The 72,089-nt window shown below is 44.5% G+C and overlaps 1 protein-coding gene across 3 annotated transcripts; it reads left to right on the top strand.

Moving 5' to 3' along the window:
- Nucleotides 1-30,311: 30,311 nt before the first annotated feature.
- SNX16 (sorting nexin 16) lies at nt 30,312-57,327 on the top strand. Of its 3 annotated transcripts, none has more exons than XM_081111298.1 (8): nt 30,312-30,419; nt 31,692-32,201; nt 36,889-36,975; nt 41,029-41,177; nt 47,801-47,870; nt 55,115-55,208; nt 55,773-55,892; nt 56,525-57,327. In XM_081111298.1, the coding sequence occupies exons 2-8, from the start codon at nt 31,827-31,829 to the stop codon at nt 56,674-56,676; spliced, it is 1,047 nt and encodes a 348-aa protein (XP_080967424.1). In that variant the 5' UTR covers nt 30,312-30,419; nt 31,692-31,826; the 3' UTR covers nt 56,677-57,327. The 3 variants fall into 3 exon arrangements, with proteins under 3 accessions (XP_080967424.1, XP_080967423.1, XP_080967425.1); XM_081111297.1 differs by having other exon boundaries at nt 30,317-30,419; nt 55,115-55,251; XM_081111299.1 differs by having other exon boundaries at nt 30,338-30,419; nt 31,737-32,201; nt 55,115-55,251.
- The last annotated feature ends 14,762 nt before the right edge of the window (nt 57,328-72,089 follow it).

The following is a 72,089-nucleotide window of genomic DNA, read 5'->3' as shown; positions in this document are numbered from 1 at the left end:
AAACACATGGATCAGGTGCCTCCTGCACGAGCTCCAACCAGGGCCTGGACAGGGGAGGAGCCTGCAACCAAAGTACGCGCCCTTGGCCGGAATCGAACCTGGGACCGGCCGACACTCTATCCACTGAATCAAACCGGTTCGGGCTGAAAACAGTTCTTAAAAGGCTTACTGCATGGCCTCACCCACCCCAGGGGCCGGGCTGATCACGGTGGACCTAAACTTTGTGTGAAAGAGGCTCATTTGCATGTCTTGGAGCATCGGGCCCGAGGAGCAGGCACCTGGGTTGGACACATACTTGGGAGCTGCTGGGTGGTCTCCAGGGGTGAAGATGGGTGAGCAACATCTTTGCATTCTCTCTCCTCTGCGGGCTCCAGAGCACGGGTGTCTTCCAAAGGGCATTCGGTCCACTCTCTGGTGCCCAGGGTTTGGAGGCTGCCCCCAGGGGACACATCCATAGGCCTAGCGCTGGTGGCCAGCAGGGCTTATGCTTCAGTCCCTGGGACTGTGCTCATTCACACTGAGGGTCTGGCTTCCAATCAGCTGAGTGCGGTGCTGACAGATCTTGCCCTTCGGGACACTGACAGGCCTGCGCACACCCCCACTCCTGGGAGCCGTTACAAATCAAACAGGCTGCTGGCACAGTCCTGCGGATTTGAGAGACACCAAGAGCCAGGGCAGGGTTGAGTGATAAGGTTCATCTCCTACACAGAGCCACTCCTTCAAGGCAGGGAGAGCGGCTGTTCCACCCAGTGCGGAGACGCCAGCAGAGCCAAGCAGAATGAAGACACAAAGGGGATATCCAGACAAAAGCACAAGGTAAAAGCTGAAAAAATCTTAATCTTACAGTAAATCACGAGTGTTTATGTTATTAGACGCACCAATTCTGTGAACCCTACTTCATATATTTAAGTTACTCTACTATCACATTTTTCCAATCTGTAAATGGAAACGTGAGCAGAAAGCTACCAGCTTTGCCATTGACTTGTTTATCACACATCTTCACTCAGTAGAAATATAACATGGCTGCACTATTAGGATCGTTTATAACATGGATTCAAAATCACCATCTTCCTCTGAGCGTCTTTATGTCATGCTGGTCAATCCCCAACCCTCCAAGCGGCAGATCTACTAAGACACTGAATATTTGTTTATTTCTTTGTCCTCTTTATTCATTGTCCATCGTCCATCATCTATTTGAAAGGTGGAATTAATTCATATTTTTTAATCCATTGTCCCCTCTGTACAACAGTTAAAGCAGTAGAAGAATGCTCCGCCCCCATTACCAAGTCGTGTGCAAGGCCACAGACAACATGCCAATCTAGAATGGAGCAGGAGTTGGTGTGCAAAGGGGATTCTGGTAAGTAAAGTGCATATATCTGTCTGAACTCAACTCTGTGTGTTGTCAATACATTGACCAGATTTCTAGGGTTCAAAGTCAAGAGCCAATTATTACACAAAATGGTAACAATAGGTTTATCCCAATTCAACCATTAAAGCTTGTTTGTTTTCATGGTTGTCGATGGGAGATGGGTAGGAGGGATGGATGAAAAAGGTGAAGGGATTAAGAAGTACAAATTGGCAGTTATAAAAACCGTCACGGGATGTAAAGTACAGGACAGGGAATATAGTCAATAACACTGTCATAACTATATACGGTGCCAGGTGGGTGCTAGACTTATCAGGTGATCACTTCATAATTATATAAACGTCTAATCACTGTGTTGTACACCTGAAACTAATAGAATATTGTATGTCAACTGTAAATGAAAAATAAGCTTGTTTTCTAATAATAACTTTTAATCATAAAACATCAGTAAAATGTGCTTCTAAATTTAATAGCAAATATGGATTAGCATTTTATTATCCATCTCCTTTAATTTATACCATCATGTCCCATTTATGAGACCCTAGAAAGCAAAGACGTTTAAAGGCACCTGTTTCCTAAGTCTCTGGAAGACAGGAGCTCTATCTTGCTCTTCGTTTATCTCCAGCACTAGCATCGGTACAGAAGCACTTTGAACAAATGAATGAGTCTCGTCCAATTCTTCTATTTTACAACTGAGGACACAGACCCCGAGAGGACACACACCTTCTCCCCGCCTTCAGCAAGAACAGCTAAGACGTTGCTAAGACGAATCTGTACTCAGTCTGAGTGTTTCATTCATGTTGCTTGTAGCAGATGTCTATGACTTGTCAGCTACATACACATTTTTGTCTAGTAATTTAGTTCAAAATTGACAAGTACACTCAATTACATTTAGGTTTTTCTTTGCTTATATTGATTATTTTTGCCTCTGATTAAGAGGGTTGACAATAAAGTAAAAGAGAACAAGATGAAAAAATGCATATAAAATATCCAATCAGTTCGGAACTTGTGTCTTTACTATGCCCTAACTTTTCTTTGGAGCGAATGATATGAGACACTCCGGTGCAATGATACAATCTAAGTAATGCCACACATTACAATCCTTTTGATGAAGAACAATATCATGATATTGAAAATTAGTTTGAAGCAAGGCTGTTACTTCAATTTATATTATGTATTATTTAAAAATTGTTTACTATTTTTATTTAAAAGTTGTTTACCCTTTCCCGTGGTATCTTGACATTTGCACTCAAACTCAGTATTTATTATGTGCCAACCCTAACTGCCCACCTCATTGGAGTTTACAATCGAAAGGCACAAAGACACATGGGAAAATTTTTAAATATAATTTAAAAGTACCATGATAGATCTGTATACATAATCTTTTAGGAATAGTTTTAGAAATGATTAATTCTGCCTGGGAAAACTTGGAGGTCCTTTTAGAAGAGGTGATTTGGGGACAGGCTCTAAAATATATGAAAGAAGTCATTAGATGAAGGACAGTGAAAAGGAGAAATAAAATGCAGGGCCTAAGGAAAAACAACTACACAGAGAAGTGAAACAACCAGCAAGAATTAGAAGTACCCAAGGACTCTGGGTGACCAGACAGGGGACATGAAGCAGGGGTGTTTCACTGGTGTAATTCTCAAAAGATGTTGGAAGGAGATTATGAAGACCTTTCGCTCCTGATAAGAAGCTCTGGCTTCCTCTCCTAGGTAATGGATAGTAATTCTAAGCAGGAGAGTAATATCATTTGGTTTAGAGATTAGAAAAAGAATCCTCTTGGAATGGAAAGTAATTCTAAGCAGGAGAGCTATATAATTCGGCTTATGGATGAAAAAAGAATCCAGTGGAATAATGAAGAAGCTGAGGACAGGAAGGCTGTAAGGGGACTATGTAAATGGGTCGAATATGACGGCGGGTAGTGTCTGGAGAACGGAAAGGAGGATAGGTTGTGGGTGTCTTCGATCAGCAGCCCCTTTATCACTCTTCTTTCTCACAGACCAGCTTGAGTGTGCATCTGCGTCCTGTGACACCTCAATTCGGGACTTAACATTTGGGGGAGGGGCACTTTACAACAGAAGCTTTGAGTGCAGGATACAACTTGAAAGGGGAATTAAGTTGACAACTTTCATTCCCCCTGGGAATCCGATCCCCACAGGGACTGCGTGGATGGATGGCCGCTTGCTGTCTCTGAAGGACCCTGCGAGGCCCTTGGACATGTGGGCGGATACACTGGGGAGGTGAAGCCACACACGGAGGTGACCTCCAGCCTCGCGGCCAGAGTGACCTTGGAGGGGTTCACTGAACTGGTCGGTGATAGGACCTATTTCAGAGCCTCTGGGTATCGTGCTGACAGGGCCCTCAGATGTGGGGGCACCTCTCCCTGAGAGACTGCTGCCCCCTTCCCCAGGGGGTTGGCTATAACTTTGGTTGGCCAAAGGGTCAATATTTTACACCCAATGGATTAAGGGTGAAAAACACCTGAGAATTTTCGTGGGGACAGATGCCTCCTGCCCACCCCTTTAGCCTCATTAGGAGCACAGGCCTGGCCGCTCTCCACCCCCTCCCTCCCCAGTGACTTACAGAGCTGGTGGGCCCGGCAGCAGAAACTGGTGTGAAAGCTGCTCCGCTGACCTTTCATTCTAGGCGGGCCCAGCCCAGTGCTGGGCAGTCTGCTCCGCTCCACTTCCCCACCCTTCCGTTTGTGGTGTGTGTGCAGGGGCTGCCTAATCCAGACAGTTATGACTTGGCAAGAAAATTGGCCTAATTCCAGGATTCAATATTAAGAAACATATTTGTATGCAAATATAGGCCACATTCTTTCTAAAATATTAGCATTCTCACTCTTTGGGGAACAGAGGTAGTTATTAATTTGTCCCCTCAATGGTCCCCAAGAAATACTGAGTTAATAGTTTCTCAGACCAAATTCTATATTTTGCCAATGTAATTTCCTGGAGTTTATTGCACACTGCATAAAGTATAAAATAATTAATATCATTAAGCTACAACCAAAGACCAAGTTGTGATTTCATTACTTGTTTTGCAAACCCAGCAAAAATGCAAAGCACTAAAATTATATAGCAGTAAGTAAAACAGTAACAATAATAGATCTGCCATTGTTTGGAAGATTTCAGTATATTTAACTATGCATATATATATTTTAAAACCACCTTAAAACTGAATTATAATAAATGATAGAAATTCTCATTTAGGGCTACCTTTCCTGACCCTGCCATCATTTTCTGTTCAGATCAAGCATTAGTGGTTTTTCTTTTTCTACCTACGTAGGTAGAACAAAGGTCCGAATCTGAGAACACATCTCTGTGGTTTCCTGTAAGGACCCATGGCGGCCTCTGGTGACACAGGTGCTGACACCAAGTTGGCGTGAGGGATGGAAAGAAAGGTTGGGTGGATGAGAGAGTAAGACCTTCCTTGTTGCGCGTCATGTTTGCTATCTGATGGAGCTCACACAGAAAGTGCTGATGGACAAAAACATACTGTTATGTGAAAACTACTAGAGTTGAAGGAGGGAAATTTATACTGGAGAGAAATGTTTCTGAATTAAACAACTGAAGAGCTGCCTGAGTAGGAGCAGGCCACTGATGTTCTTTGTACTGACAGATGTGTCCCGAACAAGAAGATGCTGGTGGGGAAATTTTCTAACACAGTTACCGTGAACCCAGCATTAGCATTGCTGATTCGCAACACACATCTCCTGTGAACTTCACCTCCCAAACAAACCCTCCTTTCACCACCGTTTGGCTAGCCTGCGCGCTGCCAAGGGTACAAGACTGACCGGTCCCAGGAGGGAAGCTGCCTGCAATGTGAGCCCCTGAAGGAGAAGGTACCCAGTAGATCAGGAGGCAGCACGGCTCTGCCGGGAGAACCAGAGATTCATGGGAAGCTCTACACATGAAAGTGTCTGTGTCAGGAACTTTGCGAGGCAAAGGAAATATCTGCTCCGAAGGGACACTCAATCTAGTTCAGGATATGGAACACATTTATGAAAATACAAATAACGGTAGCAGATACTATGTAACAGGTGATGATGAGAAAAGTTAAATATTTCAGTTTTTGAGAAATATACCAATGTCTGGCTATTATGAGACTAGGACCAGACCACATCCTCTACCCCAATGGGTAGAATTCCCTCAGATCGAAGTTTTCCTATTGCCAATCATCCCAAAAGAGGCTAAACAGAAGATGGGTGGTGAGAAACTTGGGTATAGAGGAAACCTGTGTTAAAAAACAAAATTTGACTGAGTAAATCCACAGGTCTATTGGCTTTCGTCAATCATTCATGAATCAAGCAGCACCCCATCTAGCAAACAGAAAGAGAAGACGTCTATAGGCAGAAGGAGGCGGGACAAGGAAGTTATTCTGGCAAAGAGTGGATTGTCCAGGCCAGGACACCTTCCTCAGGGGGAAGGCAGGGGCCTAGCCAGCAGATTGCCTCACGTGGGTTGACCAGGATTCCAGAGCTTGAATAGGGAGAGAGAAAAAGTAATGATTTAACAGGAAAGAAAACATTATGAGGAAATAAACGCAATGAGGCGTGTCGGCCATTTTCGCTAATATGTATTTAGTGCTCTCCATGTGTCATGCACGTTTTTCTGTGATTTTACATAGATGAACACTTTTACTCCTCGTAACCCTAAGGAACAGGCACTCTGACTAGTCCTTTCCGTGTGAGGCACAGAGAGCGTCACTGATATTCCCAACCACACCCTGAGGAGGAGGCAGAGGCGGAGCTGAACAGACAGCTGCCCCTCCTCCCACCCCCCGCCCTGACCCCAACCGTACACTTTGAGTCAGAGAACAAGGATCAGGCTGCTTATTTTGGTAAAGTTTTTGATGAGAAAACAGTAACAGATGAAGTTGGCAAGAGGGATTAAGGGGGCACAGTGCCCGGTCAGCATCTGCACCTTTCTCTTCAAGAAGCAGAGACTTAGCCAAGGGTTTTGAGATTCACCTGAGTGAGGCATATTTTCAGATTTATCTACGAGAAGAGCATACGGAAGGAATCCGAATTAGACGTATGAGGCTGTTTTAATCACACAGGTTTGTACGCTCAGTTTTATTGTATTTGTCTCCCTTACTCTGCACATGGGTGACATCTTTAAGAATTGTTCGACACTCAGGTTTGTGGATAATCACGTTAACATTCAGAATTCGGAAAAGAAAGTATCCAGGGAGGGGGATCAGACATGTATTTGTACAAACAAGTCTTTCTTGTAGGGATAAGTGTCTCAAACCAGGGCCAAGCTGAGCGTGAGAGTGTGAGAGGCTGAGGGAGAGGGAGGATGGAGCAGGGGCTAGGAAGCCAGGCAGTGCTCCAGGAGAGACGGGGCCTGTCACTGCTAGTGAAGGTGAGCCCAGAGGCACATGTTTCACTCAAAACAAGAAAAAATTTCCAAACAGTTACAACTATCCAAGAGTGAACAGACGATGTGATTTTTAAAAACATTTGATCCCAAATGCTTCTGTTTTAAAAGTCCAATCTATTGAATGTTATTTTGAAAAATGAGAAAGAAATGTAACTGACAGTGTATATACTATGGGTAAAATGATGTGAGATGGACAGATAGATTGGCAGAATAGATAGATAGGTACTAGCCAGATAAACAGATAGCTAGCTACACAGACCAGCAGATAAATTTCCCAGCTTCCAAAATATAGAAACTCAACCAAGACCAGACTCAAAGAGTTGAAGGCGCTGCCGGAATAATGATTTCCATGGTCCATGTACCAGTAAATGGGAAACGGAAAATGATGGGAGGCTTTAGTAATGATTCCTAACATCTGGATTTGGACAATTACTATTTGTTCTTGAGCTTAAAATTGGGTAGTATTTCACATTATTAAGGATCCAGTGAGTATGGACATTTGGGGAGATTATTTTCCCCACGAGGTAAAAAATACATACATGAATGTGTTCCTTCCCTCAGCCTGTGAGAAAATGTGTGCATTGTGTTTCCTTGATAAGCATCGACATCTGGGGCACCCACGCCCCATGCAGTGTTTTTTCATATACTGAGACTGTGTATGCGCCTGTGTGTAGTACAATATAAAAATGCAAATTATATTCTTGAAAATTTATATTATATTCATCTCAAATAGTAAATTTAAAAAGTAATGGCCTGAAACTTCTATACAAGTAAACAGATTAAAATCAGAAACATTCTACTTACCCTGATATATATTATATATCAGATGCAGAATTTCACTTCCTTTGCTAAGTTAAGCTTATAGTTCATGGTGGGCCCAATGAACATTCCAGTATAGAATAAGATACCTGTCTTCTAATGCTTACATACTATTTTGAGGGAAAACAAATTCTACAGATGAACAACAGTAAAAAATATTTCACTTTCAAATCATTTATTTCAACAGAAAGACAACTAATGGGGTTTTTTAACTTATATTTCTTAGGTTATATAATGAAGTCATTATTTCCAGAGAATAATTCCCTTTTCCAATTGCTTGAAAACACTGTCATAATAATTTGATTTAGATTGGAAAGAAACAATCATCATCTCTTTTCAATTAAGAGACATACTTTATTTTCCAATGCCTCCATTCTCTTCAGTTCTTTCTAAAACTCATTACAAACCAAATAATTTTATTCAGACCATGCAGCTCCTGGAAACACAATCAAGGGTTATAGTATAATTGTGAAGTTTTAATGTCGTCTTTTATCTATTTCTTGGGGACATTTTACATTAAGGGGTAGAAACTCCAGCTTTTTAAAAAATGTTTCCCTAAGGTAGCACATTTGTTATCAATAGAAAACTAGACAGACTATGGCTTTTCTGCAGGATTAGTATGATGTCACACTGTTAAAATATATTTTATAAGATGCAAATATATCAAGAAACAATGATGGTCAAAGAGAGCAATTAAAAGGAAGGGGTTTTTTTTAAGCTACATTACCAAGTATGTGGATTTTTAAAGTCAGCAAAATCAAAATGCATTCTTCTAAATATATTTTTTTGAAAGTTAAGCTATAATTTCAGAAGAAATGCTATTCTTCTAAAAATGCAGTAATCAAGCTGGACTTTATAATAAGATGTTATAAGATATAGAAAGGCCAAAATAGGGCTTATATTTTGAGGTAATATATTTAAATAAAATTTTGATGAAGGAAAGGTAAAAAAGAATTTAACAATAATTCTTAGTTCCAAGAATTTCACCAACCACTTTACACATGTAGCTATATCATTTACTCTTTCAACAATCCAGAAAGGCTGCTAGCATTGCTTGTGTTTTATGGGTGAAGAAACTGAGTCTGAAGAACAGTCATTTACCCAAGATCACACAACTAGTTAGTGGCCGAGAAAGAATTTCAAACCAGATGTCAATCCAAAATCTTTCCTTTATTCACATGAGGGTTCTTTAATCTGCTTAGCTACAAGTTCCCTAGCTCAATCACATCCAAGTCAGCATTGAAAAGATGTAGTGATATACTGGTAGGCATATATCCAAATAGCCACTTTAGAGAGTAATTTACTAGTATCTATCAAAATTTTAAACAACAACAACAACAAAAAAGCATAACCTTTTCCCCAGTAACTCTCAGTAATCCATCCTATAAAAATGCTTGCTATGCACAGGTATGTCATTGCAACATTATCTATAATTTCAGTAACAACGAAAGAATAGGATCAACCTAATGCCCATGTATAGGGAATTATTTCAATATAATACAGTGTGCCCACACCAGAATTTTAATTAGTGATGTAAGTCTGATAAATCCACATGTATTTACATGAAAATATCTCTAAGATATATTTTTAAGAGTAAAAGCAAAATAGAATCTTACAAATAGCATGATCTTAGGAGTTATGTTAAAATTAAAATAGATATATTTCATGGATGGGTGGATAGATAGATAGATAGATAGATAGATGATAGATGATGTGACATATTGAGAAAGAGACCTTCAACCATCCAATGCTGTGTTTATTTTTCCCTTGTGACCTGATTTTTCTTATTCCTACAAAACCAGCCTGTACCACAGGCCAGGAGCAAGAATGAAATGTCCCCACATCCTCCTCACAATGTATCAGAGACCAGGACTGAACCCACCATCCCCATACTCATCACAGGCTCACCTAACATTTACCATTTTAAAGCACTTTCCCTTGAATTGCCTAACCTGGTCCTCGCAACACCTGCAATCCGAGGATCCCAGAGCAGTTCAATGATAACAAAGTTACACGATTCTGTCACTCTCTGTTAATGTGAACCATATTTATTCACTTGATGGGAACTGGTTGAGGGCTTACTGTAAGTCAGCTTCTCATAATAGGTGTTATCAGGGTAGAAAGACTAATTGAAATAGACAAAATCCTGCCCTGAATAAAGCAAGCGACCCGAGTGTATGGTCTGGGAGAGGTGGTGACTATGTGCACAAATAACATAATTTAAGGTAAAAAGTGAATAAGAGACATTAGAAAGGTGAAAACAGGTGCAAACCGTTGTTGTCTCAGTGACCTGCAAATCTTGAAACCTGGGGTTTCCTGTAAGATTCAAAATGCTTTCTTTGCTGAGTTACTCACAATAGTTCTTTCAAGACCTTACTGATCCTGTAACACCCTACTGTGCAGGGGATCACCGGCCACGCCTCAAAATGCTGGAGACAAGCCACTCTCATCATCTGAGGGGATGCTCCACCTCTAGCTGTTTGGCTGGGAGAGCTTTTAACCCCCCTGAGCCTCTGTGTGGTAAACCGTTTTTTCCAAAGCCATAAAAGTAACTTCTCTCTCTCCACTCACCTTCAAAACACAATAGTTCAAGTCTATCCATTTTGTGTTCTCCTCAGTCAACGAATAAAGTTAAATAATCATGGTATTGACATATGGGTATGGGTATTACAGTGCACAGATTGCTGTTCACATAAACTTAATAAATACTCGCTAAACAAGCAATAAAGAAACAGCAATCAAGGCTCAACTACAGCAAGTCTGTGCACACAGCCCACACAGGGTTGCACTTAGAGTGCCCAGCTCAGGTGACTGGCAAGGCTGAGCTATCTGGCCCTAAGGACACCTACTACACAAGGCCACTCTACCAATTCCAGGAGACATAGCAGCTCTGCCTAATACATAGAAACAAACACAGGGAAGCAGCCAAAATGGGGAGACAAAGAAACATGTCACAAGTGAAAGAAGTGGAAGCAAGAAAACTACTAGATACCATGGTAATGAGGTTACTCAAGGATCTTCATGAGAGTTTCAAGGGACTTAGTGAGACTTTCAAGGATCTTAGTGAGAATGTCAAAGACATGAAAAAGGGCCAGTCAGAAATTAAGCATAATTAACTGAAATAAAGAATAATTTATAGGGATTCAACAGCGGAGTAGAGGATTCTGAAAATCAAATCAATGATTTGGAATATAAGGAAGCAAAAACCACCCAATCAGAAGAGCAAAAAGAATTCAAAAATATGAAAATAGTGTAAGGAGGCTCTGGGACAACTTCAAGCGTACCAACATTCACGATATGGAGTTGCCAGAAGGAGGAGAGAGAGAACAAAATATTGAAAACCTATTTGAAGAAATAATGACAGAAAACTCCCCCTACCAGGTGAAAGAAATAGACTTACAAGTCCAGGAAGTACAGAGAACCCCTAACAGGAGGAACTTAAAGAGGCCCACACCAAGACATATCATAATTAAAATGCCAAGGGCTAAAGACAAAGAGAGAATCTTAAAAACAGCAAGAGAAAAGCAGTTAGTTACCTACAAAGGAAGTGCCATATGACTATTAGCTGATTTCACAACAGAAACTATGCAGGCCAGAAGGGAGTGGCAAGAACTATTTAGAGTGATGAATAGCAAGGACCTACAACCAAGATTACCCAGCAAAGCTATCATTTAGAATTGAAGGTCAGATAAAGAGCTTCACAGACAAGAAAAAGCTAAGGGAGTTCATCACCACCAAACCAGTATCACATGAAATGTTGAAGGGTATTCTTTAAGAAGAAGAAGGAGGAGAAGAAGAGAAAAACAAAAAAAGATTAAAAATATGAACAATAAAATGGCAATAAATACATAGCTATCAACAATTGAATATAAAAATCAAAATAAATGAGCAAGAAATCTAATGAACAAAATAATCTGGTGAATAAAATAGAATCAGCGACATGGAAGCATGGAACAGGCTGACAAATCTCAGAGGGAAGAAGGGGTGAGAAGAGATTAATCCAAGATCTTATATGCATATGTGCATTACATATGGACACAGACAACAGCAGGGGAAGGCCTGGGGTGGGAACTGGGTGGATGGGATAAAGAGGGGATAAAAGAGAGACACCTGTAATAGTCTCAACCATAAAGTTTGTTTTTTTGTTTGTTTGTTTGTTTGTTTGTTTGTTTTTAATATATTTTATTGATTTTTTTTTTACAGAGAGGAAGGGAGAGGGATAGGGAGTTAGAAACATCGATGAGAGAGAAACATTGATCAGCTGCCTCCTGCACACTCCCCACTGGGGATGTGCCCGCAACCAAGGTACATGCCCTTGACTGGAATCGAACCCGGGACCCTTGAGTCCGCAGGCCGACACTCTATCCACTGAGCCAAACCGGTCAGGGCCATAAAGTTTGTTTTTAATGTGATTCCGGTAAAAACAGATTTAGTGCAAATGAAAAGAATCAGATAAGCTTTCCACAAGTTCCAGGACTGCTCCCTAGGGAGTCACGTGGCTCCTCAGGTTCCAATCCCCACTGATCTTGAATGAGCAACAGACACCCCTTCCTACCATGCTCCTGTTGCCGAGACTGCACTGAACACTTCTCGCTGCTTAGGAAAGGACTCTGAATTCCCAGCCCAGGAACTACGTGTATACTCTTCTCTCCCCCAAGGGCCTAGCAGACCAACTCCATTTGGTCCTGTATCCCTACTTACTCAAATCCTCACCAAAGTCCAAGCCCCCATGTCACCACCTCATAATCAAACTGCTTTTTACATCCTCTAATGTGATCCAAACCCATCATTTCTCCTTCTACCTCAGCCCCAGATCTGCACACGCCTGGTTCCCTCTCACTCTTCCGGCCTCCCCTCAATGATCATCTTCTCGAAGGTCCTCTCAGACCAGGCCGAGCAGTAGGTCTGATGCTGTGCGCTAGCGTAGCGCTCCATTCACAGCACTGGCTCAAGTGGCAGCTACAACCTGCTCTTTGTTTACTTGTTTGTTATATATCTTTCCCAATTAGACAGTAAGTTCCATAAGAGTCAGGGATAATACTAATGTTGCTCACCGTCTGGCTCCACACCTGGTATGTGCTCAGTTAGTATGCTGGATGAAATAGAAACATGTAATATGTAAACATAAATATGTAAACAGGGTGTGCCGCTATGTGAGCAGAAACATAGGCACTGCTCCACGTCCACCGCCACCTCCTTCACGCAGGTCAACATCATCTCTTCACTGACTGATGGAAACAACTTTTACCCGGTCTCCCAGCTTCTCCTGAATCTGCTTTTATAAAAAACGATTTATAAAAAGTGATTTGGAAAAAAAAATAATTTAAAACTTCTGTGCCCGAGAAGAAAAAAGTAGACCAACTTTCCCATTTCTCCCGTTAAGTACAACTAAAACCCCGGACCCTGTATATGAAACAAATGGAGACGACTCTAAACGTGGAGAGAAGGCCAACCAGGGACACGGAGACCCGCAGGACCACGAGGTGGCTGACAGTCTTTTTCTTTTCACCTCGCCTGTCCCAGTTTTGCAGCTGAAGAACTGGCAACCCAGTGATGCCAAGAGATGCAAAAGGAGCCAAATCAAAAGCCATACACCCTTGGAGGTTTCAGAGGGAGAAATATACGTGAAACGGGGAAGGGAAGCAGGGGCCAGAGAGAGGGGTTCACAGGGGAGGCCGAGCATGCCCCGTGTTTTCCCTCCCTCCTTCCACCCAACACACCCGCTCTTCTCCACGAGATCTAGATTCCAGCTCTCCCTGCCCATTTCCACACCAACACTCACCCATCACCCCCTGTCTGGACCGCGCCACCGGGAATGAAGGTTGTAAGAAGGGGCAGGAGCGTGGGAGGAGAGCTAGCTGCTGAGTTAGCTTCTTAGCTCCCAGTAAGTCCTCCAAGTGCCCGGGGAGAAGGGGAAGAGAAAAGGGGGCTGCCCATGGTGTGGAGGTTCAGACCTCAGCAGACTTTACGGGACTCATTGCGACTTACAAATTTACCACCACATTCAACAAGATGGAGAAGTGTTATGAGAGACAGGAAAATGCAGGGGTCGACTGGGAGAAGGAGAATTCAGTGACTTGCCAAACTGCAAAGAAGAAACGCAAGAGAAACTGCAAAGGTGTCAGTGTGATAACTGAAACGAAAAAAAGGTAGTATTCTTGATTGCTGATAAATGATTACAACTAATTTTACGTAAATACGTTAAGATCTAGAAAATTTAAGCTGTATTAAATGTATAATAAAAATGTAAGAAAATTTAATTATAATTAAATATCAAGAATAATCTAATTGAATATATTTTTTCCATTTCACTTCTTTTGTTTAAATTCTTCAATTAATTTTAGAGAGAGATTTGTTGTTCCACTTATTCAGGCATTTATTGGTTGCTTCTTATATGTGCCCTGACCTGAAATTGAACCTGCAACCGTGGCGTATTAGGACAATGCTCTAACCAACTGAGCTACCCAGCCAGGGACTTACATTTCATTTTTAAGGTCCAAATTAGGGCTGAAACTAGGTGTACTAGGAGACAAGAGGAACCTTGAAATGAGCATTTTAAATATAAATTCATTACTATATGTAATATCTTTAGCGTATTTAATTCTGGATTTTTTGAATCCTCAAAAAAATCTTTGGATAATATTTGGTTATGTTACTATCAATATATAAACCTCAGAAACCATATTAAGTGACATATGTGATATCAATATCTTTTATTTTGCTGTCCAATGCATTTCTTGTAGAGCTGCTTCAAATTTTTTCTTTAAAAATATATACCTGTGAAATGCTAGATTTTGCCACAAGGTGGCTCTTCTAAATTAACTATCATATAAGCAGCTTTGAAGAAAACAGTTTCCATCAAGAATATATATTATCTCCTGCGTGTCCTTTTAAAGTAAATACTATTGAGATAAAGCCAGTTTGGGAAAAAGAGAAAAAAATCTAAGCACAATATAATATATACAACTAAATGCTCTCTCAGTATTTTGCGCACATGCATGAGTGTAACAGGGAGGGAGAGAGAGAGAGACAGTCAGAGAGAGAGAGAGAGAGAGAGAGAGAGAGAGAGAGAGAGAGAGAGGCTGCTACAATAGCTGCCCGTGTGGAAGATACTCAGGCTTCTGAGCAACTGCAGCAGAATGTGTACGTTAAGGCACCTCCGACCTGGAAGGCACCCAACCCAGGTTCTCTCAGCGCTTCCTGGAAACCCAGGATGCTCCATTTTCACTGGCACAGGTGTGTGTGCCCCATTCAATGTCGGATGCCGGGTGGAATATAAAATCATTTGAAATCATTCACTTAAGGGATATCTTGATTAGCATTTACAGGAATCCCGAAAAGTAAAGCATTCATTCATTTGACAAAAATATATTGGCCCCGACTGTATTCCAGACATTGCAATAGACACCACGGCAGAGCACAGACCCTGGGGCCAGGTTGTCTAGGTTGCCCCTTCCTGTCTGTGTCATCTTGGATAAATACTTAACATATGGTGCCTAGATTTCCTCTTGTGTGAAGTGGGTATAGTAATACAGGTTTCATGAGGATCAAATAACACACTATAAGTAAAAATTATAGAGGAGTGCTTGCTATGTTTAAGTGCCTGATAAGTGTTTGCTATTATTATGAGGCACTGTAGCAGATATAAATCACATCAGCAAATTCCTTGGCACTTCTCCCATCAAAATGTGGAATCTAGCCCTGACAGGAGAGGCTCAGTTGATTGAGCATTGTTCTGTGCACCAGAAGGTTGTGGGTGCGATCCCCAGTAGGAAACGTGCAGGGGGGAACCAATCAATGTTTCGATGTTGCGCTCTCACATAGGTCTCTCTCTCTCTCTCTCTCTCTCTCTCTCTCTCTCTCTCTCTCTCTGTGTGTGTGTGTGTGTGTGTGTGTGTGTGTGTGTGTTGAATCTAATTGCTTTTCTTTAGTTATAAGCTTAGCTTCATGAGGCAGTCACAACAAGCAGAATGCAGTGACAGCCAAGGCTGGTTTTAAAAAAGCTCGTGGTCCTCTCTTTCCTAGGATGCTCACCCTTGGGGCCCAGTCCCCACCACCACGTTGTGAGGAAACAAGGAACAGGACATAGGAAAGGCCACGTGGAGGTGCCTGGCCTACAGCCCCAACTAAGGTTCCAGGCACCAGGGAGCGCCCACTGGCAGGCCTGAGTGTAGGTGCATCACGGTGACTCCAGGCCCCACCGGACACCGCCCAGGTGTCGCTCAGCAGAGCAGAGCTGAAGCCTGCTCACACTGCAAACGCACGAGCAAAATGAACATTACCGCTTTAAGCCACTAAGTTCTGTCACCATTAGTCATTCATCAATGGGTAACAAGAACGCACTGTGACCCATAAAAAGAAGATCTACGTTCCTCCTTCTAAGAGTAATTCAGCCCAATAGGCAGGGACATATGATCTAATCGGAGAAATCCTGGGCTCTGGACTCAGGCAGCCCCGAATCCCAGGCCTCTATTTACTGCCAAACACCTCCTTGAACTCGCTCCTGTCTGGGAAATCGGGAGAACACTCCCCTCTAAGCGCTGCTCCATACCCGTCACCACCTTCCTTGGGTCTTGCGTCTCTCCTATTTACTCTGGACACTCAGACAGAGCAATCTGTCTGAAATGCAAACCTGATCCTGGGTCCTTTTCCCTGTCTCCCTGTTGCCCATTCCCAGTAGTAAATGACTAAGCCCCTCAGCCTTGCCTTCAAGACTGTGGTCTTCCTTCGCCTCCCCTGCTCTTCCCAGACTCTATGCCTTGTGGTATTTGCTGTGAACTTTTTCTACTTCATTTCTTACACTTCCTTCTGAAATCCAAACAGTCCCAAGGGTCCCATGGAGTCCAGTCTCTACATGGGGTTCCAGCCACAGAAATGTCAGCCTTGTGCCTAAAAGCTTGAAGGACGGGGTAGATCTTAATTATGAGGGTCTCAAAGAGGTGACACAAGAGCATCGCACAAAATATCACAGAAAGCCACCTCAGCTGAGCATCCCCTTTAGACAACGCTCCTGCCCTGAAGGGTCCCACTCTGAGCAGCTGCCATTGCTCTTTCTCCATCCCGTTCTCCTACAGTCGCAGAACTGCACTCTTCCCTCTACCCCGTCCGTCCCTACCAGTACCACTCCTGGTCCCCAGGCTTCCACTCCAGCCCCAGAGCCAAGGCAACCCATGCCAGCATGGTCTGAGGCAGCCAGAGAACCCCGCGGCTTCGGGCTCCTGGGCTCCTCCCATTTCCTCGGGAGGGAAGCAGCTGTCCAGGAGCCTGCTGAGGAAGGCAGTCTCCGCTCTTTCGCAGTTGCATTCCTTACTTAAAACAAAAAGCAGCTCATTACTAGATTGTGCAGAAGACCTAGCAGCAAGCTTGACCTCTGCACCTTAAAGTCGAGGGTGTATGGAAAGTTGCAGAGATCCATACATTCATGTTTTGCCCCTAACACACCTGCCTCTCCCATGCTGTTTTTCACCGCCAGACCCGAGAAGGTACTGTCTTGCCTGGAATGCCTGCCCTCCTCCCACTTGCAATCCCCATTCCCTTCACCTGCCGAACTTTTAACCACCCTTCAGGTATGAATTTAGATGTCCTTGCCTCCAGGGAATTATCCCTGGGTTGGCACCCCTCCTGTGTGCAAACACCCGCCAAGTCACTCAGTTACAGGGCTTACTCTGCTGTATTGTCATTGTCTGTTTGCTCTGTCTACTTCCAACCACACTGTGAATACCATGAGAGCAATAACGAATTCTGATTTGATTACCACGCTATCTCTCAGTTCACTGTGTGGTGACCGTAAGTGCTCAATAAACATCTGCTGTTGGTGAAAAGAATAAGTGAGGTAACATGTAAAGTGACGAGCAGAAAGCCTGACACTCAACCCACAGCTCCAAGCAAAGTGCCTCTCTTTCCTCTATGCTGATCGGGTACCCTGTGGAGAGATCCAGCCTAGGATCTAGAACACGTTCCTGCTCATTGCTTTGAATGCCCGTCTCTACTTAACTGCTGGCCGAGGTCGGTAAGCAGAAAGTGTTTATTTTTTAATGGCCAGCATGTGGAATTATTCATCACACACACAAGATATTCAAGGAATGTGGGCTGCCTGAGTGAGTGGGAAGATAAACATGGAAACAATTCCAATATGGAGTGATCGAGACCAAGATGAACACAATGGACAAATGGAGGCCTAGAGGAAGAAACACCAGCTCAGCTTGGGAACGTGCTGGAAAACCACATGAAGGGCGTAAAATGTGACCATTTATGAATGGAGTCTTTCAAAGGATAAGGAAGAAACCATGTGGACCAAGGAAAGGAGGCATTTCACACTCACGACAAGGGGACTAAAGAGAGAGAGAAAGTTAGGAATGATGAGGCTAGTGCGGTAGGCAGGGGCCAGATCCTAAAGGTCCTGGGGTACTGGCTGCCTGGCTAAAGGGATTGCTGCATTTTATCTCAGAAGTGACTGCGCAAGAAGAGCGGATTGTGAGCAGGTGATTATGGTGCATGCGGATTTCTGTTCCAGAATGCCCACTCTAACAGCAAAAGTGGAAAATGAATGTCTGGGGTCCAGGAGACTGATCTGGGGCTAGCCTTCCTGGTCCAGGGCAATGCAGGCGAATGCCTGAAGGAAGGCTTGTAGTGATGATGGGAAAGTTTTGAAACATATAAAAGAGTTGGCAGAAACTGCTTCTGACAGGCGTAAGGAATGGAGAGAAAAATTCAGTTTTCTGCTTTGGGTGATCTGGTTGGTAGAAATCCCATCACCAACCATCGCAGAGAGGGGAAGGGAACATCAGGGTAGACAGGAGACATGATGCCTTTAAAACGCTGGCGGAACATTCAAGAAGGAAGATTCAACCAGCTATTGGGAATAAGCCTGAGACGTCTGCTCCTTCCTTTTCTGTTCCACAGAGTGCGTCTCTTCACTTCTAGGGGCGGGGAACTGCAGGTGGGGGTCAACTTGACCATCTCTCAGCAGGACTGCTGTCCACAGGCAGATGCTCCCCTCCACTCAGCAGCCACGGGGAAGCCGGTGCTCTCCCTCCTCCACCATCTGCACTAGACACTGACCTCACTTTCAGACCCCAGTGGAAGTACAAGCTGATCCTCTGGACAAAGAATTCTTCAGAACCACCCCAACCTTTGTAAAACCTGTCCATCTTTACCTGTTAAGTGGGACACCATCCAAGTTCTTCTGCCTCCTACCTGGGGTTTGCATATATCCCCAGCATGGATCACCTCTCACCAGGTCATTAACTCCTCACAGAGAACATTATGGACTGTTTTCCAGCATCCATGTTCCATTCTCCCTTCCTAAGAGCATCCAGATCTGTGTTGAAATACACACAGCACCCCCACACAACCGTGTACTCTGGCCAAGCTGATTCAGACTCTCCTACCTCAGGGGTAGCCCTTGGCTGACAAGCCAGCAAAGACGTTGCATTCTGCTGGCCACAGTCACTAGTGGATCTCTGGGCATGTGACTTACACGGTCCATTGATATTGAGATGGAAATTTTTTTCCCCACAAGGAAACGTATATACTTGATTAGTCCTGGCGACCGTCCTATACCGTACGTCTGATTAGTTTAGTACCACAGGAAACAGGACCTTTAATCCATCATATCACCTGAACCTAAAATCTGCCCTTCTTCTGGCATTTCTCATAACTGTGCCAACACATATTCTTATTGATGTTTCAGCAAGTGTGAGCCATGCTTTCTATTATTTATAGCCCCAAGTCAGACTCGCTCCGGATCTGGCATTTCACGTGGAATGAGGGAATGCGAGGAGCAGGGGACAGGGGGCACCCCAGGCTGAGGAGCTGTCATCGGACAGTGAGGTTGAGAAACGGCTGGTTAGTCCGTTAGCTGCTGTGATGGGAAAGGAAGTCTCTCCTCACAAACGCTGCATTCCCCGGAAGGACACGCCGTGCAGCAGGTGTGACCTGGTGATGCTGCTGACCGCCCAGCTCCCCGACCGGGCGCCCGCAATAAGACTGCTGGCTCCAGCTACACGTGCACCGCGTCCTCAGAACACAGAGGACTTAGCAGCTTGTGTTTTCAGCTTTGGGATTTGGCTGCCATAGGAGATAAATCTCATTTACCATCCAGTTGCACGTATTTATCTCTATATAAATCTTTATCTATATCCACAGCCATATACATAGCCATACCTATACCTATATCTATATCCATATACATGCTATATCTATACATACATATATATACCTATGTGCATAGTTACAGGTAGATATATATCTGTATCTGTCTATGTATAAGTCTATACATCCACCTGCATACATATCAGTATGTTGTGACATTGGGGTTGTTGTAGCAATTAAGTGAATTAATATATGTAGGTGCTCAATGAAAATGTGTTGATGAATGAAAAGTGTCTGCAGCATTTTAGGGTCTCAATAAAGGCTAGATATTATTATTATTTGTATGTATTATGTAAAGGTAGTATCAACAGACAGCCCCAACAGAAGTTCGCTTATCAATAAGGAAATGTCTGACCTCAGACAAGTTCAAGTCCAGAAGCAGAGCAGACCCAGTAACGTCAAAGGCTCAGTGATATCATCAAGATCCTGACCCCTCCCTCCGCCGCCCTTGCACCGGCTTCTTCCCAAAGCGATGCCCTTGCAGTGACAAGGCGGCTGTGAAGGCGACCGGGACTGGGCCTCCTTGTCATACCGTGATGAGAAGGAGAGAGGATTCCTCCGAGCCAGGAATCAAGGCCTTCCCTTTGCTTGTTCCTTCTGTGGACCCCTCACTTCACTCATCTCCGGGCAAGCAGCCAAATCTGACCCTGTCCAATTTAAGGATAAAGAAATATTTTTTAAAGATATTAACTAGGTCACAGAACCTGTGGGAAGCTTGGGGACAGTGAGGCCAGGAACAAGGCCCAGAACCAAACCATAAATCAGCCTGAGCCAGAGCCTGACCTGCACCGCTGGCATGGCAGGCTCCGGAGAGGACTCGCCAGGCAGTGACGCCTCTGCAGGCTGCAGGCACCCGGGCCCCGCCCACCCCCCACCCACCCCCCACCCCACCCCCACCCCCCGGAGGCTGACAAGGCAAATGCAGGGCAATCTGGAATTTCATAGTGGGATGTGGGTTCCAACCTCTCGCCAGGACTCCGAGTACAGGAATTCCTGAGACAGAAAGAAATTCAGAAAGGTGGCAGCCAGTAAGGACCACTGCAGGGCGGTCCCAGGAGGCTCTGCGGGCTCAGGACCTGCCAGGGTGGTGCTGGGGAGTGAAGGGGGGTGAACTCTGCGGGCTCAGGACCCACACAGTCTGGTGCTGGGGGGGCGGGAACTCTGTGGGCTCAGGACCCACACAGGGTGGTGCGGGGGGGTGAAGGGGGGTGAACTCTGTGGGCTCAGGACCCACACAGAGTGGTGCTGGGAGGTGAAGGGGGGTGAACTCTGCGGGCTCAGGGCCCACACAGCATGGTGCTGGGGGTGAGACGGGGACTCAATGGGCAGCAGACTGCAGGGTCCCCGGTTCAGTGGAGGGAAGTGGCATCCCTGGAAGAGCACCAGCTGCATCTGGGGTGTCAGAGTGACTCAGAGACACTGACATCTCATCTCTGAGAGGAAGGGCTGGTGGGCAGCTGTCGAGGCAGCATGATGAGGAGTGACCGCGGGTCATGCAGCAACAGTGACAGGGAGCATAATGAGTATGAAGGCGTGGCTCCTCACATAAAAGTTAACTTTGTCTCTCATTATTAAGCAGTCTCCGCATAAAATCGTCTACACCTTTTCTGCCTGGATGCACCCCACGCTTCCCCTCCAGACACACACTTCACCTGGTTAACTCCCCCAACACAGATGTCCCTCAGGGACTCCAAGAATATACAGGAAAAGGAAAATCTACAAGAGACTAGAATTCCTTAATGTGAAGTAAGTGCTTGAAACTAGCAAGATTTGGGTATTATTGTTAAAATCCAATGTCCCAGAGCCATATGGGTCACATATGCGACTAGAGAAACATCTGGCATCTGATTTCCTGGAATCGGAGCTCTAGGGAGAAGGAAGTGGGAGCGCATTGCTAACTAGTTTCCCTTTTCCTCCTACAGAGCACGAGGCCGCCTTCCTGGCGCGCTCTGCCTCCTGATTTCTGCAAAGCTGTTGTCTTCTGGGAGCTCAAATCCCAGCACTCAGGACATTCTCAGGAAGTCTGACCTGATGCCCCAATGTGTGACTGCTGCGCGTCCCCTCCCAGCCACTCTGATCACACTACTTCAAGGACATGACCCTAACTCAACTCTTCAAAGGTACCTCATGTTTATAATCTGTCCCTGCACAGACTTTCACCAGAATGTGAGTGCCATGAGAAGGGTGGGTTTGCTTTCGTTGCTAGGAATTAATTCCTGTAGGCTTAAAGCAGTAACTGGCACATCTGGTAGGCACTCAGCAAATATTTGTTGAATGAGTATGAAGGCGTGGCTCCTCACATAAAAGTTAACTTTGTCTCTCGTTATTAAGCAGTCTTCGCATAAAATCGTCTACACCTTTTTTTGCCTGGATGCACTCCACGCTTCCCCTCCAGACACACACTTCACCTGGTTAACTCCTTCCCAGTCCTTGCGGTCATGCTGCCATGTCCTTTTTCAACAGGAAGATGGAAGACTCGAGGCATCAGAACCAACACCAGAGAGCAGCTCGGATAACAAGAGAAGCTGAGGGTGGAACAGGCACGGGATAGCATCCGCTTATCAAAACAAATTCTTTTAGGAGCCAAACTCGGATGCACAACTTATCCTACAGCTGGGTAATAGTCCAAGAGAAAGAAAAAAGAAATGGAATCCTTTGGGGTAGCTGCATAGTGTTAAAGGGGGGGGGGGGGGGAGGAATCAGGAGTTCCTGGAACTAAGGCTAAAGACTTCGTTTCAACCCATGTCCTGCGAGGTGGTTCTTTGCAACAACAGAGAACTCATGGTGGAGTAGAAATCTGAGCCCGGACTTCGTGGACCGACAGGGCTGGCCTTGAGCTCCAACCTTGCCAGCCCAGATAACCTCCCAGAGAATCACTTTCCACTTAGAAAGGACAACGTAATCAGCCTCTCAGAGGCTCAACGATAAAGTATCAATAAAATTCTAGCACCCGTCTCATGGGATTATTGCGAGGATTAAATAAATCAGTGCACCTAAAATCAGTAGTGCAGTTCTCTACTCACAGTTAACTACTATTCATTCATTCAACAAAGATCTACATACACATTATTAATACTGTCTATCTTTTTACAGTAGTTCAACTACTCAGTTGACTCAACAGATAATCATAAGTATTGTTCATTTTGCCAGGCACTGTACTAAGCACTTAACAAGCATGACCCTTCTTCTTTTTCACAGTAACCCTATGAGGAAGGACTGGTATTTTCCCACATCATAGGTGAAAAGAAGACAGACATAATCTGAACAAAAGAGCAGAGGTACCCGGAAGAATTAAGCCGTCCCTGAGAGCTAGCAAGCTCGCGGCCAGGAGGAGCAGGAATCCTGGAACGAAGACCTGCTACTTCTTCCAAGGCTACATTTTCCCCTGAAAACTTTGTTTGGGGAAGGGTCTCTTGCACACTAGGATGCTGAAACTTGGCACTTGGACCTCAGAAGACAGAATTCGTTCTCCATGTTTACACCAGGTGTTGGAGCACATCGAACTTAATTAAGATGAGACTTAACGGTACAATAATAATCCCAGGTTCATCGGTCTGTTTAATTTCAGGAGTTTCGCTTTTTTGCCTTTTTTGTGGTCATTTTACTTTTGCTCTGCCTAATGCCTTTTATAGATCTGACCATGGCTAACCAGGCTGTGATGTTTGTTCGATTATCTGCTTCAGGCTTCAAATGATACACATAAACTCACAAAACATTAGCTCTGAGGTGGACATGGAAACCACCTTTCTAGTCCGGCGGTTTACAAATGACTCTGAGTAAATGAAAGGCCCCTTTCTCTTTAACCAGGGATGGCTCACTTTGTTTCATAGACTGAGCTCCACTGGACGTTTCTTTGACACCAAATTCACCGGAGAATGTGCGTGTGTGCACGCGTGTGTGTTCATACTGAACCACCCAGCTGATCCAGTAAAAAGCTTTACTAACTCACTGCCCTTCATTTATTCACTCCCTTTAGGCTCAGCACAGGCCCGAGGCTCTGCCAGCCAGTGGCGAAGAAGGAAAGACGCAGTCTCTTCCTCAAGAAGAGAAGTCTAGTCAGGAAGGCAGACACGGGACAAGCACGCAGGACAGGAGCCAGGCCACGGCAGAAGCTGGGGGGTGGGGGGGGGAGGACTGTGAGGACATGCGGGGGGAGGGGAATCAGACAAGCTTCGTGAGAGAAGGTCTCTCATAGCAGAGCCTCAGGTACCAGATGGGAGAAGTAGTTCCAGGCAAAAGAACAGCAAATACTAGCAGGAGAGAAAAATGAAGGGCTCAGAATGGGAAAGAACCGGCATGCCTGGACTTGGAGATTCATTGCATGTGACAGGTACTCAATAAATAGCAGGTTAATTGATTAACTAATTAATTAGTCTGGAGGAAATAGACTATAAAAGTCAGTTCATGAAGGGACACAGAGGCCTACTCAAAAAAATGTGGATTTTATTCTCTAACTAGGAGTTGAAAATGCAAATGTCTACATGGATCCATGGGAAACGTTAGTAAGTAGAGTGGGCCAGGTGTCAAACAGATAGTCATTTGGGGACTATGCAGGTGCCATGAAATTACTGTCAGCACACGATGTGTAACAGGTGATCCTGGCCCTCAGACTGCACACGAACGCAGTACTCACAGGACAGCGTGATGCCTGCCTCCACTCACAACCCAAATACAATGTGATCACAGAGGAGGGGCTCACCGTCTTCCAACGCAGGAAATCAGGAAGGTGTTACCGAGGAGATTGTATTTGAGATGGACTTGAGGAAAGAGTAGGAGCTCATCTATTTCCAGTTACACCTGAACATCTCTCAATCCAATCAGGTTGGTCACCTCATAACCCCACAACACCCCACACTCTTTCATGTCCTCTCTCAAGTCTTTAACTTTGTCAGGTGTGCCTCGCCTCCCTCCTTTACTTAGCCAATCCCTATCACCCGTAACGGCCCGATGCAGGCCCTGCTCGTGCATCAAAGCCATCAAATGCTCATTGAGAATGCAGCAGGGGCACGCTGCTCCTGAAAGGCTGAGAGGCACTCGGGACACGGCAGGGCGGAAGAGCTCAGGAAGGCTGTCTTACCGGGTGTGCTGAGCAGCTTTCCAGTGTGGGAGTCAAGGATGCATCACTGGCTCCATGACTACAGGCAGGTCTTCTTGCCTGTTTTCCTTAGTCATCTAAAGGGAGCCTTATTCCCAGGATCATCATAGTCCCTTAGAGTTCTAAGATTGTAAGTGTCATTTTGTGAAGAAATTTGATATCTTTGCTATCTTTCCCATAGGATTTCTCCGCATGCTTTCAAAAAGTTCCTTGTGTAGTACGATGAGTGGAAAATCATGAATCAAAGTGGCCGGATTGAAGAGTGTCTTCTCTGCACCATTATAAAGGCCATCTAATTCCTACCCAGGACTTAGGCAATTGCATAGGTCACAGGCCCACTGCAATAAAGTTGGCTTTCCTGTTGCCCTGTTGTTACATTGGTAACCTCCCGTATCCTAAGAGTAGATCATGTGGCTCCTTCTCTGAAGTCTTACAATCATGGCAGTGAGGAAATGAAGTACAGGGGCAATACAGACCCCAGATGTTAAGATAATAGAAACACTGTCTATGGAAACCAATATACTAAATTGAGGAATCTATGAAATGATACCAAAATAATAATTGAAAAAGTTGTTTTTTATGTCATTTTATTCATAAATCATTGAGAAGAAGTTTTTTGTATTTTATCAGCCTTTACAACTCCTATTTAGTTTGCCTCATTCCAACTTGCTATTTCAGTTGTACTTTTGGTTATAAGCAAAAGAAGCAACTCAGGCTGGATTTAAGCAAAAAGCAAATCCACTGACAGAACACCAGGGTATCTCAAGAACTCCAAGAAATAGTACAGGAATGGGGAAGGACCAAATCTACACCAGGGACCTCTACAGTGGACATTGCGGAACTTCTCACCACAGAATCTCCTTAGTCTGACCCCAGCTCCTGGGCCTTCCAAGCCCGTGTCTCCCCCCACCCCATCCAGTTTTAATTTCCTAGGAAAGGGCATCTTTGGACACAGCATGGGTCAAATGTCCTCCATGGACACAATCATCTATGACATTAAAAAAAATGTGTTAGCCTGGCTGGCGTGACTCAGTGGTTGAGCGTCAAACTATGAACCAGGAGATCATGGTTCAATTCCCGGTCATGGCAGATGCCCGGGTTATAGGCTTGATCCTCAGTGTGGGGCCTGCGGGAGGCAGCCAATCAATGGTTCTTTCTCATCATTGATGTTTCTATCTATTTATCCCTCTCCCTTCCTCTCTGAAATCAATATATATATATATATATATATATATATATATATATATATTTTTTTTTTTTAAAACATGTGTTATAAGAGTGGCATATTATAAACATGGCCTCAAGGACCAGTTCCAGAGAAGGGGGATGCACTGGGATCTAGGAAGCCACCTCAGGAGATGACTGCCTATTGCACATACTTTTTTTCTGCTGTGGTGTGTGTTTTTCACCCTTATTTCTTCTCCTACAGCCCCTTCTCCCCAGTTACCAATATCTATATATCATTGTATAAAACTGTATCTTGAGTGGGCTTAAAATGTCCTGTTAGGTGTATATATTTTATATAAAATTAAAATAATGGAAGGGCAGAAAAATGGTCTTTTGTTATGCTACAAATTTAAATGTATATAATTTAATTTGTGTGCACTGCGTAGAGGCGTCCAAGCTTAACATAATCCACACAAGACACTAGGCATTAGATATGGTCTGTGATAATGTAACTTTTACTCTGACAACCACCAGGTATTCTTTCTTGATTATTAAAAACGTTCAGAAGCCTACAAATAAAACCAAGTCTATATGGTCATTGATTTACCACAAAGGAACAAAGAATATACAATGGGGAAAGGACAACCTATATATATATAAAACCCTAATATGCAAATAGATCAAACAAGTCACTATGATGTGTGCTGACCACCAGGGGGCACGCGTGGAGCATGGCAAGCATCGGACACAGCGGGATGTTGGAGCAGATGAGTGGGGCGCCAGACCAAGGCGGGTGCTGATCGCTGTCATAGGGGCAAGAGCCTCTGGTGGTTACTGAAAATTCTTTGCTCCTGTGCGCCATGGTCCTGCCTGGTGCTTGCACCTGCTGCTGGCACCTAGTGCTGGTCTTGATCCCTCAGCGCCATCCCCAATCGCTCGGCGCCATCAGCGGGTGCGAGTGGTGGCTACTGGCCCTGATTGCCCTGAGGGCTTCTCCACCTCGCCCTGCTCCTGTGGGGCTATTGGGGCAGCAGCCACCACTTGCACCCACTGCTGGTGCCTGCCCCAATCGCTCCACACTGTCAGCGGGTCTGAGCAGGGCCAGGGCCATCAGCACGTGGGAGCTGAAGAGGTGGAAGTGGGGCTGCCTGCAGACAGGGGACCGGGGGCCGCAGTGGGAGGGCCCAGGCGGGGGCGTGGAGGATGGACCAAGGCCCGCCCCTGTGTCCAACGCAGCCTCGCAGCCCACAGTTCCTTTCAAGGTACACGAATTCATGCACTGGGCCCTTAGTCTCTTCAATAAATAGTGTTTCAAAAACTGGACAGCCACATGCAAAAGAATGAAACTAGATAACTATCACACACCATATTAAAGTTGACTCAAACTGGATTAAAGACTTGATTGCAAGACATGAAATCATAAAAATCCTAGAAGCTTCTTGACATAGGTATTGGCAATGATATTTTTGGATATGACTTCAAAAGCAAATGCAACAAAAGAAAAAATAAACAAGTGGGCCTACATCAAACTAAAAAGCTACCACACAGCAAACGAAATCAACAACTGAAAAGGCAACCTCCTAAATGGAAGAAATATCTGCAGCTCACATATCTCACAAGAGGTTAATATCCAAGACACATTCAACTCAACAGCAAGAAAGAAAAATCTGACTTAAAAATAAAGTGAGCATTTGAATAGATATTTTTCCAAAGAAGACATACAGGTGGTCAACAGATATATGAAAAGATGCTCAACCTCATTAATCATCATGGAAATGCAAATCAAAACCACAATAAGATATCTCCTCATACCTATTAAAATGGTTATTATCAAAAAGACAAGAAATAGTAAGTGTTGGTGAGAACATAGGCAAAAGGAAATCCTTGTTTGTGCACTGTTGGTGGGATTGCAAATGGGCACAGCTACTATGGAAAACAGTATGGAAGTTCCTCAAAACACTTAAAAAATAACTACATGTGATCCAATATTCTCACTTCTGGGTATTTATTCTAAGAAAATAGAAATATTAATTCAAAAAGATATATGCACCCCATGTTCATTGCAGCATTATTTATAATAAACAATACATGGAAACAACCTAAGTATCCATCAAAGAATGAATGGATACAAAAATTTGACATAAATTTCATCTCATGATTTCCAAGGCTTTGTTTTCATATCTTTTCCATTTATTGTCTATTATAAATAATGCTGCAATGAACATGGGGTGCATATATCTTTTCAAATTCATATTTTTATTTCCTTTGAATAAATACCCAGAAGTGAGAATAATGGATCATATGTAGTTATTTTTTAAGTGTTCTGAGGAACTTCCATACTGTTTTCCATAGTAGCTGTGCCCATTTGCAATCCCACCAACAGTGCACCAACAAGGATTTCCTTTTGCTTATGTTCTCACCAACACTTATTATTTCTTGTCTTTTTGATATTAACCATTTTAAGTGTCCATCAAAGGATGAATGGATAAAGGAATTGTCACACACACACGCACACACACACACACACAAACTCACAATGAAATATTATGCAGTCATAAAAAAATAATGAAATCTTGCCATATGTGACAACATGGATGGATTTTGAGGGTATTATGCTAAGTGAAATAAGTTGGACAGAGAAAGACAAATAGCAATACCGTGTGATTTCACTTACATGTGGAATTTAAAAAAAATACTAAGCTCATAGAAATAGAGAATAGATCGGTGGTTGCCAGAGGCAAGATGCCGAGGGTGAGTGAAGCGAATGAAGAGTGTCAAAAGGTACAACTTCCAGGTATAAGAGAATAAGTCCTGGGGATGAGGTGTGCAGTGCACACCTGAAAGTTGCTAAGAGAGTAAATCTTAAATGTCCTTATCACATGAAAAAATATGCCTGTGACTATGTGTGGTGACAAACGTTAACTAGACTTGCTGTGATCAATTTGTAATATGTGCAAACATAGAATCCTTATGTTGTACACCTGAAACTAACATAATGTTATATGTCAATTACACCACAGTTTTTAAAACAATTTTAATTTTTAAAAAAGATGTTCAATTCATTTTCTGAAAGTAAAATCTAGACATTTACTAATAGCAGATATTCTGGTAGGTAAAGAACCCATATAGTACGTATATCCTGTATGTGCCTTTTAATAATCTGTGAAGAAAGTTCTTGAACAATTTCAATGACCTTTTCTATATTGTTCTCTTCCTCCAGTGGTATCTGTATACCTCTACTTCAGGAAAGTTTAGTTTTCCTTGGCTTCCTTGATACTGGCCTAACAGGTTTTCCTCATCAGTTATTTTTTGCTACCACAAGTGATGGAAATGTTCTAAGGCTCATTTATCTTTTCTTTTCTCTATACCCTTATTCACTTACAGAACTCAGGGGTACAACTGCCAACTCAGGGCAAGACTGCCAAACCTATCTCAAAAACTACCTCCTGTTTCAGTCTACTGTTTCTATAGAATCCTCTTTGTGTGTCTCATTCACACTAGAAAAGCAATATTCTCAACCCTAAACCATTACCAGGTCACAAGCCAGATGACCTTCCTACGTTCATTATGTAATAACAACTATCAGTTTTTTCCAGTCTTGGGAATATTACAAAGCCTTGGAAATCATGTGATGAAGTTTATATGAAATTGCACACTTCTAAGGATAAACAGGCCTGTAGACTGGTCTGTATTTTGGTATTTGATTATCAAAGAACAATTTTCCGGAAAACCTTTCAGTTCTTCATATGGGCACACCTCACAAGCCCAAGGCTGTATCACTTGAGCTGAAATTGCTTCCAATGGTAAAACAAACAAACAAGCACTAACGAATCTCAGTTCTCTGCCCATGAAAACCTGTGAATTGTGTAGGTCAAATAGGCTGCAGTGCAGAGTTGTGTCTTCCCACTCTCAGAATCGATTGTCATTCCTTAAAGCGCGGCTAAATCTTGAAAACCACCTATTACCTACCAGAACCAGCCCAAGCGGGTGCAGACTACAAGTCCCATGATGCAAAGCAGGAGCCCAGCCCCCCGTTGGCCTCAGCTCCTCCCGGGAATGGTCGCCTTCTCATTCCTTCTCGGGCAAACCAGATCCCGAGCCCGAGTTTCTATAAATGTATACGAATAAAGCAGGGCGGAGGGAAAAGAATTCTTACCACAAAACCAGGCTCAAGCCAGCTGCCAGAGCTCTGGCCCAGCCCCTGTCCACGCCTCCGGGGGCGGGGCTCGTATGACGTCGCTTCCGGGTGCGCGGTCGCCCCGCCCCTCGCTCCGCGGCGTGGGCTCCGGGCAGGCGGCAGGCAGCGGGAGCGGCAGGCTGCGGGTCACGTGAGGACGCGCGCGGCGTGGGTGGGGACGGGGAGCCCGGCGCCGGAGGTCGGGGTGACAGTCCTGGGGAGCGTGCTGGAGGGGACCGCGGAGTGGCTCAGGTGGGCACGGGGCCGCGGAGGGTCCCGGGCGCGCGTGCGGCGACACCTGCGCCCCGGGGTGGGCGGGCTCGCGGGAGGGCGCCGCGCGGTCCCCGGGCCACCGCAGGCCACCGCCGACTCCGCGGGCGCAGGGCGGCGAGGGCGCGACCGTCGTGAGGCCCGGGACCCCGGCGGGGCGGGCTGCGCCTGGTGTCCCCGCTGCCCTCGCCGCCCACTCCTGTCCCCGCGAGTGACTCCGGCTCGCCCGGCACCTGCCCGAGGGTTTCCGGGTGGGTCTGGGCGCCGGGCGGCCCCGCGGGCCGTGGGCGGGCTGAGGCTGCAGACCGGGCGGACCCGGGACGCTGCGGAGCCCAGGTCCTGGCCGCGGGCGGGAGGGCTGCCCGCAGCCACGTGCTGGGCTAACTCTCCCTCCGCCCCGGCCCCGGGCGAGCCGCCCCTCCCCGCGTTCCTTGCCGCTGCGGCTGCGGGTTGCCCAGCCGTCGGACAGGCAGCCCCGCCGCTGTCCCGTCGCCGGTGTGCAGTGGCGACCGGCTCTCAGCTGCTTATTTACCATCTCAGTGGCAACCCTTTTCCTCGGGTTGTTATGAAATTATTCTGAGATAAGATCAGCGAGGTCTGCTGACAGCGAAGTTAGCGTTTGCGCTGTGCACAGCTGTCTGTGCCCCGGCTTGCGGCATGGCGGAATCCGTGAGCATCTGGAAACGAGGGAGAACATTCAAATTTGGAGTCATTTCATCTTGGTGGCGGCAAGCTTCATGTTCATTGGGGCTTGTCTGATTACTTCGTTTGACCAAGTTGGTGGTGTTTTTTCAGATGCATTCGATCCAGGACTTGATGACCTGTTCCTTTAAGAGCAGTTGGTATTTGTAGCATCTGAGCTTCTGGCTCACTTTATTCCTTTGGGTGATTTTTTTAGAATTTCACTAATTAAGTCAAAAGGTGATGGGAATCATTTACCTTCCCTCCCTGTGCCCTGTATAGTACGGTCAGGACTGTCGGCCGAAAATAAAGCCTCAGGAAGGTTGAAATAAACATTGCAAAAATCTATCACCAAGAAATAGAGTGGGAAAAGGATAACATAAGAGTGTCAAGAAAAAGGGTGTGGAGTAGTTCTGCTTTCTTTGCCTTGCAAATGAGAGTCCTTAGAGATGACATTTTGCAGTTAAAAGAAGAGATTTGGGGCCTGTTTTCATTCCAAATAAAGTAATAAAGTGTCACAAAATTAAGAGAAATGGATATGAACATTGTGTTTTCTTTTGGATAATGCTGCAGGTTAAAACAGTCTTTCAATATGTGCTTCTCATGTTTGGATAGCAGATTCCCAAGAAGAAGATAATGGATTGCACATCAGTTGTTCTCTAAGTGCTTGGACTCAGCAGTGTGCAGATTTGTTGCAAAGCCCCGAAGATGGCAACTCCTTATGTCCCAGTTCCCATGCCCATAGGGAGTTCTGCTTCCAGCTTCACAGCCAGCAGAAACCAAAGAAGTTCCTCTTTGGGGAGCCTCTCAACAAGCTCAAACTCTTCCAAAGGCCAGTTGGAAGACTCAAATACAGGAACCAGGAAACAGACCAGTGCACCTGGTCAAAGGGATAGCGCCTCATCCGTCTGTAGCAGCCCCCTCCTTAGGACTAAGTTTACAAATGCCGATTCTTGCATTGAGTATTCAACTAGACCAAGAGAAAGTGAAGAGCAGAATCTTGAAACAGCGAATTTGGAAGATAGGCCTTCTACCCCTACTATTCTGGGTTATGAAGTGATGGAAGAAAGAGCGAAATTCACTGTGAGTATCGACCTTTGCTGCACACCTGTAGAGTGAAAGACTGACTCACCTTATTCTACACTTGTGTTAAATTGATTGACGTTAGTATGTACTTGTAATTTCCTAAAGATGAAATTCACGTGGTTTTTGTCATTGTAGTAAACTTTTGTTTTACTTGAATGAATTGGCACAAACCAGACATATGTGTGAGACTAGCACACAGGTCAAGAAAGAGCGTAACTAGCATCCAGAACCACCACCAGGCTCTCCTCCAGGCAGCACCCTCTTTGCTGGCAGGCTCCGTGAATGTTGCCTACGTCTGTACCTTGCGAAAGTGGAATCGTGGAGCGCGTACTCTTGGGTGTGTTTCTTCAGCATTGTGTTTGTGAGACTCCTGCTTGACCTTGCATGTAATCCCAGGTAGCACATTTTTATTACTGATACTATTCCTTTCCGTGAATGTGCATCCATCCTCCGGTGGCAGGGCACTTGGATAATTTCCAGTTTGAGGCTCTTGAAAGTACTACTGCTATGAACCTTTTAGTACTTGTCACTCAGTAAACTCATAGATGCATTTCTGTTTGATATCAGCCGAGGAATGAAATTGCTGGATCATATACCCAACTTTAGAAGATACGGACAATGCACCAGAAAGGTTGTACTAATTTACACTCGTAGGCTGTGTATGAAGTTCCAGCTACTCCACACCTTCCCAACATAGTGTGCTTTCCATCTTTTTCATGTTGGCGATTCCAGTGGGTAGAGTGATATCACCTTGTGGTCTAAATTTGCATTTCTTAATGACTAATTAAATCGAAGGCAGTTTTGGCCATTTGGGTATTCTCTTTTGTGAAGAGTCTGTTCAAGATCTTTCCTACTTTATGCATAGTTTTCTATGCATTTGGGACATAAGTCTTTTTTCAGAACATGTATCATATCATCTCACTCCCTGCTTTGCCTTTTCATTCCCTTAGTGATGCATTTGATAAATAAAGGTTCTTACTTTTTTTTTTTAAAATATATTTTATTGATTTTTTACAGAGAGGAAGGGAGAGAGACAGAGAGTCAGAAACATCGATGAGAGAGAAACATCAATCAGCTGCCTCCTGCACACTCCCCACTGGGGATGTGCCCGAAACCAAGGGACACGCCCTTGGCCGGAATCGAACCTGGGACCTTGAGTCCGCAGGTCGATGCTCTTGCTCTTATCCACTGAGCCAAACCGGTTAGGGCAAGGTTCTTACTTTTTTTTTTTTTTTTTTTTTTTTTGTTATTGCTTAAAGTATTACAAAGAGTATTACATATGTCTCCTTTTTTTTTTTTTTTTTTCCTTCCCCCCCCCCCCCCGCCCTTGACAATCCCCTGGCCTCCCCTACCCCCCAGTGTCGTATGTCATTGGTTATGCTTATATGCATGCATACAAGTCCTTCGGTTGATCTCTTACTTTTAATGTAGTCCAGTTTATGAACTTTTTCTTATATGGTCAGCACTCTAAAATCTGCCTACTCCCTCTGGACAATGTCCTATGTTTTCTTCTGAAAGCTTTATTGTTGGGCCTTTCATGCTTAGATCTGAAAACCATCTGGAATTAATGTTCTCCAGGGTGTGGGGCAGGGTCAAGGCCTTTCTTTCTCCGTGTGCGTTCCAGCGAGCAGGCTGTTATTGAGAAGACCACTCTTTCTCCTCTGCATTTGCATGTTGCTTATGACACAGATCAGATGACCGTAAATGTGTGGGTCTGTTTCTGGGTTCCATTTTCCCCTCCTTTGCCAATTCCCCAGTCCTGAGTATTAAAGCTTGGTAGGCCTTGCTGCTGGCAGCCCTTGTGCTCCCGCTGTGGTGTGCTGCAGGACTGTGGCTGCTCCGGACCCTGGCATTGGGATTGGGTCGAACCCAGACCAACCTGGCAAAACTGACACCTTTACAGTACTGCGTTTGGATCTGTGAACTCAGTCCCTTACTTAGTCATTTGTTTTTTATATGATGTTCTGTAGTTTTCGGGGCAGAGGTCTGACATCTTTTGGTTAGCTTTATGTGTAGGTGTGGATGTTGGATGTTCCCAATTGCTTTTGCTTTGCTTTTCTTTTTTCTTTTTTGTTCTTTGCTAGTTTGAATTTTTCCAGCTGATGTGGTTATGTATACAGCAACTTTGCGAATTCGCATATCAGTTGAAATAGCCTGTTCTTTCTCTTGTATTTCCTTGAGGTAGAGTTTATGTGTTTATGCCATTTCATGCTGCAGATTTACAGCAGTACACAGCGGTTCTCAACCTGTGGTCATGACCCCTTTGGCGTCCGAACGACCCTTTCACAGGGGTCGCCTAAGACCATCCTGCATATCAGATATTTACATGACGATTCATAACAGTAGCAACATTACAGTTATGAAGTAGCAACGAAAATAATTTTATGGTTGGGTCACAACATGAGGAACTGTATTTAAAGGGCCAGAAGGTTGAGAACCACTGGTACAGAAGGACCTGCAAGAAAAAAATCATTCAGAAAATTCATGAAGAGGCAATCTTTACAGTTAAATTCTCGTAAGAGTGATGATGTGTTGAGAAATCTTCATGAACCTGACGTTTTTTTAAAAAGAATTTTAATATATTTTTATTGATTTCAGAGAGGAAAGGAGAGGGAGAGATAGAAACATCAATGATGAGAGAGAATCATTGATCAGCTGCCTCCTGCACGCCCCACACTAAGGATCGAACCTGCAACCCGGGTATGTGCCCTGACTGGGAATCAAACCATGAACTCCTGCTTCATTAGGTTGATGTGCAACCACTGAGCCACGCCGGCCGGGCCTGGCCTTTTTTAGAGTGATTTTCAAAATTATAATAAACTGGTGGTTCATATCCTCACATTGACTCATCAAGGTGACGTGTGTGAAAATGCAAGTTCCCAGGCAAATTTAAGGCAGTGGCACATAGTCTTTCAAGACCTCAAAGAGGAAGGGGTAACAGCAGATACAAGATTAGTCCTGTTTGTTTAGTGGTTCGTTTAACATTTTTTGAGTACCTGTTGAGTGCCAGGCACGATGACCTTTGATCCCCCTTACGATTATCTCAGATCAGGACTTTCTGGACACTTTAAAGGGTCCTCACTTTTATATGTTACACAGATAAATCACTTGTGTTTTACTTCAAAGTTGAAGGATTCATCTGTCACCCTTATGTCCTCCCCTTAAAAGCTGAAAGAAGTCTGTCTGTAAGGGGGGAGACTAAGGTTGGTGTGTGTTTCAGGTACAGTCAGCGCTGTCCACGTGGACTGGCCACGTTTCAGGTACAGTCAGCGCTGTCCACGTGGACTGGCCACGTTTCAGGTACAGTCAGCGCTGTCCATGTGGACTGGCCATGTTTCAGGTACAGTCAGCACTGTCCACGTGGACTGGCCACGTTTCAGGTACAATCAGCACTGGCCACGTGGACTGGCCGCGTTTCAGGTACAGTCAGCACTGTCCACGTGGACTGGCCATGTTTCAGGTACAGTCAGCGCTGTCCACGTGGACTGGCCATGTTTCAGGTACAGTCAGCACTGTCCACGTGGACTGGCCACGTTTCAGGTACAATCAGCACTGGTCACGTGGACTGGCCGCGTTTCAGGTACAGTCAGCGCTGGCCACGTGGACTGGCCGCGTTTCAGGTACAGTCAGCGCTGTCCACGTGGACTGGCCATGTTTCAGGTGGCCAGTAGCCTCACAGCTGAAGTGCAGCTTCAGAGCCACAGTGGGAACTTATTGCACAGCCGACTTCAGGACACCTGGTAGAAGAGTGTCCGTCATTTGGCAGATGCTGTCGTCTTCATAGCTTAGCCCAGAATACTGTACCAGAAACTACCACATTTTCCTTGAGATTCTGTTATAAAAAGTACTTCCTCATAATAAACTCTAAAATTATACTTATGAAAAATAGAATCTAGCCCTAGCCGGCTTAGCTCAGTGGATAGAGCGTCAGCCTGAGGACTGAAGGGTCCCAAGTTCGATTCCGGCCAAGGGCACATGCCTGCGTTGCTGGCTCGATCCCCAGTGGGGAGTGTGCAGGAGGCAGCCGATCAACGATTCACATCATTGGTGTTTCTATCTCTCTCTCCCTCTCCCTTCCTCTCTGAAATCAACAAAGAAATATATTTAAAAAGATAGAATCTAGTTATTCTTATTGTAAGCTTTTTAAAATAGTGACATGCTTCAAACAAGTTTTTCTATTCAATAGCCTAGATAATTGTGCATAATTATAGAAATGTAAACTTTTATCTAATGTGGATATTTTTTAGCTTCTATTTCAGCTCTGAAGATTAAAACATCAAATTTATTTCAAAATTTTGCCTTGTAGTGTTGAGTTTAAAAATTAATTTGATTATATAAGACAAGAGTGGCTGTGTTTCATAGCTTTTTTAGGCACGAGTTATTCTTTTTATGAGTTTAAAATATGTGGCATAAAATATATTTTGGAAACTGATAAGTTCATTTATTATTAGTGTGCACCAAAAAAGGCATTTTGTCACAGATTTATCATAGTCTTGTTTCTTAAGAAAAAAATCTTGCTTTTTGTGCCTACATCAAATATTTGTACATTTCAGGTTTTAAATTATTTCTGATATTTTTTACATAGTAATTGTTAGGACCTAGATTGTCGAGTAAAAGTTGTTTAGATATTTGATTTGAATTTTTAAATATCTTTACACATATCTTTAACCCTCCCCTATTGTAGGTATATAAGATACAAGTAAAGAAAAACCCGGAAGAAAGCTGGGTCGTTTTCAGAAGATACACGGACTTCTCCAGGCTTAATGATAAAGTAAGTACTTAACAAATCTAAAACTAGCTTTTCAGTTTTGAATTGTTATCTGTTTCACACAATTCATCTGTTATATTTGTGTTTTTTCTTCCTTGTGAATTATTTAAATGAAGATAACCCTTTGGTAGTTCCTAAGAAAATACCGTTTCAGCCGTAACCGGTTTGGCTCAGTGGATAGAGTGTCGGCCTGCGGACTGAAGGGTCCCAGGTTCGATTCCGGTCGGGGGCATGTGCCTTGGTTTCGGGCATATCCCCAGTGGGCGGTGTGCAGGAGGCAGCTGATCGGTGTTTCTCTCTCATGATGTTTCTAACTCTCTCTCTCCCTTCCTCTCTGTAAAAAATCAATAAAATATATTTTTTTAAAAAAGAAGAAAAAATACCGTTTCATTTCACTTTAATAGCCTGAAGTCCCATCTCTACACATAACTTTCTTTTTTGAAAACAAAAACTAAAAATGTGAAAATCTTAACCTTATTAGCACAAATGTAATTAAGATGCACCTGTTTATTATCTGGTGTGATTTGAGTGGGCTCAGCTGGGTCAGCTGCTGAGGCTCAGACATGGTCAGTATTAAACTCTTGGCTCCACTCGACTCTTATCTGGAGGCTCCGGGAAAGAATCAGCTTCCAGGCTCATTCAGGCTGTTGGCAGAGTTCTCTTTCTCGGGTTGTAAGGCTGAGGTCCCTGCGCCCTCGCTGGTTGTCAGCCAGCGGTGGTGCTTAGCACCGGGAGCCACTCTCCAGCCCTGTGCCTGCCCGCCAGCAGCCCAGCCAGGGAGCCCAGGCCTCCTGCTGGCATCTCGGACTTTCTCCTCTGCCACCAGCACAAGGAAGCGCAACTGAAAGTGCTCCTGTGATGAGAGTAGGCTCACAGATAATGTCCCTGTGCTCCGGTCAGCCACCAGTGATCCCAGTTACAGCTGCAGAATCCCTTTCACTGGGAAAGGTGGCGAAATCATAGCAGCAGCACCGGGGCAGAGGTAATGGGTCCTGTTGGGAAACTTGTTTATAGAAACATCAAATGCCTGTTATGATGTCATTTTTGCAGGAAATGTGTTGTTTTGATGTAATGAAAGATAAAAACTAGCATTTATTAAAGTTATTTAAAGCTAATGTATAGTTTCCAAATTGTACTTTATTCAAAATAAAGTTGTTAATTACCCATAATCTATAGTACAGAGTACCCATAATATAAACACTTTGTGAGGACTTAATTGTGGGACATCTTCCTCTAAGGATAAATTTTAAGGAGGAAAAACGCCTAACTATGCATGTGGTCATATGGGACATTTAAATTTTAATGCTCAAACTTATGCTAAGTGAAATAAGCCAGTCAATGAAGGAAAAATACCACATGATCTCACTCATTCATGGATAATAGAGACCATTATAAACTTTTGAACAATAATAGATACAGAGGCAGAGCTGCCTCAAACAGATTGTCAAACTGCAGCGGGAAGGCCGGGGAGGGTTGGGGGGCAGGAGGTAGGGGGGTAAGAGATCAACTAAAGGACTTGTATGCATGCATATAAGCATAACCAGTGGACATAAGACATTGGGGGATAGGGGAGGCTAGGGGACTGTGTAGGGCGGGGGGATAAAATGGACACATATGTAATACCCTTTGTAATACTTTAAGCAATAAATTTAAAAAAAAAATTTTAATGCTCAAACTTAATGAAAAGATTTTTTATTTCCCCTTCACGCCTTTTATTATTTTCACTACAAACATTAAATAATAAAATTCCAAGACCAAAAATATCTAACTACATCTTGAAATCAAATCAAGGTTTTCAGTAGTCCAAGTTGCTTTCTAGTTTTTGCTTCTTGTTTTATCTTCACATATTTATAGAAATATAGACAAAACGTGATTTTTTAACATTTCACACTGTGGATTTTTCCCTTTGGTCAGTCCTTTTCCTTACCTTGTGGCATTCAGTTTTACATTTAAGAACAGAAACGTGAGTGTACATGGTTTTATTTAGTTCATGCACTTATAGAACACAGACTACGGACTGCTTACAGCGCAGCAGGCACCATGCTGGGCATGAGGGACGCAGCAGTGAGTACGACAGAATCATCGCAGAGCAGTCACATGGCTTTCAACCTCAGCTATCCTTTTTTTAAAAAATATATTTTATTGATCTTTTACAGAGAGGACGGGAGAGGGATAGAGAGTTAGACACATCGATGAGAGAGAAACATCGATCAGCTGCCTCCTGCACACCCCCTATTGGGGATGTGCCCACAACCAAGGTCCATGCCCTTGAATCGAACCTGGGACCCTTCAGTCCTCAGGCCAACACTCTATCCCAGCTGTGGGCAAACTACGGCCCGTTTGAAATGAATAAAACTAAAAAAAAAAAGACCATACCCTTTTACGTAATGATGTTTACTTTGAATTTATATTAGTTCACACAAACACTCCATCCATGCTTTTGTTCCGGCCCTCCGGTCCAGTTTAAGAACCCATTGTGGCCCTCGAGTCAAAAAGTTTGCCCACCCCTGCTCTATCCATTGAGCCAAACCGGTTAGGGCACCTCAGCTGTCCTTTGGACTTCCCTGGAAGGCTTCTTAAAATTAGTTCCCAGGCCACACCCCGGCTAATTAAATGCAGACCTGTCAGAGGTGGACGTAGTCATTAATGTCTCACAGCTCCCTGGGTGAGTCCAGTGTGCGGCCAAGGTTTAGTTAGAATCACTAGTCTAGGAGAGTCCAAGATTAAATAAACGTCATTTACATTGTCATAAATGCCATTTAAAAATAAGGTGGTGATGTTTGAATTTGTAGTAGGTTGTCTTTTCTAAAAATGTTCACAGGAATGCTTTCAGTCTCATATGCTCTTCCAGAATCTTGCCACTGACCATCAAGGGGTTGAATCTATGTCCCCTCCCCTTGAACCTGGGTGACCTTGGGCTACTCAGCCAATAAAGGACAGAGGCACTGATGCTGCCTGTCTGGGCCAGGTCATACAGAGTACACAGCTTCGTCCTGACTTCCTGTCTTGGGATGTTCCCCCTTGAAGCCCAGCCTCTATGCTGTGAGAAAGTCCAAGACATTCCATGTTAAGGTTGTGGCTGACACCACAGCTAAGGTCTCAGCCAGCAGCCAGCCTCATTTTCTACACATGTGGGCGTGAACTTCAGGAGATTCCAGCTCCCACCTTCAGATCTTCCAGCTGAGTTCCCAGCTCGATAAGCCAGCCTCACTGTGCCCACAGAGTCCATGGCCTAATAAATGGTTCTCTAAGTCACTGTGTTTTGAGGTGGCTTGTTACACAGCTAGTTACTTGAACAGAGTGTATAAAGGCAAATCTAACACAGCTTAGCAGGTTGGGAAAATCTCTCCCTAAGAAAGTAAAATTTAAGCCAAACATGCAAAATGGATCATAAACCAAAATGTAGAAGCTAAAACTATAAATGTCCAGGAGAAAACATACAAGCGTATCCTTGCAACCTTCGAGTGAGCAAAGATTTCTTTGGATCTAAAAAAGCATGACCCATAAAAGACAAAAGTGGGTGAATTCAATAACATTAAAATTTTAAATATATGCTCTGTGAAGAGTGTTAAAATGGGTCACAATCTGGGAGAAAATATTTGTCATACATATGAGAAAGGACTTATATCTGGAGTATAAAAAGAACTCTTACAATTTAACAAAAATACAAATAACTAATTTTTTTTCTAAAAAGTGAAGGGTCTAAAGTGTTTAATAGATAATTCCCCAAAGAAGCTATGCAGATGCAAATAAGCACCATTTGTCAACAGAGCCATCCAAATTAAAGCCAAGGTGAAAGCTACTTCACACCCACTAGAATGGCCAACATTGAAAAGACAGACAATGCAAGTGTTGACAAGGAGGTGGAGCAACTGTAACTCCTGTGTGTACACAACTGGGAGAAGTCAAGCAAAACAAGGTGCAGAGAGCTTTGCTGGATTCAGTTCTTCTATTTTAAGCTTATTTCATGAGCAGTTGTACCTAGTCAACAGGAGAGATTTGTAGACTTGGTATAACAAAGTTGACCAATATATGTTCTTTTTTCTTCTTTTTCAGTTAAAAGAGATGTTTCCAGGCTTTCGATTAGCACTTCCACCAAAACGCTGGTTTAAAGATAATTACAATGCTGACTTTTTAGAAGATAGAAAGTTAGGATTGCAAGCATTTCTTCAAAATTTAGTAGCTCACAAGGACATTGCGCACTGGTATGTAACAAACTGAAATAAAAGGTTATAAATGCATTTCAACAAGTAGTTAAAACCGAAGAATAAGTCTAGGACCATAGTTACGCAAGGGAACAAAATCTATAAAACAAACATTATTACTTGTCCACTAACAAACACTCCCTGGAATTTTCTTACTTTTTTTCAGTAAGGACTATTTGGTGTTTGATTTGTATTAACACTTTTACAAAGTCAACAAAGTTAAAAATTCAGCGTATCGTCTTCAGACCACTCAACTGTTAACTTGATTTTTAGTTTTTAGTGTTTTAGCAATCATTTAAACAAAGTGGCCTTCACATTTTTGGCTAATATGACACTATATAACAGGGGTCCTCAAACAACTGCCCGCGGGCCACATGCAAATACAAATATTGTATTTGTTCCCGTTTTGTTTTTTTTACTTCAAAATAAGATATGTGCAGTGTGCATAGGAATTTGTTCATAGTTGTTGTTTTTTGTTTTTGTTTTTAAAATATATTTTATTGATTTTCCACAGAGAGGAAGGGGGAGGGATAGAGAGTTAGAAACATCGATGAGAGAGAAACATCGATCAGCTGCCTCCTGCACATCCCCCACTGGGGATGTGCCCGCAACCCAGGCACATGTCCTTGACCGGAATCGAACCTGGGACCCTTCAGTCCGCAGGCCGACGCTCTATCCACTGAGCCAAACCGGTTTCGGCCATAGTTTTTTTTTAAACTATAGTCCGGCCCTCCAACGGTCTGAGGGACAGTGAACTGGCCCCCTGTTTAAAAAGTTTGAGGACCCCTGCTATATAATTTTGAGGGTAATATATTTTATGTTTTTTCAAAGTAATGTAAAAGTATGAAAATTGTGAAATTGAGTTAATTTATATAGAAGGTTAATCAAAAATACCAAGAACCATTATAAAGGGAGAGAAAGGATCTATATGGGTTTTTTGCTTCGCAATATATTTACAAGAAAATTGCTTTGTGATTTAGTACCAGCTGTCTCACTTTGTTCAGCCCTTTTTCTCAGTTTCTTGTATCACCTATTACACGTAATACACATCGTGCTTCTTAATGTTGCTGCCCAAGCGTGATGGCCGCCTGAGGCCTCTGCCCGCCACCCTCACTTTCCTTAAGGAAGGAACTGCCAGCCAGACCCCTCTCAGGTCCACAGGCTGTTGCTCCTTGACAGCCGGTATCTCACAGTGACCTGAACCGAAAACAGACTCAACAGCTGACTCTCCAGAATTCCCCCCAAAAACCAGCAGCTGTCTACCCAGCGCCCCTTACCCCTTCCTTTATGTTTTAAATTCCACTCAACTCTGCCTGCTGCCCCATCCCTCCATCAACCCCGAGTTATGGATGAGTGTCACCTCCCCTTGCTTATTGGAACTTTGTCCGGGTCTCCCTCACCCACTCGGACTCCGTGCCGTTGGCAGCACAGTGATCTTGTCTAAGCAGTTTACCTCATCCCGCTCCTTGCCTCCCTGCCTGTCTTTCTGACTTCGTGTTTCGTTGTCATCCTCTGTCTGTCAGCACAGTCACCTTGCTCCATTGTCCCTTAGGGCCTCCCTGGAGAGGCAATGTCTCACACTCCTCCCATCCAGCCCCGGCCTAGACAACGCCTAGACATCCTTCAGCGCCCAGTGAAAACTCCACTTCCTCCGGGCCTGGCTTTCCTGACCCCCTGTGGGGCTTTATGCCACGCCAAGATCTGGCTGTGCTCCCTCTTGCTGGAGGAGGCGGGGTGGGTTTCAGCTGGGTTTGAAGTAACACTGGGGTTTGAAGTACTGCTCTGGATTAGAAGGAATAAGGCTGAGCGTCCGGCACACATGGGCTAAGAGTAACTAGGTGAGATCAAGGTCTGAACTAGGCCCCCACGGGAAGCCAAACGTGAGCTCCACACCCACAGCCAGCTCCACACTGTGACCCCCACTGTCACTAGCTCGATCCCCAATCCCGATGCCTACCCTCAGGGTGGCATTTGATGTCATTTTTAAAAAATATTTATTTTAATTGGTGGAGAATAATGGGAAATGCTAACTGATATTTCTGTCTGAAATCCCTCAATAATACTTTCATGCAGTGACCTTTGGTACCTAATCTTGTTTTGACAGAATTAGTATCTAATATTTTTAGTACATTTTTCTACCTAATTTTTAATTGACCTCTTAATGAATTGTCAGCATTAGCTTTAGGGGTGTATTTTCCTTTTAAAGTATAATATTTAAGATAAAGAGCACATTTAGCTATTAAATGGCTGGTCTTTTTTATAAATGTGAAATGTAAACTGATTCATACCCATGAAAGAAAAAAGGAAAATAAAGCAGTAAATAGAAGGAGAAGGTTCACTGGGTGGAGCAGTTTTTTAAGAAGTTTGAAAATACAGTAAAACTTTAAGAGGATCAACGGAAGAGTTTAAGTTAAGGCACATTTGCCGGGATGATAAAGACAGGCGGCAGGAGGCCACCTGTGGCTCCTCCAGGCCAGGTGAGGCAGCACTGGTCCTGATTTACCTCCGGGTTCCTAGTCCTAAGACGGTTCTCGGTCAGCGGTCGCCAACCTTTCGGACCTCACCACCCACCGGTTGGCGACCGCTGCTGTAGGTAACAAAAAGGGACTGGATATTGCTGAGCATGCCTCACCTTTAGTTCCAGGTGTGGGGTATTCCCTCAGTCAGGCACTTCCTCTCCTGTCCTGGTGCTTTACTTCATCATCAGATCCAACAGAAGCACAGTGTAAAGCAGTGGTTCTCAACCTCCTGGCCCTTTAAATACAGTTCCTCATTGTTGTGACCCAACCATAAAATTATTTTCGTTGCTACTTCATAACTGTAATGTTGCTACTGTTACAAATCGTCATGTAAATATCTGATATGCAGGATGGTCTTAGGCGACCCCTGTGAAAGGGTCGTTTGACCGCCGAAGGGGTCGCGACCCACCGGTTGAGAACCACTGGTGTAAAGGATTGAATACAGGAGAGAGATTAGGGATGGAGTTGAACCTGTCAGTGGGAAATTTTTTTTAAAAGTATAAGACCTTTTTTTAATGACTTATAGTAAAAATAAATAAAATGACTTCTGTTTAAGCCATAGACTCTATGACAGTGATGGCGAACCTATGACATCATTTTTTTGGTTGATTTTTCTTTGTTAAATGGCATTTAAATATATAAAATAAATATCAAAAATATAAATCTTTGTTTTACTATGGTTGCAAATATTAAAAAAAATTCTATTTGTGACACGGCACCAGAGTTAAGTTAGGGTTTTTCAAAATGCTGGCACGCCGAGCTCAAAAAGCTCGCCATCACTGCTCTATGATAACCGACGCTGGTATATTTGATTTGAACTCACTTCACTTATTTATAAAGCACACGTTGATAACATATGGGAGTCACTGAGCAGAACCGGGCATGTGGCCGTCAGACGCCTGTCAGGTCTAAGCTTCTCCAGTCAGCACGCAGGCCAAGGGCTGCTTCTCCAGGGACTTCTGAGGAGGAGCTCGTTCCCCCAGCACGGTCTCCGGGAGCGCCTGTCCCTCTGCTTGGCAGGCCCAGCTGGGAGTACGACACGCCTCTCCCAGGCCTTTGAAGCAGAAGGAATATATATGAGCCACTGAAAAGTGTTTTGTAAGTCAGAGTTGCAAAACCAGTTTAAATTTCATCCTTAATGCTGCAGATTAAAGAAAGCAGGGCATGGAATAGAACTCAGAACTATACTGGAAAAAAACTTAGCCCCATAGCCCTGGCCGGGTGGCTCAGTTGTTTGGAGTGTTTTATTCTCTTTGTGTGTCTCTCTCTCTCTCTCTCTCTCTCTCTCTCTCTCTCTCTCTCTCTCTCTCTCCTTTTCTTTCTTTCCTTCCTTTCTCTCTCTAAAATATCAATAAACATATCCTCGGGTGATGTTTAAAAAAAAAAAAACTTAGGGAGTCCATTGGGTTTCATCTGAGTGGAGCTCTGCTGAGCCCTGGGTCATGAGGATTTTTAGGAAGGAGAATGAAATGGAAAAGCCTCTCCAAAAACAGATTCCTATAGCGAGGTCCCTGTTGGCATCACTGCTGACCGTGGCTGAATTGCTACTCTAAACTAAAGGTATAAAAGAGGCATGAGTTCCCTTACTCACATTTTCTTTTCCAGCAGCAGCTTTCCAGTGATCAGAGTAATTTGTGAACATAAAACTGTTACTAAAGGATGAGGGCATCCAGGGTCTAAGCCAGGGGTGGGCAAACTTTTTGACTCGAGGGCCACAATGGGTTCTTAAACTGGACTGGAGGGCCGGAACAAAAGCATGGATGGAGTGTTTGTGTGAACTAATATAAATTCAAAGTAAACATCATTACATAAAAGGGTACGGTCTTTTTTTTTTTTTTAGTTTTATTCATTTCAAACGGGCCGGACCATGCCCGCGGGCCGTAGTTTGCCCACGGATGGTCTAAGCCCATGAAAAAATAATGTCTCATGTTAGGTTGTCAAACACGGAAAGTATTAAAAAGGCCCTTCCTCAGCACTTTGCTTTTCAGTCTTAAAAGCCATTATCTCACGGTTTCATCCAAACTTTTGACTTCTCAATCTCGAGATCATTTGTTTCCTGTAGCTCATTTCTGCCTGATAGATGGTTTTCCGATATAAACAATGGGCAGGTGGGAAGCATACCCAAACCAAAAGAACAAAGGCGGTCCCCTTCTCGGTGCTGTCAGATCACCAGCAGTGCGCCAGGAGCCGCGATCAGCGAGTGGCACAGGCAGGTTGAGTGTGGTGAGGGAGGTGCCTGGCAAGGGGAGAGAATCCAATGAACCATAATAGAAGGGAAGAGAATTAAAAGGTAGAAAAAGGCACATGTTTATACTTGGAGGAGATTTAAGAGCTGCCTCTACCAGGCTGTGCTGTGTGACCTTGAGGAGTCATTTTACCTCTCTGGACTTTGGTGTCGTTTGTAAAATTGGAAATAGTGCCCATCCTCACTGTACATGATTGTTGTGAAAATTAAATAAAATTGAATATGTTGCCCTGTGTGTACAACATACTTTGAGAATGTGAGATAATGTAAATGTTAATTAGCTTAATTGCTGTTCACAGCGTATGCATATATCAAATCAAGCTGTACATGTTAAATGTGTGCATTTGTCATTATTCCTCAGTAAGTCTGGAAAAAATGTTGGCTTCATGAATGCAGAGACCCTGTAAGCTTTAAGTAGTCAATTAAGTTTGTGACATGAAAAGGAAAGGAAGTGTTGGTGTATCAGTAGTGCTTCATGGAGAAGACGTGAGGCTAGAGGAAATATAACATTGTTGACATATTTTAGGGTTATCGTATGAAGAAGGACTTAGATTTATCTTGAATGGTTCCAAAAAGCAGAACTGACTCATGAATAGAAGCTGCCAGGAGGAAAGTCCCAGCTCAGGGAAGGGATAAGTTTCAGCGATTCAAACATAGGACGGAATAGTCCCTATTTCGGGAGGTGTTTCTTGGCCGAACACGTTAAAGGGATAAAAAGCAAGCCATGGATGTTTAAAGCTCCACCACATTAGGATCCCTTCCGCCTCTATTCTTCCCTGGGTAGGGTACTCCAGTTTCCTCTGTGTCCTTGACTGTGTGTGTGTTTTATTACTTATATTGTCAAGATTTTACAGCCCAGAAATGTGCTCTTCTTTCAGATCTTGTGGATTGCTTTCTTGACACTGCTCCTCTATATTAATTCAGGTTATTTTTCTTTGGGAACATTTCACTAAAAATTCCATTTTTCTCTTCATGGCCATCCCCTGTCATCATCAACCTATCTGGCCTGAACTGGACTCAAAGTCCCCATTCCCTTTTCAGCAAAGGTCAGCATCTCCTTTATAAAGTGCATTAGAAATTACATTCCTGAACCTTATGCCTTAAAAGGTAAATATCCACATTTATGATTTAACATGCACAGAGTTGTGTCTGTCCAAAGTTTCTTTTAGAGAGTGGACTATTTTTGTTAAAAGGGAGCTTAATTTCCTAAACTCTTACCCTATTTCTGATAATTCCAGAGCTTAAACATAATACCGTATTTCATTATTTAAGAAGTTATGGTAATTCAGCAATGGCATGGTCAGAATTTTCCCCTTGAACTCTTTAAGAAAAAATATTTTAAGTGAAGTAGTACAACAAAAAAGATTGCAAGAAAATTCTTAACTTTTTTCAGAGTAAATACTTTAGATGTTACTTTAGATGTATCTCCTGAAAAAGAAACAAATGGAGTATAAGTTAGAAATAGTATTTCTCCATAGCAGGATAGTGCCATTTTTAGACTACTTCAAGTTGGCATTCCTTTGAAAAGATATCATCTCTTATCTATTCACCACTTAGACTGGTCCCTTTAGTGTTATTCCGACTTATGTTTTATGTCCTGTAGTTTTTAAGTAGCCTAAATTCTCCATCTCTATGTATGTTCATAAGATCTTAGAAAATAGTTTAAAAGCTCTGCATCTTCTATATATTTTATGTTTATATTTGGTTACTTGCATGAAGCCACATAACCCAGCTCGTTTATTTTGGTATATCAGCAGCCAACTTGCTTAAAACACTGTATAGCTTTAAAGTAACTTGCTTTTTGCAGCCTTTGGTAAACTTACTTGTACCCCAGCTAATTTTCTTTTCCCTTTGAAAAGCCTGGCGGTGAGAGAGTTTCTTTGTCTGGACGATCCACCAGGTCCATTCGATAGCCTGGAAGAAAGCAGGGTGAGTGCCGTGTTATATGTCGCATGAAGAGAGGACCAATAACTCAGCACAGTAACTGCATTGTTCCTGGGATGGAATAGCAAACAGCAAAATATCATAACTGCAGACCATGGGGGTTTTGCACAGAAAGCTTTTTAGTGTTTGAGTCAGAGGTTTCTTTCAATGAAATGCATGTACCTGGTTCAGTGAAAACATAAAACTCATAGATGTCAAGTCGTCAGTGCAGCTCTAAAATTAAGTCCTGCATTATATCCTCTTTATTTGTACTATTTCAAAAAAAATTATTTGCAAATTTGTTTTACTGCATTTAAAAGTGTTATTTGTATGTTGAGTTTTCTTTGATACGTCTGAGTATCAAAGTCAAGAACCTACAGGTGAAATCAAAGTGAAAACTCGCTTTCAGAGGTGGAAGGTATTGTCTTCTTATCAGTTCAGCCCGGGCTGGTGCTGCTCAGATTACACTAATTGACGTGTTAACGTGGCCTATTTCTTGAAGCAATTGGCTAGATTATCCAAGCAGATTTCGTAATAATAGATTAGCTAGAATTTTTCTCTTGAGTTTTTTTCCCCAAATGTTTAATGGTGCTTAAATGGAACAGATTTAATTGGTAGGTTTGTAATGTTTTCAATTAAACTGAGTCAGTTCTTTGTATTAGAGTGAATACCATGGCTTTTTAGAAACAGCTTTATTGAAGTCTTTATCCATAAAAGTTGCTATTTGCTAATCCATTGTGAATGTACAATTTAACAATTTTAGTACATTTTTAGAGCTCTGCCGTAATCCAGTTTTAGAAACTCCCATCACCTGGAAAAATCCTACAGCCCTTGTGCGGCCCTTGCCCCCAGCCCCTGACAGCGCTGATCTGCTTTCACTTGCAAATATGCCTTTTCTGGATATTTCATATAAATACAGTCACACTATATATATGTGTGTATGTGTGTGCGCCTATATAAGATCAGTATTCAGTTATATAATTTTATGTGTACAGTATTTATAACATTATATGCATTCTGTATATATAAAAACATAATATTTGTATCTAGTTTCTTTTACTTAGCATAATGTTTTTGAGGGTCATCTGCGTTATAGCCTCTATCAATATCTTAATCCTGAATGGTTTTCCATTGTATACATACACCACATCTTGCTTACCCAGTCACCATGGAGGGACAGTGGGATTGTTTCCAGTCTACGCTGTTGCGAACAGTCTTGTGTGGACCTGTGCTTTCATTTCTTTTGAGTTGATTCCTAGGAGAGGAATATTTGGTTATGTGGCAAATCATGTTTAACTTTTTTAGGAAACTTACAAAGTGTTTCCTAAAATGTCTGTACCATTTTACATTCCCTCCAGTAGTGTATGAAGTTCCAGTTTCCTCACAAATATTTTTTCTTTTTTTTCTTCCTAGGATTTAAAAATTAGGGTGATTTTACATTTAAAATTTACATCCCAGCTCCTCTTGGAAGATGGGTAGAGCTGTGGCCACTGGGTCTCCCTTCCCATAGGCTTCAAGTATCTCAGGATGAGCTGTCTGCCCTTTCAACAGAGCAAGCACCCTCCAATCCCCACCACTCCCTATTGTCCTACACGTGTCTGTACCAGATGTCTGCAGAGATAGTGGGAGAGAGGATGCAGAGAGAGGAGTGAGGCAAGGGCATGCTCTGAATGACCAGAGCATTGATGAAATAATATTATGTTATCTGTCTTTTGGATTACAGCCGTTCTCATGGGTGTGTAGTGGCATTCAATAGTTTTAATTTGCATTTCCCTAATGAAGTTTTTATGTTGATCACTTTTTCATGGGCTTTTTAGCCATTCATGTTTTCTTTGATGAATTGTCTGCTTAAGCCTTTTGCTCATTTTTTTTAGTTTGTCTTATTGAGTTGTAAGAGTTCTTTGTTTTGGAGACAAGTCCTTTATCAGATACATCATTTATAAATATTTTCTCCCAGTCTGTATGTGTCTTTTCATCTTATTGGTCTTTTGAAGTATTAATGTTTTTTAATATATTTTATTGATTTTTTTACAGAGAGGAAGGGAGAGGGATACAGAGTTAGAAACATCGATGAGAGAGAGAGAGAGAGAGAGACATCGATCAGCTGCCTCCTGCACACTCCCTCCTGGGGATGTGCCTGTAACCAAGGTACATGCCCTTGACCGGAATCGAACCTGGGAACCTTGAGTCCGCAGGCTGACTCTCTCTCCACTGAGCCAAACCGGTTAGGGCAGCCGTGGGCAAACTACGGCCCGCAGGCCGGATCCGGCCCGTTTGAAATGAATAAAACTAAAAAATAAAAAGACTGTACCCTTTTATGTAATGACGTTTACTTTGAATGTATATTAGTTCACACAAATACTCCATCCATGCTTTTGTTCCGGCCCTCCGGTCCAGTTTAAGAACCCATTGTGGCCCTCGAGTCAAAAAGTTTGCCCACCCCTGGGTTAGGGCGAAGTGTTAATGTTTTTAATTTTAATGAAGTTCATTTTATTATTTTATGGCTTATGCTTTTTGTGTTGTATCATAAGAACTCTTTGCCTAATACAGGTTCACAAAGATTTTTTTCCTACTTTTTTTTTAAATATATTTTTTATTGATTAAGATATTACATATGTGTCCTTATCCCCACGTTACCCCCTACCCCCCCCCCACCCCCCCGCTCATGCCCTCACACTCCCCCCCCCCCCCCCCCCCCGTCGTCCGTGTCCATTAGTTAGGCCTATATGCTTGCATATAAGTCCTTTGGTTGATCTTTCCCCCTTACCTCCACCCTCCCCTACCTTCCCTCCAAGGCCAGACAGTCCAATCAATGCCTCTCCATCTCTGGATCAGTCCTTGTTCATCAGTTTATGTTGTTCATTATATTCCACAAATGAGTGAGATCATGTGGTATTTATCCTTCTCTGACTGGCTTATTTCACTTAGCATAATGACCTCCAGTTCCATCCATGCTGTGGCAAATGGTAAGAGTTCCTTTTTCTTCTTCCTCTTCTTAAAGAATACCTTTCAGCATTTCATATAATGCTGGTTTGGTGGTGATGAACTCCTTTAGCTTTTCTTTATCTGTGAAGCTCTTTATCTGACCTTCAATTCTGAATGATAGCTTTGCTGGATAAAGTAATCTTGGTTGTAAGTTCTTGCTTTTCATCACTTTGAATATTTCTTGCCACTCTCTTCTGGCCTGCATGGTTTCTGTTGAGAAATCAGCTGACAGTCGTATGGGTACTCCCTTGTAGGTAACTGACTTTTTTTCTCTTGCTGCTTTGAAGATTCTCTCTTTGTCTTTTGCTCTTGGCATTTTAATTATGGTGTGTCTTGGTGTGGTCCTCTTTGGATTCCTTTTGTTTGGGGTACTCCGCGCTTCTTGGACCTGTAAGTCCATTTCTTTCACCAGGTGGGGGAAGTTTTCTGTCATTATTTCTTCAAATGGGTTTTCAATATCTTGCCCTCTCTCTTCTTCTGGCACCCCTATAATTCTGATGTTGGTACGCTTGAAGTTGTCCCAGAGGCTCCTTACACTATCTTCATATTTTTGGATTCTTTTTTCTTTTTGCTTCTTCAGTTGGGTATTTTTTGTTTCTTCATATTTCAAATCTTTGACTTGATTCTTGGGATCCTCTTGTCTGCTGTTGGATCTCTGTATATTATTCTTTATTTCAGTCAGTGTATGCTTAATTTCTAGTTGGTCTTTTTTCATATCCTCCAGGGTCTCACTAAATTTATCAGCAGTTTCCATAAAATTCTTGAAAAACCTTATAAACGTGGTTTTGAACTCTATATCCAGTCATTTGCTTTCCTCCATTTCTGTCATTTGTGACCTGTTTCTTTGTCTCAGCATTTTTTATGCTTCCCTGTGTTGGTAGAGTGGTTTTGTGTGCTAGGTGTCCTATAGGGCCCAGTGGCTCAGCCTCCCCAGTTACCTGAGGTGGACACTCTTGGTGCACCCCCTTGTGGGCTTTGTGCACAGTCTTGTTGTAGTTAAGCCTTGATTGTTGTAGGTATCACTGGGAGGAATTGACCTCCAGGCCAATTGTCAGTGAGAATCAGCTATGTCTGCAGTGGGAGAACTTGTGTGCTGAAGACACCCTTCTGGGGCAAGACTTGCTCCAGTGAGGCTTTGGTGCTCACTGAGTCTGCCCCCTGAGTGTGTCCCTTATGGATCTGAGGAGTTGTAATCTAGATGGTCCCACTCTGACCACTGGGTACACTGGCTCTTGGATCTAAGGAGGTGCTAATTTAGTCTCTGCCTGAGGTTACCCAGCAGGAGCTACGAAAAGATCTGCAGATTCCCCTTCCTTTTTTGGAGTTTGGAGGTGCCCAGATGAGGCCCAGCTGTGAAGCAGTGCAAGCTGCTGTGGGGCCTTGGGCCTTCTCTTGGAAGTTCTGGGTCTGTCTGACCCAGCTGTAATTTGTTAGGTAATTTTCAGGTTGCAAAGGGCCAGGGCATTCATATGCAAAAGCCTCTGCCGCAGCCTGGGTGGGGCGGGGTCTCAAGGAATCAACAGGGCGGAGCAAGCAGCTATGGCAGATCCTCAGCCCTGCCCTAAGGGGCCGCGTGTCTCGGTGTCCCAGTAATTTAATTGCTGCAAGCACCTCTGAGGGAAAGCCGCCCTCGAGTTCCGAGTTCTGCCCGCTGCCAGACAGTCCAGTTTCTCCCCGTATGAGTCCTGGGTCCCCAGAGACTTCCCGGAACTGGAGTTCAGAGCAGTCGGGAGCTTGTGACTCCCTCCCGATTCAAAAAGACAGCCGCGTCCTCAGGTGCCAGCCCCCTTCCGCGCACTCGAGCCTCCGTTCCTCTGCACTTTACTTCCGCAGCTCCTGACCCTCAATGTGCTTTTCTCTTTCCTTCTAGTTGTAGAATTTCCTCTCAGCCAGCCTTCCTGTAGTTCTGGATGATGTCCGTTTTGTCTTTTTGTTGTATTTGTGAAGTTGTTGTGGGAGACAGCAAGGTCGGTGTTTACCTATGCCACCATCTTGGTTTCTCCCTATTGTTTTACTTTTTCTTTTCCTACTTTTTTTCTTAGAAGTTTTATAGTTTAGGTCTCTGGCCCAATCCCATACTAATGTTTTTGTAAGGTGTGAGGTTAGAGTCTTAAGTTTCTATAGATATCTAATTGTGTCACTCTCTTGACTGATTTGTGTTGAAATCTTTATCAAAAGTCAAATGAAAATAAAAGGACTTTAATTTTCTTCATTGATCTAGTTCCCTGTCCTCATGTCGACACCACAGTCCTGTTTACTGCCACTCTCATGGCTCCTGTTGACATGGCGTAGCTTTTTCCATGCTTTCTGTTTGTGTTTGTCGATATAAAGTCTGTCCATCTACATAGCATATGGTTGGGTGTTGGTCTTTTATAGACTCTGACATATCTGCCTTTTACATCTGCCATTTTGAAATTTGTTTCCTCTCTCTCATCGGTTTGGGTCTTCTTCCCCTGAACTGCCTAACTTAATTGTGTGAAACAAGTACGTGTGCCATTTTGATTCCTCTGTAGAAATTTTCACCTTTTTCTTAGTTATTTCTTAGCCTGCTCCAGGTATTATAGTGTTCATCTTAACGCAGTCTACTTCAGAATAAAACTTAATTCCAAGGAATTAAACACTTGGCTCCCGACTGTTCTCTTTTCCTTTCCCTCTGTGTTGCTGCGGTTGTATATTTTATAACCTATGCATAACAATACAGTGCAGTAATTATTTCTTTTCACAATCTTTTGTCTTTTAAAGGACTTAAGAGAAGAAATGAGAAAAAGCATTTTACACACTCTTCTATCTTTACTCATAGATTTACCATTTTCTTCCTGTGGAATGGTGTTATCGTTTGGTATCAGTCAATCCTTTCAGCTTCAAGGCTTTAATGTCATATCTCTCGTAAGGCAGGTCTGCTGGCAACAAATTCTCAGTCTTTGTTCTTCTGAGAATGTTCATTTTCGAAGCATAGTGAGTTAACAGGTCTTTTTCCTTCGCTGTTCGGTGTCATCCCAATGTCTTCCAGATGCCACTGTTCCTGCTGAAAGTCTGCCTTTGATTATATTGTCGTTCCTCTACACTATGGGTCATTGTGCCCTTCTGTTTTCCAGATGGTTTGTTTCTTTGGCTTTCAGCGGTTTGATTATGACGTATTGAGGTATTGATCTCTTTGTGTTTACCATACTTTGGCTCATTGAGCTTCTTGGATTTGGCAGATTAATGCTCAACATCAGACCTGGAAAGTTGTTAGCCATCATTTGTTCAAATAATTTTCCAGTCCTTTTCTTCCACCCTTCTCCTTCTGGGATTCCTGTTACATGTATGTTTGTACACTCTATCTTGTACTTCATGTTTCTGAGGTGCTGTTCATTTTTCTTCAGTCATTGTTTTTCCTCTGTTCTTCAAGTTGGACAGTTTCTATGTTGATCCATCCTCAAGTTCACTGATTCAATCTGACGTCTTCAGGCTGCTGTTGATTTTTCATTTCAATTATTATACTTTTCAAATCCAGAATATTTCTTTCTCTCTCTCTCTCGTCATTCTGTTTTTTGTTGAGGTTGTCTGTCTGTTCAATCCATGGTTTGTTCATTACTGTGGCTTTAGCATCTCTGTGTCTGGCAGGTTAGGGTTCCCTGCCTTGTTCTTTAAGTTGACTACATTCTCTTCCATAATTTTGAAGAGTACTGTCTTCATAGGAGTGAATCTTCCTGTGAGATCTTTGCTTACTTTTTAAGTCCTTCAATAAAGGTTTAAGTTTTTTCTTAAACTTCTAAGGGAAGCTATAGGACTTATTCTTATATTTAATATCATAATTGATATTTTTATTCTAATTTATTTTATATTTTTGATTTTTGTATATTTATTTTATATGTCACATCCTTGGTTAAATCTGTCATTAGTTTGTAGATTTTGGATTTACTGTTTCCTTACCGAACTAATACAAATTAAATCATAGTATGTTAACAGGTCTTTTTCCTTAAATATAATTATTTTTTTAATATAATTATTTAGGACAGGGCAAAAACAGACTAAGGAGAATAAAAACTCATACAGTGGTGGTTAGTAATTTTCCATTCTTCACTGAAAGATCTATCACATATTCTCCTCAGACAAAGAGCTAAGATAGCAGAGACCAGAAAAGGTACAGACAAGTCATTCAGGTTGCAAACCTACTATCTTGATTGTCCATGTTCCTTGACTTCTCATGATCTTGAGAAAGACACTATATACGTAATTAACTTTCTTTTCCTGCACATGATTTTTGTTTGTTTGTTTCTAAGGCTTTCTGCGAAACTTTAGAGGACACAAACTACCGTTTTCAGAAAGAATTACTTGAAAAACAAAAAGAGGTGGAATCTCTGAAGAAACTGCTCGGTGAGAAGCAACTTCGTATAGACACGCTAGAGAGCAGGATCAGGTGTGTTGCCATACCTGTGCTTCTAGCCAGACTAAGTCAGTTCACACTACTCTGGGGGAGACGCCTTGTATTTTCATGATTTAGGAAATTCCTAGTTCCAAATGGAGTCATAGACTTCAGGCGTACTTCCTTGTAGTTCGGAAAATTGTCTTTTGATTATTTATTTAGGAGCCTGAACATTGGAAGGATGGGAAACAGCAGGATAATAAGCCACTATCTGTTCGACAGGATAAGCATTATTCATTGTGGCTATTTAAATGGTATCTTTGTTTCTAGGCATGTATGCCAAATTTTCACATACAGAACTTCCAGTTTCCCTTCTCGTCACCATGTATTGATGCTAAAATCGTTTTAAATTAAGCATGAACACTGATGTCTGTGACTCCCAGTCAGCAGTGCGTGAGCCGGGTGACTGCATTCAGTCCTGACAGGGTCCGTCAGGAGAGCTGCGGCCTTCCCGCAGTGAACGTCCCAGCAGGCGAGGGTCGGGCGGGAGCTAACCTGCCTGTCATTCCCCGCAGGGCGCTGTGTGCAGACCGCGAGGAGCCGCCGCACTGGCCGGGCACCGGAGGCGAGCGCGTCCCGGAGGTGGCGGCGCCTGCGCTCCAGGCTGAGCCAGAAGTCCCGGCTGAAGAGTGCAGGTGTGGAATGTTCCGTCCCCTGCGGCATTGCAGGGAGGGTGTTAGAGGACTGGTAGGGCATCTGTATGAACTCGCTGCGCCTGCGCCTGAGCCTCCTGGGCCAACAGGATGGTGCTCCAGGCCGCCCTACACACAAGGCTCAGGCGTCCGGCTGCGCGTTTGCTTGTCACTGGAGCTGAAGCCATGTCTGATGAACTGGGCTGTGAGTCAGTTAATTTTTTTTGTAAATCTTGATAAATTACTTTAAACTCCCACAATGTCATTCTTTTTCCATTCACGGTGTGGGCACTATACTCGCCAGCACCCTGCCTACACGACAAGAATGACAAAAAATCGTATTTTTTAAAGCCTATAGAATTTTTATTGCCTATAAGTCCAAGTTAATTAATACTTCAGTGATAATGGTTAAGCTATAATTATGACAACAAATTTGTGTGTAGGGTAATTACAAACTAGATTTTTATTGATAAGTGATTGTTGGGAGAGCTGAGGAATTAAAATATAGCTCAGAAAGTTCTCTGGCAGTGACACGTGAAAAATGTTACATTTCTGATTCATATTCCAGTGCTCTTCCATTTTTAAAGGTGATAGCCTTCACCAGCCTTGACACTGACGCGTCTCTTTCTTCTCAGCGCTGCCGACAAGCCGCGCAGTCCCAGCGAGCCCGAGGCCTGCGCGGCGGAGGTGGAAGTGGCCGAAGTGGCCTACGATGCTGAGGACTGAGCCACGTGGCCGCCTCTGTGTCTGCAGCTCCGCAGCTTCCCGGCAGAGTGGCCAACGTTGAAAAATAGACTGAAGCATTTACAGAAAACAGCAAGAATGCATGTGTATAAAGTTTACATAAAGAGAAGTTATTGGGATAGGAACTATATTCCCTGATGCTTTAAATGGTCTTTTATTCAGTCTTTGTATTTATAGTGTGCGTAAATTATTTGGGTGTTTTGCCAATATATTGCTCCAAACTAATGTGTGTTTAAATTGCCAGTCATGTTGGTCAGATGGACATGAGCTGCATGTTGCTCTCATATACTCCTTTGTGTCTCTGACATGATATAGTTTCACTGACAGTTTAAGTCAGTGGTAAAGAATTGTTTTAAATATTGACATGTTTACCATCTCCAAATAGAAATTGCTTATTTAGAATGTTAACTGCTGTTTAAAAGTAGGAAACTTTCTGGTACCAAAGGAAAATTATTTGAAAGAGCTGTAATTACATAAAATAGCCTTTATTTTAAATAGCCTATAATTCATTAATATCAAAATGCTATACTAAGCATCCCAGATTATTGTTATACTTGTTTTATTTTCCATATAATCTTCATCTTAAATCTTTACCTGTAGAATCAGGAGTTTGCCTCTTTCAGAACACTACCTCTTTTTGCTAATCAAGGCATACTCGTTTGAAAATACAGATTCTGAGTAAATAAGGAGTTATAAGAAAAAAAAAGATATATATATATATATATATATATATATATATATTACAAAGTTCCTAACTATGTTGGCTCCTGGCATTGCCTTTTTATTCCCATTTGTGTAAATATGTTACTATAATCTATTCTTGGCCGATTTTCTTTTTAATATATTTAGCCAAGTGATGCACTTTATGGTAATTAAACTCTTTCGTGCCAAGTTGAATTGGTGAATTTCTTTAGTGAGTAGAGTCAGGGCCTGCACTTTTTACAAGTCTCCTGGGGTCTGTGAGTCAGCTTTAGGAAAAAGTGTTCATTTCAGCCTCGCGGACAGTTGTCAAAAGTGCCTTGTTTCATTTTTATAATAAGTTACTCACTTTATTTCTACTGTTTTGCATATTGCTGTTAATAAGCTTCGTACTCATGCAGCATTTTGAGATCCCAGTTGGTATATTGGGCTCCATGTCCTTTCTGGAAACTGAGGGGAACTTGCTGGGAAGTGGAGTAGCCAGCCCCAGGTCTGTTCACAGCTGGAAGCTGCCGTGTCTCGATGACTGTGCTAAGACGGGTTATTTAAAATTTCACTCGCGCAGATGAACACATCCAGTGGCTGCTGCTGGCCTTTGATCTGGAAAGGAGACGGTTTTAACAAAGTTCCACACATTTTAAAAGTCTGTGTCAAAATGCCGCCGGAGTGCTCTGTCCCAGACTGCTTTCCGCAGACTGCCGGAGATGTGCTCTGTCCTGGGGCAGAGGCCGACACCTGCTCCACTCGTCTCTCATTTTCCCAGGCTTAAAAAGGGTTTAAAAAGAGCAGTCGTTTAAATTAATATGATTTTTTAGTCTAACGAAACAATGATCTACACTAAATTCCAGATATTATAACACTACACATCTGTTTAAAGTGAACCACACACTTCCACAATCCGGCCTTTCGGAAGATGTTATTAAAGTTTGGGGTGAGTGAAGAAAAGCTCTTACGAATTAGGTCAGCCACTATCATTTTATAGAATTTACTTTTTACTTTTATAATGCATTTGGTTCCCAGTGTTGTGTGTGTTTAATAAATTATTTCTCAGTGCAACAGAAGCCGTGTCCGATGTTGATGCCCTCCCCTCGGCCTCCGTGGCCTCTGCCCCTGCCCATCGTGTGAGCTTGATGGTCGCCAGCGGCTGCTTCCCACGATGGGAGTGCGTTTTCCAGTTATAGCAAGTCTTTCTGAAAAGGTGGGAGGCACTTCAAATGCCCCCAACATTAATAAAAGGCTGAACAAAACTGAAACAGGAAACTCTTCCGGGGGTAATCTTTTAACCTTTGAAAAAGTCACTTGACTATAGGTAGTACCACGATGAAACATAGCCTTTTAAACTCATCCGTCTGCCATGCTGACATTCGCCATGTTAAGCACATTTATCTAGCGAGCCATGTTCCTCAGATAAACCATCTTCATAGTCTGCTTCAACTGTCCGCAATGTAGTGAACAGTGGCCTTAGTCTAGGAAGGATTTGGACCTTGTAACTTAGAAGAATAGAGGGATTTGGAAATGAGTAGGAAATAGGCAAAATTAACTTGTCCTCAGGAGCTTTTCTCAGAGCATCACAAGTGACACTGACCACGCAGCTGCCTGTCTGCGTCCCCTCCTGCACACAGTCGGCTTCCCCTGGCAAGGGCGGCATCGAGCTGTGTCTCCAGGGCGTGGCCTAGAGGCTAAGGCTGTGTTGCCTGGGAAAGTCCTTGTCTCAGCTCTGCTTAAACCTTGAGCAATGGACAATTCTTTTTAATCTTAGGACTGTGGCTGTCCCCTCCCTCCTGGGGCTCTGGGGCGGTTCTGAGCCACACCGGCTCGTTACCCGAAGCCTTGTGAGTCGGCCTTGTGCGCAGACGGGACTGCATTTTCCTACCTTATTTTCTTACCTCCAGACTCGTCCCTGGGTAAGCTCTGCTACAATGTACGTATTTGTGTTCTGACAAAGCCCAGATTTGAGTGTTTCAGACGACGTGAGGTAGGAACTTGTCACAGCCTGTCCTGGCACACATGACACCACCCCGGTGCCAATACCCGCCCAGAACTGATGGCTGCTTGAGAGGCGCCTTTCAGAGCGGCCTGCGGAACGCAGACTTGGCAGTGCTGGCTCGGCTGCTCGGCAGGCTCTTGGCCAGGGCACAGTATTGATGAACGTGATGCTTTTAACTGTAGCCTCACATTGGAGCAGACCCCACTGCCACTGGCAAGCTGACAAAAGGACTGCCGTCCACACACACGGCAAACCACCAAACAGGCCATCCCATGTATTAGGCGGTGAGCCCATGTATTAGGGTCTCTACTGTGACAGACAGGCGAGGACAGGTTGACTTTCCCTCAGGTGAAGTGCAGTCTAAGAGCTATCAGTGCTACCTTTACATGGGGGCTCGAGTCCTTTGCTAAAGTATGGAGTGTAAGCACACCTGGGGTGACCAAGGCCATACCTGGGGGAGCCTCTAGAATTCGCTCACCTGCTGGCCCCGGCCTCCAGATCCTGCACAGCAAACACCACTCGAGGACGAACCAACCCAGCAGAGGTTCGCATCGCCCTGAAATGGGAAGGGCAGGAACTAAGGACAGCTGGCCCTGGAACAGTGTGGCGCAGGGGCATGAACCCTGTCTGTCAGAAGCACATATAGCGCTGGAGTCTGCAGCCAGCCCTTCCCGTACACGGATTCAAACAACCGAGAATCTAAGTATTTCCGCATTTGTAACCAGATTCGCAAGGTTGGATAGAAAACACTGTTTTCACCCGCGGTTAGTTGAATCTGCAGATGCGAAACACATGGCTAGGAAGGGCCCGCTATTTGCAAAATCTGGCGTGTAAGTGGACCCGTGTGTTGTTCAAGGTGGACTGTACTTTTCTCGCAACCAGAGTTGAGCCTGTGATGTCAGCATGGCCAATGAGACAAAGGAGGTCTGCAGGAAGGTTCTGGAATGGCTTGCTTTTCCGGTAGGAAGGTAGGCACGCTGCTGGGAGCCTCCCCGCTCTTGCTTTGATCTCGGTGTTGGCCAGGGCCCTGTGGAAGCCACCTGGCAAACAGGTGTGACCGTGTGACCGGCGATGGAGAAAGGACAGTCCGGGAGACCAGCCTCTTGTTAAGCCCTGTAGGCTTGTGTTTTGTTAGCTGTGCCAGCACAATAGCCTCTCCGTGTGGAATGTAGACTTAAGCAGGGTTGGGGAAGGCATGTCTTCCTGTGACGGTGGTGTGTATCTGGTTAGCAAAGAAACCATTACAGGAGGAAGGTTTTTCTTGAAGGCAGAGCAGCTCCTGTTGGCATGCCAGCAGCCGCTTCCCTCTGAGGCTCCGTGGCAACTAGACATGAGAGAGGAGAGCTAATGATCTGCTGTTCTGTGCGTGCATCCGCCTGCTCAGGCCACTGCAGCAAACCCAGCCTCGGGCTCGCACAGCGGACGCTGCTTCAGCGGGCTCTGGAGGCGGGGGTCCCAGAGCCAGGTGCCGGCAGGCCTGGTGTGCGGGAGGACCCTCCCTTTGGTGCCACTGCCTCCCTGTGCCACGGCCTCTCCCGGGCCTGTGCCAGAGCAGGCTCCTCAGGCATCAGTCCTCTTGGATTGAGGCCCCACCCTATGACCTCACTGACCCTAAGTTACTTCTTTAGAGACCCCACTGCCAAATGCACTGGGGGTTTGGGCTTCTACATATGACATTTGGGGGAACACATTCAGTCTCTCACAGTATAGGATGGCTGTAACATCACTAACGTTTACAGAGACATCTCTCAGTTGGAAAGATCCAGCAGGTGGCCTATTCCTGCGTTGATTCATTAGCACACATGGAGCACCCACTGTGCCGCCCTCAGGGAGTCCTGGGTGGTCTGGCTTTTCCACTGCTGGTCCGCCCACAGGGTGCAGCATCGGGGGCGAGGCAACAGGCGTGTGGGCCAGACGACAGAGAGGACAGGGCCGCCCAGGAGGGAAAGATTGGCAGGAAGTAGAAGCCTCAGGCTTTATCTGCTCCTAAAAAGTGGCTTAGAGGGGCGAGCGGAGCAGGAGTCAGCCCCTCCTTTGCGAGTGACAAGTGTGAATGTCCCTGGTCCTTCCTTCCTCGCCCAGCGCACCGCTCCAGCTCCACAGGGCCATGGCGCCCACCTCCCTGAGGAGGCAGGGCGGAGAGCAGCTCAGGCCAGGACGCACACCTCACGCTTCACTCTAACTTCACGCACGCACACGGGACGCGCTCGCCAGCATCTGCTGAGGCTCCCGGCCTGCCTTGGTGCCGTCCCCTGAGCGTCCCCGGTGTCTTGCTAGGCGGCACCCTGATGGGGTCCCGAGCTTTGCTTCCTGCAGATGGAGACGTGAGGCATGAGGGTCTGTACAGAAAGCACGGTTCTCACTGGGTTCAGTTCTGCACTGCTCTCTCTCCTGTCTGCTTTCACCAAGCCTTTCCCTGCCATCTGCCTGTTTCCCCTGGAAATGACCCGTTGTTCCCCTTTTCCATTGTTTCTTATGCTACCAACACACTTATTAGGAATTAAATTTAAATTTAAGGCAGCTGGTAGACACAAATGCAGAAGTAAACGTGCGTGGTCACCACGCAGCCCCTGGTGGCGGGCGTGGGGACGGGAGTGTGCAGGTGCCTGGGAGGGACTGGCCGACATGAGCGCTCAGGGGCGCTCAGGGGTCATGGGGTCAGTGAGTGCACTTCGTAGAGGAGACAGAGCACTGCGGCCCGCGACTAAGCGTGTGCCCTGAGGTCGGGAGGACAGAGGCGGCCTTCCTGACCCCTGATCTCTCCAGGTCCCTTCCTCGCGCCACACCCCCGGCCACATGGCCCACTCTCTCCATGAGCCCCTGTAATAGTATGTTCACTGGTGTCCCTGACTCCAGCTTGGCGGCTACGGCACAGCCTCCCGCGCTAGCCAGGGGGTTCTTTTTGAAACACTGAAACCATATCATGTTTTTTCTCTACTTACGTTCAAAGGTCTCCGCTGGTGTTTAATATTACAGAATTCAGACCTGCACATGGCCTCGCAACATGCTTTTACTCGCCGACTACGCGGCGTGGTGCCAGCGACGTGGCCACTGTCTGTTTCGCAATCTGTGACCACCTCCTGCGCCCCCCCCACCCACCCCCCACCCCCCCACCCCCCACCCCCCACCCCCCCGTGCTGCCACCGCCCCGTCTGCTCCTCAGATCCTTCCAAGGTCACCTGCCCCTTCATGCACTTCTATTTCAGAATTGACTTCCAAACTGAACAAACCTACGCGTGAGACTGGGCTCTGCGGCTCCCCTCGGGGGGAGGGCACACCCGCTCTGGGCCTGGGGCTCATGGCCATGGGGCAGGCACAGTGCTGCACGGACAGGAGCGCTGAAAGGACGGCAATAGCGCAGAGTGTGGGCACCGCCTGTGGCAGGAACATACCGGACCCAGAGGGCAGCAGGGAGCATGGGTGCTGATGGGGCCGCGGGCGGCTCTGCACGGGAAGGTGCGTGCCTGTCAGTGCCCCCCACGCTCTGTGCACACGGGAAGGTGCGTGCCTGTCAGTGACCCCCACGCTCTGTGCACACGGGAAGGTGCGTGCCTGTCAGTGCCCCCCACGCTCTGTGCACACGGGAAGGTGCGTGCCTGTCAGTGCCCCCCACGCTCCGTTCTAAGGCGATAACTACCCAGTCCCAGTGGGGAGCCTGAAGAGAGGAAGGAGCCGCCTGCAGTACTGACCCTCCACATTCCTGCCCTTAGGGCAGTGATGGAGAACCTATGACACGCGTGACAGAGGTGACACGCAAACTCATTTTTTGGTTGATTTTTCTTTGTTAAATGGCATTTAACTATATAAAATAAATATCAAACATAGAAGTCTTTGTTTTACTATGGTTGCAAATATCAAAAAATTTCTATATGTGACACGGCACCAGAGTTACGTTAGGGTTTTTCAAAATGCTGACCCGCCGAGCTCAAAAGGTTCGCCATCCCTGCCTTAGGGTCTTGGGGAGGGTGGGGTCTGCTGGAGTTGCCATGGACGTGCATTTTTACTGCACACAGGTGACCAGAAACTGGAGCTGGCCTCTTCAGCCTCCTGCATCACACGCTCCCCTTGTCATTCACCAGCCATTCGAGCCCTTTTGAGTTCGTGGAACGTTCCAAAAGCTCTGCCACCTCAGAACCTGCCAGCTGCGTTCCCCTGCATTTCTTTCAATAGAAGGACAGAGCCACACACAATCGGGGCCTCCGCTTCCTGCCCCTGCAGTCTTCCCAAAGAGTCTTGTTTCCTAGGGATGCCTGCAGTCGTCGTACAAACACTGAAAGTTAAAGAGAAACGTCCAGAGTGCGTGCAGGAAACACACGGGCATGTTATTGAAGACACAAAGAAAGGGAAATTCAGGAGGTTGTTCTAATGGTGGTCAGACAGCAAATGCCCTTAAACTTGTTCTTGGAAACATTTTTTCTTTGAACTCCATCTCACTGCTCACATATGTCAAAGGAATCACATTGATGTGTTGTGCTGTCGGGCATACAAAGGTGATAGGGAAGTCACTCCTAAATCCACTGTCACCGTGACGACATGCGTGTGCCTGCGCCTCGGTTGGTCCCTCATTCAATTACACAGAGAGCTTGAAACCTGGAAATGTTGGGAAGAAGACATTATTTTTTCACACGCTGCTGCTGACGTAGAAGGAGATACACGCTAAGAAGTTGCATTTTGAGAGAGGGAAATAAGACTTTCTTTAAATGCAATCACTATACCCCCACCCCCCACCCATGCTGAGATTCCTGCCCATATCCGTGAAGTTTCTGGAAAAATAATGGCAACAAAGACAGCCTGTGCTGGCCTTGGGTTCTGGCAACAGGAAGAGTTCGGATGTCTTAGGCATGGCTTTCAACGACCCAAGGCTGTGTCACCTGCATCCCTCAAGCACTGGCCGTCTCCTGAGCAAGGCCCTTACAGCCCGCCGGGAGCCTGCAGGGCAGACAGGCTGCGTCCCAGCTCTGAGCGTGGTATTCACAGGGCGAAGAGCAGCTCAGACCAGGATGCACACCTCACGCTTCACTCTAACTTCATGCACGCACATGGAGATGCCCAGAAAGTCAGTTAGGCCCACATCTCCATGTACATCCTCTAGTGCGGCGATTTTCAATGGTGAGCTGCAAGCATTTTTTAAAGATGCAATACCTGACTCGGGGCCACTGACCTGTTTTCCCTTAGACTCTCAAATAAAAAAATGATGGCAGCCCCAGCTGGTGTGGCTCAGTGGATAAAGCATCAGCCTGCGGACCGAAAGGCCCCAGGTTTGATCCTGGTCAAGGGCACATGCCTGGGCTGTAAGCTGGAGCCCCAGCAGGGGCTGTGCAGGAGGCAGCCAATCAATGATTCTCTCTCATCAATGGTGTTTCTATCTCTCCCTTCATCTCTGAAATCAATAAAAATACATTTTAAAAAATATACGGCTAATTAAAATAATGATGACGGCCAACACAATAGCCATCCGTTGTGAATAAATCAAAATCCCACCGTTTTTGGGGGGGGGGGGGGGGGTTTTGGTCAGGTCAGCAAAAATGTACGATATTTTTGGTGTGCTGCGGAATTTTAGTAATGAGCTGCGTGTGCCCTGAGATGAGGGGTTGGAAACCGCTGCTCTAGCGCAGCGCTCTGCTGGGTGGTTCTCTTTGCTGCGAGTCCACCCACCGCAAGGACTCTGGGCAGCGAGGACCCTGGGCAGCCAGGACCCTGGGCAGCCAGGACCCTGGGCAGCGAGGACCCTGGGCAGCGAGGACCCTGGGCAGCGAGGACTCTGGCGGCCCGCACCGCCGGTCCAGGTGCCGCCCGGACACGCAGGGCTGCACGCAGTGGCCGGCGAGGTCGCTGGGCCTGTGAATTCCTTCCTAAGCCGCAGTCGGCTCTCCCTCTCCGGCAGACCCAGGCCTCTCCCACTGACCACAGTCCCCGAAGGCCGCCTGTCCCGGGGGGGCAGGGCCCCATTGTCCAGCAGCCGCGCCTCGTTCCCGGGAGGCACCGGACTGACCCAGCAAAAGCAAGGATCCCGAACGCGCCTGCCTTTCGGGCGCCGTTAAACCGTGCGGCCTGCCTTGCTGTCTGGTTTCTAAAGAACAAGTTTCCATTTAAAATTTTCAGTTAATAGAATCCACGCTGCTCTGGCAGATTTTAGGGGGCGGGAACTGGCATTTACGGTGAGCTTAGAGCGCACCCTAGTGGCCGTGACGGGTACCAGCACTTGGTGACACTCGGCTGGAAACCACCGGGGGTCAGGAAAGCCACACCCTGAACCGGGCTGGGGTCCCCCAGGCTGTTGCCGGGAGACACACCCCAGAGAGCGGTCCTCGCTCCTCTAAGGAGGTGCCCTGGCTCAGCAGGTAGCGCTCGGTGGCCTGGGCAGGCGCACAGCTCATTTACTGTATTTGTGTGTTCCCTTCACCTTCCTAAGGTGGGAACATGGAATTGACCCCCGCCTGGCCCCTGCTACGTCTGAAAGGCTCCATGTGGTTATCAACTATGTCTGAGTGGTAACCGGCTTCCCACTGACGTGTTTCCCTAGCGTGTCCCTTACAGAAAGTGTTCTTCTTCTTTAACTCCTTTTCTCGTTTCAGCTAGTTTTCTAGAAGTGGTAGGTTTAATTTGTGTCACCTTATTTTGAAAAAAATAAAATAAAATGCTTCCCCTCTCCTCCATACCTTCCTTTTTTAAAAAATGTTTCTTGTTGAAAGTATTACGTATGTCCCCCTTTTCCCTCATTGGCCCCTCGTGCCCCCCCCCCCCCCAGGCCCTCAGGTCCCTTCCTTTCCGGGGAACTTGGGTGTCGATTGAGGAGGCCCTGCCCAGTGACTAGGAGCGCGGCTCCCTGACGGGGAACAGACACGCCCGCACTGAGCACAGGCACAGCTGCCGGGACCCTCCCGGTACCCCTGCTCCTCCCCCTCCCCTTCCAGCTGCAGCCCCCCCCCCCCCCCCCCCCCTGCAGGCATCAGCCTCCCTCTTCTCTCCGCAGCTGCAATGTGCTGACTGCAGAGGCTGTTAGATCTAACCCTCCTGTGGCCCCATACAGACCTGTTTAAAAGCTTATTTTACAAAGGAAGACAATGAGGGTCAACAGAGTGAAGCAATGCTCTGAGGCCACGGTGGTGGAAGCTGGACGGGACCTTCCAACCCCCTGGGAAAGGACTTACTGCCTGTCTGCCCGGAGTGTGGCCAGGGCGCCTCGCCGAGGGCCGTGCCCTCCTGCAGGGCAGCACGCCTCCCCCAGTCACCTCAGACTGTCTCATGGGGTCGCTGAGCTCAACTTCTGCTCAGTGCTCCTTTCCTCCCTTTCCTCCCTGGGGCCGATGCCCAGAGCACCCCTTACCGAGCCTCCCGCACGGTCCTCGGCCTCCGCCTCCCAGGCGCCCGCGGCGACAGTCACACAGCTGGGAGATGACGGGACGCGTGGACCAGAGAATCCAAGTCCGCAGCTGTGGCCCGGACCCACTAGGCCACCAACTCCGACGACGGTGGTTATGATCACTCCTTCACCATTTCCACCCTTGACAACCTTACAGTCCAGTGTGTTGCCTGAAGGCTCAGGCTGATTATATTCTGAAGTTCGTGATTTTCCGGTCAAGTCAAGAAATGGGACTTTAAACATTCAGTACACGGACATATTCTGATCTTGGACTTTATTTTCTCTATCAGTACTTTTAGAAACTTAGAATTTTAGCAATTACATTTTTACACAAGTAAAACACAAGTGTGACCCCAGTCTGATGTTACTTTACTAAATACCTTAAAGTCATTGAAGAGCCAAGCGTTTTAGGAGAGAGGAGGAGCTCAGGAGAGCACAGGGGTGCCAGGTCTAAGGGGCCGCGGGGGCCGCGGGGGCCGCGGGGGCCGTGGGCCAGCTTCCTGCGTGGGCCACGGTGTGACAGAGCCGGCCGCGCCCTGAGGCCTGGGCTGTGGCCGGTGCCCTGGTCCTGCCCACAGACATCGACGGGGGAACAAAGCCATAACAGTCGCTCCGTCTCCTGGAAACCTTGGCTGTAAAAACGGCCTTGAACTCTTCGATCTAAGAGCCATGCTACAAAAGGGCTGAGTTTTCAAATGGGGACTGGGGGGAGCATTCTTTACCACACGGGGACTGTTACTGGCTAATCTTTTTGGCTCCGATTTGCTTTCTTTCTCTGAAAATAAAAGGGGGGGGGGGGAATATTCTTTTTTTTAAAAAAAAAAACTGTGTAGAAAAATAAATAAATAATCACTAAAACTGGAAAAAGCTACCCACCTGGCCCAGGTTCCCGGGCGCCTTCCGCAGTCGTAGGCCCGGGAAGTTTGCATCGTGCAATTAAAATAGCCTGGAAATAGCACAGTCCAGAGAGTGAGCGATCCCACACTTCGAAGTGCTCACCCTTTTCACAGCCTGGCTGCTGCTGCCTCTACAGCCACAGGCCGGGGAGCGGTGCTCCTTTCTGAGGTTCTCCTGGTCTGGAACTACTTCCTGCAGGCTGTGGCCTGTGTCATCTTGTGAAGGACATGCTGGTGTTAGCAGAGATGCAGGAAGAGATTAAGGACGTAGGGCCTGGGTGGAAGGAAGCCTGAATTCAAATTCTCAACCTTGCTTTAGGAATGGTGTGGCTTTACAAAGTTGTTTGATCTCTTTGAGCACTTTCAACTTTACTATTAATATGTATTACTTATATCAATGAATGAATTAGTACACTGGCGTTTCCTTTTGAGAGGACTAATAAACATTGAAATTCTTTCTTTATTTTTTCCATCACCACTTACCCCCCCTTGCCCTCTTCCATCTCCACCAGCCCCTCCCCTCTTCCCCGCTGCGATCACCACACTGTTGTCCATGTCCATTAATTGTTTCTCCTTTTTTTTTTTTTTTTTTGCTCAATCCCTCCACCCTAACACGCCCCCCACAAGAACTGTCTGCTGCTCTCTAGGAGTCTGTCTCTGTTAATTAATACTCTGTTAATACCTCCTTCATAGCCATGTTTTTAAAACTAAATCAAATACTGAACGACACCCTCTGCACTCAGCTGGCGTAAGGATAGCATGTGACGGAAGGTGATAATTGACGCTGAAAGTGCCCCTGTTGCTTTTAGAACTGACAAGAGCAGGAAGAATTTATTAAGCCTTAACTTTGTACCAGGGCCTGCACTAACTGTACGTACATATTCTCCTTGACTCTCATGACAACCCAGTGAGACCAAGGGCAGTGTTCCCGTTATATCACTAAATAACTTCAGCCTCACCAAGGTTAAGAAACTTCCCAAGGTGATGTGAGGACACCTTCAATTGGTATAGAAAATATAAACAAAGAGAAAGAAATTCTAAAAAGTTCCAAAGTTGAAAAATATGATAATTGGAATGAAAAATTCACTAGAGGAATTCAACAGTAAATTTGATTAGGCAGGGAAAGAACTGGTGGACATAAAGCTAGATCAGTTACAATTATTTAGTCTGAGGAGCATAAAGAAACATGAATTAAAAATTAACAGATCCTAAAAGACCTGTGTGATACCATCAAGCATACTAACATATAAGTGAAGGGACACCCCACCCCCGCAAAGGATAGCAGAGAGAGGGAGAAAGGGCCAGAAAAAATATTTGAAGAAATAATGACCAAGTACTTTCCAAATTTGGTTAGAGACATGAATGAACACCTCCAAGAAGCTTGATGAACTCCAAGTTGGAAAAAGTCAAAGAGATCCATGCTTATAATCAAACAGCCAAAAGACAAAGGTGAAGAATCTTGAAAGCAGCAAAAGGCTCATGTAAAAAAGATTGTCAATAAAATTAACATCTGATTTCTCATCAAAAACATGGAGGCCAGCAGGCAGTGGAATGACATATTCAAAGTGTTAGGTGGGGAAACCCTCTTGACCAAGAACTGTATATCTGGCAAAATTGTTCTTTAAAAAAGGAAGGGGAAATTAAGACATTGCCACATACACAGAATGGAGGGGGTTCATTACTAGTAAATCTGCCCTCAGAGACATGCTTACAGGAGTCCTTCCAGCTTAAATGAAAGGACATTAGATAGTAATTCGAACCAACACAAAGCAATAGAGAACACCAGTCAGATAACTGCATCGGTAAATAGAAAAGGCAGCATTCATGTACTTTTATTTGTTATTCCTCTTTTTTCCAATTTTATTTAAAAGACAAGTATATGATACAATAATTGTACATCTATGTTGACGGGCACATATGTGTAAAGATGTAACTTACACAGTATGAAAGGGGATGGAGACATGTAGGAGCAAAGTTTTTGTTTACTGTTGAAATAAATTTGTATTAATCTGAATTAATTTGTTATAAATTAAGGTGGTATTTGTAATTCTCAAGGAAATCACTAAGAAAGTAACTCAAAAGTATATTTTAAAAGAAACTACAAGGAAAGTAAAATGTTACACTAGGACATATTTAACATTTATTTATTAACTTCCTTAAGGAATTACATAATGGAGGAATTGAGGGAAAAACAGACATAAAACATAGAAAACAAAAAGCAAAATGACATATACAGTAACTACATTAAATGTTAATGATTAAACTTGCCAATTAAAAGGAAGAGTTTGATGAATGGATTTAAAAAAGCAATACCAATTATATGCTGTTAACAAAAGACTACCTTTAGAGTCAAGCACAGAGCCAAACTGAAAATTAAAAAAGAGAAAGATGCTTCAGGCAAATTTTAAACAAAAGACAGTTGGAGTGACTATACCAATACTAGACAAAATGGACTTTAAGACAAACATGTTGCTATTGAAATGATAGGAAAACTAGAGAAAACCTCTAACTTCCAGTTGACTGGAGCCTGGGATAGAGACCATGGATAGAAATATACCATTTTTTTTTTTTTATTAAACTTCAATCCCCACACTAGCTCAGAGCTCAGAAAATAATATTTAGTAGATATTGGTTGACTGAATGAATACATTTATATATGAACTTCATTCCCATAAAAGTGATAGTTAAAGCTATAATTAAAAATAAGGTCTATGAAGAATGTAGATGGATGAGACAGCAAATAACTAAATTACGGAGAATGTGGAAAAGAATCACATTTGTAGCATGGAACAGACTGTGGAATCTCAGAGGGAAGGTGGGGGAGGGTGGTGGGAAGCGATAAACCAAAGAACTTGTTTGCATATATGCATAACCCATGGACACAGACCATAGGGTGGTGAAGGCCTGGAGGGGTGGGCAGGGGAGGCTAGAAGAGGTCAATGGGGAAAAGGGGGACATATGTAATACTTTCACAATAAAGATTAAAAAAGAAAAGATTGACTTTTGTGAGGAAGGAAGAAGATTGAGTCCTCTAAAAAGAAAAAAAGAGTTGAGATTATAGAAATACAGCGATGTCATGGAGGGCAATGAGTAGCAAATTTTCCAAAGAGTACATGACAGGTATTAATATCAAGAATATGTATAACTTGTACATAAGTATACACACACTTGATGTGATTATAGATATATTCATATGTAAAAACAATCAACCACATACATGCACCTTTTCAGAGAGGTCTGACTTGGAGTGTTTTTCTTGCTGAAAGGAAGCCTCCTGATATCCTAAAGAACAGTGTGCATATAACCTCGATAGCCTGCGAATACTGGGCATTTGCAGAAGAGCCATTCATCATCAGAGGTGGTGCCTACTGCTGAGTGTTTAGACATCTCTCTTCTAAATAGCTTCACTGCTCTGCCTTACCTGCACTCCCTTAATGTATATAAGTCATTTTCTTCGAAAAACAGCCCACATGTCTTGTACATAGTGCAGTAAAACTTCCAGTAAGCCAGAAAACAAATTATGCAAAGTGAATTTGAAGTCCGAAGAGGACTTTTAGCTCTTTTAAGAAATGCTTTCTCCAGCACAAATGTTAATATCTATCTTAAATTAAGAGAACAGAGGAAAGGATGTGGGGAGATGAAATTGAAATCGACTAAGATTTCATCAAGTTGCTCCCTAAGGCCGTCATGTAACGGCACCGAGATGTCTTCATTAGTCTCAGCTTCTCTGGATTTTTCCTTTTTTTGTCTTCTTCTTGTTTGGATTGCTACCTTAGATACATTATCCAGTTTGTTTTCACAAGACACCTACCATTGTATTGTATAAAGGATTTGCTACTCGAATTTCTACTAAGTAAACCAGTGCTCAGATGCTGTTTACCAAGAATGAGAAAAAGCTGCAGTTCTGCCTTAATTATTCTCAGTGTGGAGTGGACACCTATTGTTTGGGGTGGAGTTGTCAGGTGTGAGGTGGCCAGCATCCACGCCCCCCTTCTTCAGGCTGGATGCCTGGATTATGCTTTAGCAAACAGGCCTCCCTGCTTCTCATTCATGAGCGTCCAGATGGCTGACTCCAGAGCCAAGCTTGGCCAATCAAATATTCTGGCTCGAGACCTAGACTCTGGAGCACAATAACATCTTGCTCACTTTCCCCGACAGCTGGCTGGCTCCTCAGAGGGTGGAGTCCCCGGGATCTGGCTCCCATGAGCTCCAGAGCCTCTGGTCTGATTTGCATTTTACGCATTTCCAAGTCACTTCCAAGAAAGCCAAGTCTGTCGCTCAAGTTATCCGGAAGGTGTATCATACAGCCAAAAGGAACAGAAGAACCCACCTGATGTACTGGAAGACATTTATTTAAAAATACAAAACACAACAGTAGCTACTCAGCATTGCCCGGAGGTACCATGTGATGCGCGGAGACCAATCGGCAGCAAGCCTCCCAGGACGTACAAGAGCCCTTCTGTGCGGAGGCTGCCTTGCTGGAACACCTTTAGGTGTCAGATTAACACCTG

The sequence above is a fragment of the Myotis nattereri genome, assembly GCF_964212035.1.
Source record: "Myotis nattereri genome assembly, chromosome: 17".
Classification (NCBI taxonomy): domain Eukaryota; kingdom Metazoa; phylum Chordata; class Mammalia; order Chiroptera; family Vespertilionidae; genus Myotis; species Myotis nattereri.
This window is presented reverse-complemented; position numbering and strand designations above follow the sequence as displayed.

Bases quoted from the DNA above. Each gene is read 5' to 3' on its own strand.
- SNX16 (XM_081111298.1), top strand. From the start codon at position 31,827: ATGGCAACTCCTTATGTCCCAGTTCCCATGCCCATAGGGAGTTCTGCT. The intron at 41,178-47,800 runs GTATGTAACAAA...CCCTTTGAAAAG, and splicing joins CACAAGGACATTGCGCACTG to CCTGGCGGTGAGAGAGTTTC. The intron at 47,871-55,114 runs GTGAGTGCCGTG...TTTGTTTCTAAG, and splicing joins ATAGCCTGGAAGAAAGCAGG to GCTTTCTGCGAAACTTTAGA.